The sequence below is a fragment of the Ammospiza caudacuta genome, chromosome 8, assembly GCF_027887145.1.
Source record: "Ammospiza caudacuta isolate bAmmCau1 chromosome 8, bAmmCau1.pri, whole genome shotgun sequence".
In the NCBI taxonomy this organism is placed as follows: Eukaryota; Metazoa; Chordata; class Aves; order Passeriformes; family Passerellidae; genus Ammospiza; species Ammospiza caudacuta.
Window position 1 is genome coordinate 42,372,693 of NC_080600.1, and position 72,089 is coordinate 42,444,781.

Here is a 72,089-nt window from a genome sequence, read left to right on the forward strand (position 1 = left end):
TGGAGCAGAACGGGCTCATCCCTCGGGATAAACCCCGGGATGAGCCTCGGGGGGATCCAGAGGGGTTTTCCATGAGCCCCCCGTGTTTGGAACCCTCATTTCCATTCCAAACCCCCCGTTCTTCCCCCCAGATTCCCGGTTTTTGGGGTCTCAGCCACAGGACGGGTTCTCCGGGTGATGGAGGCGCTCCCGGGCTGGTCCTGCCCCGCTTGGGTTTGGCAGGAGTGGTTGGGACTGTGGTTATCACTATTTTAAATTTTTAATTCTTTTTAATTTTTTTTCTGAGAGCCTCTTTATGGAAATGGGGCTCTTGACAGGTTGTTTTCCGAATGAAAGCAAAGGGAATAATTCTATTTGTTGGGAGTAAAAGAGAGTCACGGTGCTGCTGCTCAAGAGCTTCCTGCTCTTCTTCGCTGTTAATTAAAAATGCTGCTCTTGAAAAACTAATGGAATATTTTGGGTTGGATAGGATCTTAAAGCTCATCCTATTCCAAACCCTGATGTGGGCAGGGACATGTTCCACTGGTTGCTCCAAGCCCCACCCAGCCGAGGTTTGGATTAAATTAAATTAAAAATTAAATGAATTTCATAGATAAATAATTGTGTTTCCAGTTGTAGCCAGCGTATGTGCTCTTTCCTGCTTCAGTGGAGGGACTATTACCGATGTCTTAATAATTATTGCATTCCATTCCTAAATATTACCTGCCAATACAATGAGCTGGATAATTCTTTTCTATATCCACATAATTTCTCCTGAATGTTGGAAATTTTTACTTGGCAATGGACAGGGGCAGGTATGAAAACCTGCCCAAACTGTGGGAGTCCCTGCGGGAATATCCATCATTTTGGCTGATTTTCCCAGTGTCAGGAGCCCAGGCTGCGGTTCATTTTTTAAAATCACTTCAAGGTTCATTTTCAGGCCACACCAGCTGCTGGGCTGATGGATTGGGAACTTCTGGTGGGCAGAACTGGCACAATAAATGCATTTTCTATATAAAAAATAATTATTCTGTTGCTTCAGAGAGTTCATTCAGTGGGAATTGTTGTAAACCACAGAGATCCCAGTGGGAAGTGGGTGGAAATTCCCGGTGTGACTATTAGCACACCTTCAGAACAACCTGTGCAGGATTTTTCCCTGCTTTTATTGCTGTGGAAAAGCTGTTTTTCAGTGAGATGGGAGGACGTGGCTGGCTCAGAGCTGGCGCTGGTGGTGTCAGGAGGTCAGGCTGGCTCCAAGCTCATGGAATCCTGTGGATCCCAGAGCCATGCGTTATTTTCCTGCTGTGGAAACACAGGGGTGCCATTCCAGGTCTGGAAGCAGCACAGGAAAATACAAATTTTGATGTTTTTCCAGGCTGTGGTCAGTGCTGAGCTTGCAGGGTCCAGCTCTGAGAGGGTTCAGGGTTGGGGACGAGGTTTCTCCACCAGATCCGTGTTGTCTCGGCGGCGGAACGAACTGAAAACAAATCCTGGGTGAGGCAGACCATCCCAAAATGATTTAGCTCATTAGGAAGGCTGGGATAAAATGATTCCCAACATCCTCTCATTAGTTATGCAAACACCAAGGACGGGGTTTAACCAGCCTTGCCCTCGGGCCTAACCCCGCTGCCTCCCTCTGGCCCCAGGAGGTGCCAGCAGGGAGGGAATCCAACCCTTCCCATTCCCACTGGATTTATTTTTTAGGCCAGTGCTGACATAAAAACATCTGAAGAGCCCTCCTGGCCGCGTTACAGTGGGAGGCTTGTTCCCTGTAAATCTAAAACTTTATTTATGCGTCAGCGATCCGCTGCTTCCATTATTGGGCGCTCGCGTGTCTGATCTCCAGGCTGATTTCCTGCCACTCTCTGGTGTAAAACTGAAGGATAAGTTACAACAGAGCCTGGAAACTGAATAAATTATTTGCTTTCAGCTCTGCTCGTCAGCAGGGCTGAGGTTTTCCAATGGAAACCCAAGTTGCATCCCACGATTTGTCGATTAATCCAGTTTCTCACGGCCTGGATGAATAAAGGGGTTTAAGGAGCACTAAAAATAAATGCTGGATGTCCCTCAAGATGATTTTTAGGACCTGGGGGCAGGAAGTTCTGACCTTCCTCCTTTTCCTGCCCTGTTTTGCTCCTCCTGTCTGTCAGATTGATGTGATGGGATGGGCACAGCAAATCCTTGGGGTCAAGGGATCCAAGGGCCGAGCTGGGCCCTGGAGAGCCCTGGGGAGAGTGGAAGTGTCTGCTGGAGCTGCTGGTGCTCTGGCTCCACAAAACTCACTCAGGGAGACCTATTTAATGGAAATGAACTCATTTAGCTCAAAAACAAACTGTTATTTCAGCCCTGGGGCGGGCCCTGGGTGAGAGGTGCCGCGTCGGCCTTGCTGATTGGGATCTGCCTCTGGAATGAGATCCTGGCTTGCTGGGAGCACTAAAGGCAGGTGGCAAGGTAGGATTTCTGGTGGCTCTTTGCCACTCTGGAGAGATTTTTACCTCAGACAATCCCTCCTTGTGGTGTAATGGGAGAGCAAGAGCAAAAGCACAAATAAACCCCATGATTATACCATCACTTTTTAAAAGACTATTTTGAATTCCATAATTTTTTGTTTTGGTAGCTTGAATGACAAGACTTGCTGGAAATCCATTTTTTTTCCTACAAAGTGAATAATTCCTCATTATTTTTTTTCCTGTCCTAGACCCATTTTGCCCCTGGTGAGTTTTCTGTGTTTTTTGTGGCGTGGTGTGACCTACTCAGATAAGAGCAGAGCCCTCATCCCTCCGTGGCCATATGTTCCCAGAAATAATCATAACTTTCCATCAGGGCTGCTATTTGGGCTCTTCCCTGTCCACTCTGTTGGCCCTGGTTGAGTTTTTATAAATCTGCTGTGGAAACTTGATGGGCTTCACAGCAGAAATGTGTGTCTGGAGGCAGGACTCCTTCCCCACCAACAATAAAGTATTGTCAACCCCATAAAAATCTATTTTGGACATCTGTACGCCCAATAAACCCACGGTTTATCCCTTGGCACGTGTTAAAACGGGGACAAATCCAGTATAAATGGCTGTTTGTTCATTGCCCAGTGGTGCCTACGTGATCCCAGCTCAGGCCCTGCTCCAGAGATTCCCTGTGAATCCACAATATTCCCATTTATGGGGTGCCAGCAGTGCCAGGGCAGGGAGTTAAGAGTGGGGCTTTCTCCCAGGGGATGCTGCAGATGCTCTCAGCAGGAGCTGCGCCTCCTCCCCGGGCTTGGCTTCGCTGGAAAACTCGGGAAAGCCTCAAAGTTGGGATGGATTTGGGATGATGGCATAAAATATCCCTCCTGCTGCTCCATCGGTGGGTATTATTCCTGAGTAATTTTTCCAGCGGCTTCCTAATTTTACATAAATTGCTAAATATTCTCTATGAGTTGCTAAATATTCTATATAATCTGCTAAATATGCTATAGAAATAGCTAAATATTCTATATATATTGCTAAATATTCTATATAAAATGCTAAATAGTCTATATAAATTGCTAAATATTCTATCTATATGATCTGCTAAGTATGCCATATAAATTGCTAAATGTTCTATATAAATTGCTAAGTATTCTATATAAATTGCTAAATATTCTATATAATCTGCTAAATATTCTATAGAAATAGCTAAATATTCTATATAATTTGCTAGATATTCTATAAAACAGCTAAATATGCCATATAAATAGCTAAGTACTCTCTAGAAATAGCTACATATTCCATATAAGCTGCTAAATACTCTATATAAACTGTTAAGTATTCTCTCTAAACTGCTAAATATTCTACATGAACTGCTAAATATGATAGGAAAAGATGAGAGGAATTACCTCACTTATAATTAAAATTTTATCACGTTTTCCTTTTATGTCTTTTATTGGTTTAATGCCAATTACTCCTGTATTTTATCAAATTTAGGGTAGGTTTGTTTGTTTTTTTTTTTTGCATTCTCCTCCTCTACAAGTGCCTTGAATAGAATAACATAAATTCCTCTCATGGAATTCTGCCTGCAATTATTTCCTATCGGCCAGCCCTGAGCTTTTGTGTGGCTCTGCTTTCATCTCCTGAGCTGCTGTGCAGACAAATTCCGGCTCTCAGGCAGGTGCCTGGCTCGCTGTGGGATGATCCCTGTGGATACTGCAGGGATTTGCCTGGAAAAATGGAAACATTTTCAGCATCAGGCAGGTTGCAGAATCCCTGGGGTTTGTCCCGAGGAGGGAGTTAAGTGCTAAAAGAAAAAAAATTAAATTAACAGGGGAAATTATTGGGATTCAGGATTGGTTTGCAATGCAGGGAATAAAAGGACTCTGGAAAAGGGGAGGTCGTGGAAGGAGAGTGTTTTCCTGGTGGTTTATATCCAGAAATGCTGAAGGCTGCACACTCCTAATCTTGCCTCATTTGGAGCTTATTAATTGTGGGGTTTAAATGCCCTGGGGCTATTTTTTAAAAGTCCTCAAAAATTTATTCTCTCTGGAAATTTCGTGAACTGCTGCTGTTAGTCCTTATTAACTAATTAATTAATTAACTTACTGATTGCGTTCTCCTCTGAAACAGTTGGAAATTTTAAACTCAGCCCCTGTTCCCTTTCATTGTTATTATTCCTTGGTCCAGGCAGAGATTCCCAGCTGGAATCACCTCTCAGGGTGAGTGCAGTGTTTGCCAGCTCTGCTCCTGGAGTGCAGCTGGGGTGATTTCAGCTCACTGTCCTCCTGTGCCACAAAATTCACACTCCTGCTATGGAAATCAGGGATTTTTGGCTCTGGCTGGTGGAGGGAAGGGCTTGGCAAGCTCATTTTTGGTGATTAATCACCTGTAGGATGGATTTTTAATGTAAATATTGTGTGTCTGGAGGAGAAGGTGGAGTAATGCCATAAATGCATGCCACAAAGACACCTGAAAATGAGGTTGGTAGGAAGGAGAAGGACAAGCAAACCAAAATATTTTCCATTAAACCCCTGGATTTCTCTTTGCCAGGTCCTGCGGATTTTAATTTATTTGTTGTTTCACAACAACAAACACAATTTTTGAATAAACAAAGCAAATTCCGCCAGGTTGCTCTTCAGACGTTATTTTTGACGAATTGAATAAAACACTTTAAAAAAAACCTTGAAGAAATACTTATTAAAATTTATTAATGAAATAAATCTGGGCAGATGTGCTTCAGCAGTGTTCCCAAAGAACCCTGGTGGCACAGGGAACAATGGCTCTTGTCCCCAGAAGAATGGGAGCCCTTGATGAGATGTCAGCATCTCCACACCTCGCTCTGTGCATCTGCTGCTCAAGTCACGGGGTCTCGTGGGCTCTCCTGGCCAGAATCCCAAACGGCAGCGCTTTAATTCCACAGCCCAAATATTGATTTAATGGGGGCTCTGCACGTGCAGTTTATTTAGAGTTGATTTGTGTGTTTGTAGAAATGAAATTTGTTTGAGTGTCCCCACATAAGGCTGGTGGTAAATCTAAATATATGAATTAAAAAGACCATTTTAACTTCTAGGTTTTTAATTTTTTTTTGTATTACTCTGTTTTTATACAAATTTGGCCAATTTTGTTGTGTTATTATGTATATTTAAATATTTAACGGGGTTGAATTTATTTTTGCGCGTTTTATTTTCTCTATACCTACCAAGCTCTTTGATTTTGTGCACAACCAACCTTTCCCAACCTTCAATATTTCACCACGGGGCGTTTGTTTTCCTGGGATCCTTGTGCTCCTATAACAAGATTCTAAAGGCAAACCAGTGCAGGGCTGGATTTCACAGAAATCCCGCCTGCTTTTCGGGCTCTCCTTCTTCCCAGACGTACATTTGGGGCTAAACTGCCGGGGAAGCAGATGCCAGTCTGCAGATATTAGGAGTTCAAATCTCTTGAGATGTCTTCATGCTCTTAAGGAGCTTCCAGCCCTCTCCAGGGAGATCCAAGGGGCGGCGAGGGTGGCGCCGGCGCGGGAGGAGAGGGTGAGCGCGGGGTTGGGATCCAGCGTTGGGAACCATCTGTACATCCCAAATCTGGGCCCTTGGGATGCCCGCTGGGATTTTGTGGAGGTGTTTTCCAAGGAGGTTGTTTGGTGGGTAAGAGGTTTTTGGGGTGTCCATGGAGGTAGGGATGAAGGGAGGTTTGTGGGGAGTGAAAATGTTGCGGGTCTGTCACATCCCAAGGAAAGGTTAAGCGGCCTTGTCGTCCTCATTTTACCTCCTGTCTCTGCTGGGTGATGAATGTGTGTCCATCCATAGATAAATATACAAAAAGTACATCTCAAATATATGTTTTATCTACCTAAAATATCTATTTTATCCATCTAAAATATCTGTTTTCTATAGCTCTATAAAACCTGTACACAAATACAGACATCTCCTTACTGATCAGCTGGCCTTCAAGGATGGAGAAGTTTTTAAATTTGTTTTTCCAACTGCATTTTAAGGATGGAAAAAAACCAGTTTCACTGCTGTTAAGTTGTTTTCAGCTTGTATCTACCAAACCATGCTCTACTTAAACATTTAATAGGGTACAAAGCATCTTTGGGGCATTTCATGATGTTTTAAAAATTAATATCACCATCTTCTTACTTTTTCCAGATAACAGATATTTTAAACAGCTTTTACCTTGGGTTTAGATCTAATATTCAAGTGGGAAAAGGGAAAGAAGTGGTTTTTCAGTGTTTTTTATCCTTGGGAGTGTTTTTTTGTGGAATTGCTCTATGCAGCAAATTTTAATTGAGGCAACCAAGAGTGTTTTTAATGAATGAATATTTATCTGCTTTGAGTTTTATATCCACTAAAATATTTTATCTGGAAATGACATTTGGTGTTGTTTGGTTTGGTGTTCAGACAAGGCCTTGGATTTTTGGGACTGGCAAAACAAAAATCTTGAGCATGACCCAGTTTAACAGCAAATTCCCAGCAACATTCCTGGCTCCAAGGACACCACAAAGTCTGAGGAAGTTGATTTTTACGACTTTGGGTCTTATCCTGGTTTGTAATTCCATCTTTTTCCATGGTTGGGACACTTAAGAGTTTTCTCTCTTCCTTTCTCTGTTGGGTTTTGGGATTTGGGGTTTTTTTTGTGTCTGGTGAGGTACTGATGGGAGTGCAGGGTTTCCTTGGCTGAGGTAGCTGGAGGATGTTCCCATCATGGAATGTTCATTGACTTCCCAAGCTTCCCTTCCTTTCCAGCCTGGCCAAATGCCCTCATGGATCCAAGTGAGAAGTTGTAACTTGACAAAATCCTCTTTTCCCTAGGGAACCATCCTGAAAATGGGATCTGAAGGATGAAAAAGGGGAAAATAAGCAACACCACAGGCTGGACCCGGTTGGTTTTTTCCCTGTCTGCAGTGAAAGGGCACTGGGGGAACCATGGGGTGGGATTTGGTGGTGGGATTTGAGGTGGGAACTCCCCATGGATGGAGCTGGGCCCTGTTTCTCCCCTCACCTTGAAAGTCTGCAGGCAGTAAAACTTTTTAGCACTTCCAATAATTGAAAAGTCCTGATTTCCTTGCTGGAATTAAATGCCTTTTAGTGGATTAGTTTGAACCACATCCACTAAGAGCTTGATCATCTGCCAGCCCCGAGAGTTGGGCCAAAGCTTTGTAAATTAATGAGCTCAAGGTGATTAGGACAGGTTGGGTGCTTTGGACCCTGCACCAAATTGTCCCCATGCAAGGTGTGGAGCTCTGGGCGTCTGTCACTTCTTTTTCCCATTTTCATTTGGATTCCTTGGCTGGGAGGGGATTTTGGGAAGGGATTTTCCTGGTTTGGCTGCCAAAACCATGAAGGGAAGTGTGTGATGCCACATGAAAATAATATTGAGGTCCCAAAAGTAGAAGCAACATTATAACCACACTTGTTGCTGGGATAATTCCAATTCCAGTCTCAATCCAAGGATATTTATCTTTGTATTAGTCCACAGGATGTTTTATGGGAACATGAAACACCTGAAACCTCTGTGGGAAGGGGATTTTAAGTCTCGCAGCCACATTTTTGTGTGAATGGAAAAATGTCTTGGGACAAATATGTTGGTACATCTTTATTTAAAGTGTGGGATTTCCACAGAGTTTCATGGATAGTGGAGCATCTTCCCCACGGATTCTTGGCTCAGAGTCAAGGAGAGGAACTGAGCCTTTATTACCCAGCAGGGCAAGTTGTGGGGATGGCTTTAGCACACATTTCATCTGTAATTTCTTTCTAAAAATGTGGTAACTTGCAGTAAAATGTGGCTTTCCTTGGAGGCAGGGAAGACCCTGGTGTTTCCTAAACTCTCATGTGATGGAATCTGATTTCCTACTGGTGTTTGTGGTCCCGAGGACAGTTTGATGGATTTGAGGGTGAATGCCTCATTCCCAAGGCTGATCCCACAGCTGCCTGCTGCTTTGCATCCTGCATCTTCAGGAAATGAGAGCAATTCCAAACTGAGTTTAGTTTAAACTCAGTTTAGATTTTTTGTTTAAAATTCCTGATAATTGTGTTCATTGGTGCCAGTGTTTATCCTCAGTTTTTCCTTCTGATCAACATCCATGGAGGATGGCTGGAATTAGAGAATTCTCTCCAATCCAAACCATTCCATAACTCGTATTATCATTGCTTTTCCAAGGAAATTTTTCCTCACAGCCCTTCCCCTGTTTCCTGAGCACGGTTTGTGCTGTTGGGTATCAGAAGCTCTCTGGAGGGAGGATTATTTTCAAGGTGATCTGTCCTGAAAAGATTCCCTGTGCTTCCAGCAGCTGTCAGCAGGATCTGGCAGGGCTGGGCAGCGCCCTTGGGTCTGTCTGAGCTCTGTTTGTTGGATTTCTCATGTTATTTTGAAGTGTTTTGGGTAAGAATTTAATATCTGCTTATTCTTTTCAAATCCAAAATTCCTGCAGCTCACCTGGCTGGATAATACAGCACTTCCTGAGCTGGTTTTGGGTCTCTGATGTGTAAAATTGTGCACTGAGGTTGCTTAAAGAAAACATCACCAGGTCTTTGGCTGCTGGTGGTGAGAGAGAAATTTCCTGAGTCCACACCTTCATGGGTGGGACCTTCTGTGGCAAATCCTGGGGTGAGAATTTGGATTATCCCTCAGGTGAGACCCCAGCTGCAGAGCTGCCTCCAGCTCTGGATCCAACATCAGAAGGTTCTGGAGCAGATCCAGAGGAGGCCCTGGAGAAGCTCCAAGGCTGGACCCCTCTGCAGCCAGGCTGGGAGAGCTGGGAATGTTCCCTGGAGAAGGGAAGGCTCCAGGCAGAGCTCAGAGCCCCTGGCAGGGCCTGAAGGGGCTCCAGGAGAGCTGAGAGGGACTGGGGACAAGGGATGGAGGGACAGGAGCCAGGGAATGGCTCCCAGTGCCAGAGGGCAGGGATGGATGGGACACTGGGAACTGGGAATTCCTGGCTGGGCTGGGATTGCCAGAGCAGCTGGGGCTGCCCCTGGATCCCTGGCAGTGCCCAGAGCAGCAGCCTGGGGTGGTGGAAGGTGTCAAGGTTGGAACTGGATGATCCCCAGGTCCCTTCCCACCCAAACCATCCCACTGTGTCTCCACGCTGCATCTCCCACCCCATTCCATGTGCTCAGGTGTGGGAATCGAGCAGCTCCTTGGGCATGGCTGGGCTGGGAGCTCCTGCCAGAACCTCTCTGGGTCTGTGCCCTGATTGAAACACATCCCAAAAGAGCCCACTCTGGGTTTCTGCTCCGGAGCTGATGGGGTGATAAGGTGGGAGCTGATGGGGTGGTAAGATGGGAGCTGTGCCTGGAGCTGGACATCGAGGTTCCTATGAACCCTCAGGAAAAATGCTCTTTTGTTCCCAGTTTTGCACAGGAAGCTAATTTTGGCTTCTTTTAGTATCACAGCTCGATCTGGCAGGGAGTCAGAGCTCCAGCTCCATGACCTCATATCTCTGGCACAGAGCTCCACAAAGCAGCTCCTGATAATAAATGAAAAATGTGAAGTATCTGTAAGGCTGTCATAACAGGAGAAGGTTGTACAGCACATTTTTTATTTCTTCTCTTCCCCTTCGAGGTGAAAAATGAATTTTTCTGAGCTGTGATCAGGATTGCAGCGGATGAGAAAAAACAGGGGGGGAGTTCTGGGTTTTGCTCTGTTCCCTCTGTGGCTGTTTGGGCTGAAAATCCACCTGATCTCCCAGAGTGCTGCCTCCACCTCCACATTTATCAGGGAATTGGAGCCACGAAGGGTGAATTAATGGATATTTTCATATTTATTTTCATATTTCTGGCTGCCTTCCATAAATTTAGGAAGGGATCTTAAAGCTCATCCCATTCCACCCCCTGCCACAGGCACCTTCCACTATCCCAGGTTGCTCCAAGCCCTGTCCAACCTGGCTTAGGAATTTTACTTTATTTTTATTATTTTCCTTTAGGTACTTTATAATTATTATTTATTGAAAAATCAAAGCAAATAATTAAAACATTGATTATTTCCTATTCTCAGGCAAACAATTTACATGGCCAGGCTGGGTGAAATTTTAAGATTTAATATGTGGAAGAAACAAATTCCCTGTGGAGGGATGAGACTTTTCCTCCTTACCTGTTAATTCTGTTGCATAGAGGCGAAGGCCTGGATTATAAAAACAAAACCAAACTGTTCAAACTTCTCTTTGTTATTTTTATTTTTTAAAATTTATTTCTCTGACACTTTGACCTGGAGCAATGCTTTTGGCCAGGTGATTCTGGTAAACAAAGAGCACACACCTGAGCAGAGGTGGGAAATTGTTCCCTAATTAATCAATTAATCCCTAATTAATTCCTGGTGCTCCTCCCACTGCTGGGTGACTTTAAAGGAGCTCAGGGAGCTCCTGGTCCCTGGTTTGGTCCTGCTTACCTTATCCTGCTGCTCTGGAGTCCTTTGGTTCCCTGTCCTCGACACAAAGGTAATTTTTAAATCACTTTTTTGATTTCTGAGGGTTTTTATGGTGAAGATGAAGAACCTGGATGGCAAAGGAGGAGTTGGAACTGCTCTGCTTGGGCTCCAGTGCTTGGGAGGCCAAATTAATTAATTTAGGAATTGTGGTGCTCAGAGCTGTGGCCTCAGCTATGAGTTTATGTGTAGAGCTGCACCAAGGGGTAGGAGGGGTCAAGATCTTGGGTGGATTCCAAGATTTCTGCAGGGTCAGGGTCCTGTGGGAGCTGCTCCCACTCAGCCTTTGCAGGAGGATGCTCCCCTCCCTGAATCCTCAGGTTGTGGCTTTTATTTACTTTTGAGGCTCTGTGCTGCTTTAGTGAGCAGCTCTGAGCTTCACATCCAGCCTTGCTGAGCTCTGTGCACAGAGCAGGGAGACAAAACAATTCCTGCTCCAGCTGGGCACCAAGGACAAATGAGCCAAATCTCAGCCCAGGAGCACAAACCCCGTGGGCTGCAGAGAGAAAAACAAGCAGGGTGGGACTGCAGGGGCTAAAGCTGCAATGGGACAATGAACTGCAAGGTGCAAATGGAGCAGAGCTGATCCCAGGGACAGACCCCGGCAGCGCTCGTGCATTTTGGGGCCGTTTTGGTTCATCTTGGGTGCAGCCCTGGCTGGGCTCTGGTGCTGCCCAAGGGGGATCCATGGAGGAGATGCTGTGAGTGAATCCCTGCTTTATTCTGGGGCTCTGCCCAGCCCCTGCTCCAGGGCAGCCTGGACAAGGCGTCACCACCGCTCAAGGCCTCAGTGTCCCGCTGGGGTTTGAGGCCAGTGGGATTTCCTGCTAATTCCACGAAAAACAGAGCAGCTGAAGTGTCTACTCCTGAGAATTTCTGGTTTCCACCTGGTTTTGGAGTCATTTATTTTGGAATATATTAGCAAATCTTCCTGATTTCCTGACTTCTACTCCATTTGCATCTTGCAGTTTGTTGTCCTGGGCCTGGGCAGCCCAGGCCAGGGCCTCACCACCCTCACAGGGGAGGATTTTTCCCAATGTCTCATCCAATTCTCCTCTCTCTCAGTTTAAAGCCAAAAGTTGTGGTTGCCCCTGGATCCCTGGCAGTGCCCAAGACCAGGCTGGATGGGGTTTGGAGCCCCCTGGGACAGTGGAAGGTGTCCCTGCCATGGCAGGGGTGAATTGGGATGAATTTTAAGTCCCTTCCAACCCAAACATTCCATGATTCCTTGATTTTATATTATAGTATGAATCATGATATTAAAGTACAGGATAATCATAATAATATGCAATTAGATGTAACAATAAATTATAATATTTTCATATATAATCATTGCAACCAGCCCTGACACACTGGCACTGCCAACTGCAGGCCTTCATTTCCAACTGTGACCAGAGTTGGCTGGAAGTGCTCACAGAAAGAAGAATATTTCTTTTTCTAAATATCTTTTTTCCATTATTAGTTTGAGATATTTACATAATTAGACATCATGGAAATTAAAGCAGTGTTTCAGTGCCAAAAACTGTCTGCTGGTGAGCCTGGTCATTGTATTAGCAAGTAATCTATATTTTTATCTAGAATATCCTTGGAAAGGCCATCATTCCCTAAAGGAATCCTGATCTGATTGATTTTTTCCACGAGGCCTCAGTGACTTATAACAAAAACAAATTAAAAGAGTGGCACAAAAACTAATTTGGAATTCCTTTTATCACACCTGTTTCCATGTATCCTCTGAACCAGTGGATTTTTGAATTTTCAGCCCATTTTCTAGTCAGTCTGTTGGCTTTAGGGAGCAAATTTTTATCATGCTTTAATCTAGGCTGTTTTAATTTAAGCTTTTTTTTTCTTTTCTGTAGTGTCGTGGACTGGCCAGGTTGTGCTCTCTGCTCTGTCTTGCATAGTCTGTGTTGATCCAGGGGCAATCCTTTGGTATTCCCAAGATTTCTTCACCCTTCTGGAGGTGGTTTCTTAATGATTACAGGGCTAGAAAATAAATATAATAAAATATAATTATTTCAGCTTATTGTTTGAGTTGGGAAACAAAACCATACAAAGCTTTAGTTCAAATATTTTAAGTTTAAATGGGTTTATTTTGTCTTAAATATTCCTTTGTGTTTATTGAGGTAAAACATTGAAGTCTTGTGGAATGACTTTCTTGGAAGCCTCTTTTGTCTCAAGAAAAACAGGAAGAGGTGCCCTTGGAGGGTCATTATTTCCAGTGGAATTTGTTACTCTCAGAATGGAAATAATTGGCAGAAAAGGTTCAATTTGTGAGAAATCAGCAGCTGAAAAATGTGGGTATTTTCAACATTTCCCTGGTCAGACATGAATTCCTACAGAATTTGGGGCAGGATGAGAGCCGAGATCAGATCTGATGGAAACCAATAAATGACGGGAACACGTCAGTGGTGACACAGGGAAAGTGGCCTGTGGAATTCCAGGTGATTCATGAGGGAAAATGAAGCCATGTTGAAATCAGGGGGGCACATTTTGGGAAGCTTTTGTGCTTTTAGTGTGTTCTGGAGGTGAGTGTTTGAGGCAGATGAGTTGGAGCACGATTTTGAGGGATTCTTCATATAGGATAACATCTGTGAGCTGGCAGACTCCTGAATTCCTGGGGTTGTTCCAAAAAAACCTTGGGAAAGTGGACTTGGTCATGCCAAGGGGATGAGACATTCAGATCTAGCACGGGGCAGGGCAGATGAGGAGAGGTTTAAAGTTTAATTAACACCAAGGAGGGGTTAGGTTTTTAATTGATGCGCCACAAAAAGCTTCTGTTTTCCTCATTTGGTTATGGGGTGAGGTGGAAAGAGATGTGGGGGCCTAAAGGGGCAACAGGAGAAGGAATTTGGACAAGGGATGGCAGGACAGGACACTGGGAATGGCTCCCATTGCCAAGGGAAGGGATGGATGGGTGGTTGGGAATTGGGAATTCCTGGCTGGGCTGGAATTCCAGAGCAGCTGGGGCTGCCCCCGGATCCCTGGCAGTACCCAAGGCCAGGCTGGAGCAGCCTGGGATGGGGAAGGTGTCCCTGCTATGGCAGGGGGTGGAATTGATGCCTGGAGAAGGCTGCCCAAGAACAGAGCTAAAGAATAAAGCAGGGATTCACTCACAGCATCTCCTCCACGGATGCACCTTGGGCAGCACCAGAGCCCAGCCAGGGCTGCACCCAAGATGAACCAAAATGGCCCCAAAATGCACGAGCGCTGCCGGGGTCTGTCCCTGGGATCAGCTCTGCTCCATTTGCACCTTGCAGTTCATTGTCCCATTGCAGCTTTAGCCCCTGCAGTCCCACCCTGCTTGTTTTTCTCTCTGCAGCCCACGGGGTTTGTTGTAGTTGAGACAGAGACAGCACAAAGCGACACACTCCATTTTCAGAAGGCTCCAAATATGCGTTTTATACATTCTTACAAAACTCCCAAGTTTACACTTTACTCATTGGTCACGAGAAACAAACAAAGTGCTCATTGGAATAGGCAGCTGCAGGTTTCTCTTATTGATCCTTCTTTCTTTCTTGGTTTCTATGTCAAAGACCTTGGTAGAAAATTCTTTCAGGGCTAAAAATGGATCCTCTTGTCAAACTTCGCTGCTGTAAAACCTCTTCCACAGCTGTTTGTGCTCCTGGGCTGAGATTTGGCTCATTTGTCCTTGGTGCCCAGCTGGAGCAGGAATTGTTTTGTCTCCCTGCTCTGTGCACAGAGCTCAGCATGCCTTAAACATTATCCCTTTTACACTAAAGCAGCACAGAGCCTGAAACATAGAAAAGCCAAACCTGAGGTGTCAGAAAGGGGTCACCTTTAAGGTCCTTCCAACCCAAACCAGTCTGGGATTCCATCAAAATTGTTCCAAGCACTTGGGTTTGTCTCCATCCTGAACATCCCATCCCCTTCCCAGCTCAGCTCCTGCTCTCTTTCCCTGCTCACCTCAGGCCGCGTCCAGCCCTTTGTCCTGGCTCCTGGCCGTGTTTATTGTCCTTCACTCCCCTGATTTTTATGCTTATTTTCATTTTTTATTTTTATATTACCCAAACCAGGGTTTTCCATTCTCATGGGGACTGAGTGTTGTCCTCGTGACCATCAGAATTTATCTCATGAGCATTCCTGGAAGATCCTCAATTATTTTCCCATCCCTTTTTTTCTGAGCCCATTTTTAGGAAGCTTTATTCGTGCCAGCATGTTTTCTGCCACAAACCAGAAATATTCTGCTTATTGTGAATAAAATGCTGTTATTTTGGAAAAGTTTCTGCTATCCAGGCACTGTAGTTTCAGGGAAATTCACTTTTTTTGTACTTGGGCACTGTTGTTATTTGCAGTTAACCCTGAATAAACACAGCAATTAATCCATGAGCTCCAGGGATTTTTTTTTTTCTGGTGGGTTGAAGCAACAATTGGATGAAAAAAAATAAACAACCCCAAAGGCCCCTAAAACCCACCAAAATAATTGAATAAACAACAACAAAGAAATCCTTTTGTGACATTGCTTAAAAATTATAAGGTTTGTTTTGGGGTGAAATCTATTAGAATGAGAGCCTGGTTCTCTGCTGACAGAACTGTTGAGTACCTTGGTTTATTTTATGTATTAAATAAATATTAAATATGTAATTAAATTATTTATTTATTAAATAAATAATAATATTAAATAAAAATTAAATAAATTAATTAAATTAATCTGTTTACTCTTACTGAAAATAAATTTGTGCCTCAGCTTTCTGACCTGCTGGCAGACAATTATAGATCACAGGGATATGTTTCTGTTTAGCTGTGGAACATAAAATGATTTTTCATTATAATATTGTGATGTGCCCATGCTTTTCATTATGTGATAAATACACATTAAAATTTATTGACAGTGTTTATCTACAAGGGAAATGCAGGGAGGGTAATGAACTTGTGTGAAAATGGAATTAAAAATTAAATATACAAGGAAATGGATGCTGAGGGAGTGAAATGTCCCTGCTTTATTCCTGGAATTTTCTGCAGTTAATGCACTTTATAAATAGCTTCCTCCAAACTGAATTTGGAACAGCAAAATTGTTCATTTTAGCATCAGAAAAGTGAATTAATATTCAGTTATTCAGAGCATTTTGTCCATCTGTACATTGTAATGACATAAATGAAAAGGAGTGACTTTCTGCACACGGGTAAAGAATTTTCTGTGGGAAGGCGCCAGGACTCAGCTTTCCAGGACATTTATGTGATAAAAACCAGGGAGAAATCCAAAATTTCCACCTCAGGAATATCCACTGAGACCCCTCATTGTGGTGTTGGAAGTTTGAAACCATCCTGAAAGCTAAAATGGGGATGGAGTTTTACATCTTCCCATCGTGCTGGGGAGGAGTTTTCTCTTAATTAGTCCTTTGCTCATCATCAAGTTGGAAAAATAAAGGAATTAAATGTTTTTTTTTTCTGTGAGGAAAAGTGGAAATTAATTTGCCTAGGATTTCAAATAACACTGGAAATTCTTATGGAGCACAGGGTTTGGTTTGGGTTCTGCTAGGTTTTGTTTTTCTGGAAAAACTAATGAAAATCTTCATGAATTAAGGATTTGTTTACTCCATGGATTAACCAGACAGCTGAAAGTACGTGAATTAGTCAGTTCTCATTTGGGTTTATTGCATATTATTTAATGATATGTCGGTTTTCTAATTTATACCAAAATAAAGCGTACATTAAAACTGGAGTAGGATAACTTTGAGTAAAGCTTTTGGAGGAAAATATCTGAAATTTGGTGTCACAAGATAGAAAATACAAAATCAGATTAATTTTGCTCTTTAAATATAATTAATTGTGGCAATTTCTGCAAAGAGATTTACAGCAAAATTTGTTACAGTCCTTATGGAGTGAAGGGTGGCAGCAGAAATTATAAAATAGAACAAGAAACTCTCATTTATTCAGATTCAGAGAAACATGAGCTACTTTATCAAGAGAAAATGAGAATGAGGTACTTATCTAAAGGATCCTTGTAGGAGGCTCGGGTCCTTGGTCATTAGATTTTACGGAGATGTCGGAATTGTACAGCTGGGAATGGCCAAGCCATTCCCAATTGCCCGTTATTTCCCTGAGGGTTGCCGTGGCATCTTCTCCAGCCTGGTTTGAGATCTTTGGAAATGTGGAAAGCAGAGGTGTTGTCCTCCTAAGTGTCCCCTCCTTTTGTGGCTTCCCTGGATTTTGGGTGCCTTGTGCCAACGGGAATTCACGCGCGGGTCGGGAAATAAAAAATGGGATGAACTCTGGGTGAACTGCCAAGGGAAGGGAGCCCTTCCATGGCCTCATCCCCGTGTTTCCAGGACTGGAAAAATGACACATGGTGTTTGTTAACTGCTCCATGCGTATGTTAAATTATTTGGGGGGAAACCACGGCATCACAGCGGGAATTGGGAAAACCGGGATTCGCTAATATCACGTAACTAAGGAGAGGCAAGGAATAAAAACGGTGCAATCAGTGATGGGTCAAAACGCTCCTCAGAGGGGAAAAGGCTGAAATTTTGGCTGTGTTCACAACAATAAAGCCTCGTTTGTGCGAGGTGACGTTGGCGGGGCCGAGCCGTGGCGCCGCACAGAGCTCGCTCCGGGCGCGGCTGCGGCTCGGTGCCTAATCTAGCATGGCAAATGTGCGAGGTGATGTCCCAGAGGAACTGTCACAAATCCCGCCAGAGAGGCATCGGGAGAGCGGGGACACAATGGTGCAGATTGATGTCTGGCTTTATTAAAGCACAGTTTGGCGCAGGAGGGACAGACTCCCCCTTTCATGTCCCCGTCAGCCTCTAATCAAAGAGTTTCTTATCAATACTTCTGGCGCAAAGATACTGAATGCAGAATAGCAGGGAAATGGGGGGGGGGAAAGAAAATATCTTTTGGAAGTGCCCTTTTCACCAATTACATCTGGAGATGTCACTAGGCTGGGGTTTAATTTGGCCCGAGCACGCTTGGTTAATTGGGTAGAACTCATTTTTGTAATAATCAGGAGGGTTCGGAGCTTTGGTGCTCTGCTTTGGCCTCCCCCCAATTATTCCCTGTAACAGTCTCACAGCCAGAGCCAGAATCCTGCCTGCTGGAAAACGATGGGATTGTTTGGAGACCTATTTTCCCCATCATCCCAATGAACCTCCCTTGTAATTTTTTACTACTTGAAATATTTGTTGCTGTAGCACAAATAAAATGCTCCAGGAGTTTACCCAGGATGACCTTGGACTCAGGAGTTGTTCCTCTGATCCTTTAAAAATACTGAGGATCCTCCTGCTCTCAAGGTTGTCCCAGTTTTCTTGACATAGTAAAAATTTAACCTTAAAATCTCATCCCATTCTATTTAAAATGCTACAAGCTGAAGCAGGGACTAGAAAAATGTTTTCTTGATGGGTTTCATATCTTGGTTGCAGCTTAGATGATTTTCCAGCGCTTGTCATTAACATGGAATGCATTCTCCTGGGGTTTTTTAAATTTCCCTTGTTTCTTTGGCATTGTTTTGGCAGCATTTTATTTGCTGACACTGCAATGGTCTTTCCCTTTTCCCCGGTAACTGGGATGCTCTTGCTTGGTTTAAGTAGGAAAGATGGTCCAGGATGATCCCAATTGCTGTTTCCACATGGAGCAAAATTTAATTTTGTGCATTCCCCTTCCTCCTTTTGCCACGAGAGTTTCCTGAGGAGGAAGAAGACAACGTGTGATCCACAGAAATCCCATCCCTGCCTTGGGAAAAGGAGCCCTTTCAGCTGCCCCACTGAACTCAAATATTTATTTAGGGAATAATTTAGCTGCTCTCCTCCCCTTGGCCACTGGAACTCAGCAACTGGGGGTTTTTGCTTCTTATTAGCAGGAAAATCCCAGGATTTCTGTGCTCACGCATGGTTTCCTTATCCTGTCTGCGTGGAGCCGGGCTGTCTGGGGGCTCTCCATGCACTGAGGTCAGCCTGTGTGCTGAGGGGCTTCCAAAATTCCCAAACTGAACAAAAGCCTGATCCCCCACATCCCCCCAGACTTTCTGGCCATTTTGCTTTTCATGCAAAAACTGGGAATAGGTCTTGAAATGATTTGTTGGATCATCCATGTCCATTTTCCTGCTGGTTCAGAGGTGTTCATGGTCACGGGTTTGAATATTCCATGTAATTTAAAGGAAGGAAAAGTGGTGTCCCTGTGCCACATTCATGGAGTAAAATGGGAATGAATTTTCTCTAACTTGGAATATTTCACCTGCTCAGCTTGACAATTAATTTGCAGAAATTATATTTTCTTATATCCTGGCTGAATTTTAAGTTCACTTTCCCCCCCTGTCATTAATGCCAAATATTAAGTGTCTTAGATATTCCAGTAAAATATATTTATTCCATCCCTGTGTTTTTCTGAAGCCTAACTATCCTGAGGATAAATGGAAGTGACATTTTACCCTGAATCATTAAAAGATGGAAGGATTTAAGAAAAGTTTCACTGGTGGGACTGAAAATAGGAGTGATTCAGGTTGAAAACAGAAGCCAAGTGCTGGCTGTAAAATAACCTTGGAATCACATCCTGTGAAAGATTAAATTGCATCCGAGGGAAGGCGGCGTGAGAGGGAACATATTGTCCCCCCCTTCACTTCCCCAGGTCCGGGGCTTTTAGCTCAATGAACTCCAGGCTTTGTAATTAGCAGCCAAGGCGATTAGATGGGCCACGTTCCTGGGAGTAATTAGTGCACTAATTGTGTTTGATTGTTTAATTACTCTTGCTTGCTGTAATTGAGGAGAGGCAGCGAACCCCTCTGCGAGAGCTCTGAGAGGTTCCTTGGATACAAGAGCTTTACCATGTCCCATTTTATGGGGAGGGGGATGCACATTTAACCATTCCTGGGGTGAAACTGCCAAGAAAATCCCCTAAATAGCACGTGGAAAAAAGCTGGATTTGGAGGCAATTCATAAAAATTCCAGGGTTTTTTTCATAACCTTTTGACACGTGTGGTGGGAACCAAAAGAAATAAATAGAATAGACACAAAAAGGCTGAGCAGGATAAAGGGGAAGGGGGAAAAAGGCAATTAGAGCTGGAGAAGTTGCAAATAGTCCTTCGGATTGTTGTCTGGGATCCGGCACAGCTGCCAGATGGAAAACGTTCCATCGCCATTCCGATTTGTCTTTGGACAGTGATGACACAGGCAGAGAGCTGGGCTTGGATTTGGAGGCTGGAGGGAGATGAAAACTAACCCAAATATTGTAAATTCAGTCATGCAAAGTCCAACCTGTAGCTTTGTGTGACCTGGAAGAAAGGCAGGAGGAAAATCTGCAGAGTTATTTAGGAAAGTCATATTGGGATGTGCGGGAGGGAATTCCTGGTGGGAAGACTTTGCCTCCAGAACAGCTCTTCCAGCCTCGTCAGGCTGCTCAGAGTTCCCATGTCTTTGTTTCCCACTGAGAAATGATCACCCTAGGGCAGAGGAAGGATGGCCCAGCAGAACAGAAACAACCTCAGTGGCTTCTCACAGATGGCACTGCCTGGCCATGCTGTGATTGCTGCTTTAGGCCTCAGGAAGCCTCCTGCCCACTGACAGGGAATTTTTCCTGGCTTTTGCTGGCTTATTTCATGCAAGGAAGAGTTGATTTGGAGAGCTCTGAGATGGAGGCCCTTCCAAGGGGAAGGATAACAGGAAATGTCAGGGTGAAATTAGTTGGAACCTTGTAGGAACTTGGAGGTGTGGCCCAGACAGCAAGGAGGAGATGAGGAGGAAGGTTGGGATGAGCTGTCAGCAGAATCGTCAGCCTCCTCCTGTGAGGGACAACCATCAGCCTCCCACCAACCAGGCAACTTCCCACTGCCCTAGAAATCCAGGGAGAGCAGGGAAATGCTCCATCTCCCCCTGGAGCGAGGTGGAAGGCCCTGAATGCCACAACCTGTGCCACGCTTGTGTGAGGAGAACCACAGAAATACCCATGAGTCAAGAATTCCTTCCTGCCTGGCATTGGCTGAGTGTTTGTACGGGAAGATTTGGTGTCTGACTCCCTTTTTTTATCCTTCCTGGAACGGTGTTTTTACTGCAAAGCTGCAGCTGGCCCAGCTCAGGGGTTTGATCGTGGTCAGCCAGCTGACCTGAGGAGGACAGGAGGGACAAAGCCATCCTTTAAAATAACTGTCCCCTCCATCAACACTTCTCCCCTAAACCCAGAGCCCTGATATCCGTCCTCCTCTCCGGGGAGGGTTGGGACCTTCCATTGTCCCCAGAGCCGGTGCCAGCGAGGCCGAGATGTCCCCTCCCTAATGAGAGCTGACAAGTGGGCAACTGGGCTGCTGCTCAGGCCCTCCCATGGCTCATTTGCACCGTGGTGGGGCAAAGGCCAGGCCGGAGTAATCCGGAATGGGAGCTGTAGGAAAGGCATTTTGTGCTGTTCTTGTGAGCCAGCAAAGCCTCCTGATAAGGAAAGCCCCATATCTCTCCTGAGGAAGACACCAAGGTTGTCACCATTGTGAGAGGTGATGAAGGAGAGAAAGTTAAAATATACAGACTCCAGCTGGCTCACAGAGTGACCTGGATCCTTGTTCACCTACTGAGAACTTTGTCTCTAACCAATGGGCAGTGAATGTGTCTGTTAAGTAAATGTAAATATCTTGAAAAACTATAAAAGCAAATGTTGCTGTAACAAATCCCTCTCTCTTGCACCCTTCTGGTGGAGTCTTGGTACTTGGCGCTGTGTCACGCTCAGGGAACGGCCTTTCCACCTCCGAGATGCCACTGGAGCAGGGCAGAGGGAGTTAACAGGGATGGGATTTCTGTGTCAGCACCCAGGCCCTCTCACACACTGATTGCATGATCCAAATGATCCAAACCCAAATGTGGGACTTGTTCTTGGATTCTCTGCTCCTCACAGTGACCCCAGATGTGTCAGAAATTCTCTTTTCCCAGCCCTGCGCTCAAAGGAGTCAGAGCTCTTCAGTTCTTGCTCTCAAGGTTGTTCATTGTTCCTTATCTATAAAATTCTTTCTCCTGTCCAGCCCAGCTCTGCTCAGCAGCACAGACAGAGGCACTCTGCCTGCCCCAGGGTGGTGTTATCTTTTTATACTAAAAACTACGTGTGCAATATTTACAATTACTGCCCAATACCCATCACCTGTGTGAGACAGTGAGCTTCTACTCCAAACCAATCCCAAAGTGCCACCATCACAGCAGGAGATGGAGGCCAAGAAGAGGAAGGAGAAAGGCTGGACATGCCCAGATTCCTCCATCTTGCCCCCTGAACCCCCATGCTAAAAACCCCAAAATCCATGTGAGGAGCCGAGGGAATTCTGAGGGAAAAACTATCTGCCCGTGCCTCGTATCTGCTCTGCCAGCAGAGGTTTAGCCCTGGAGTAGGTGGTACACCACCAATAATTCTTGAAAATAAAAGTTTTGTACAAAGTTTGTCTGTTTTAGCTGATAGTCCTGGATTAAAAGGGGCTTGAATGAAAAACCCTTTATGCCTTTGGTGACGCATTTTAGGGCTTATAGCATTCCTAAAGAGAATCCACCATTGCAGAAAATTAGGATTTTGGGAATCAACCAAATTTTTTGTCAAATGTTTGGAGACAGTACATTATATCTGTATATCTATATTAATATTGCCTTCCTTACATTTTATTTTTACATGTAACACCAGAGAAAATGAGTGGGCTGAACATTAAATTAATATATAATTAATTGAATATTTAATATCTAGTTTTTGGATGTTGAGTTTTAAAGTATTTAATATTACTTTAATGCAATAACATTTTTTGCCACTCCACTCTCTGTAATCATCATTACCTTAAATGTCACCAAATATTTGCCCCCCATGAAACAGAACTATGTGTACCCCATCTGTTCATACTCAAAATATTCATGGAATATTAAATATTTAGGTTTTTGGCACTGGGTATTTCCATGTTTGTAGAAATTCCTGGTTTTACCATACCTGTGTGTATGGAATGAGCAGGTGGAATATGGTCATGGTGACAATAATGGTGGCAGGTTCTTGCCACATGAGGACTTCCCTAAATTACATGGTTTTAAATTTTGGCCCCGCTTGCCTTGCTCTGGACAATTTTCTGTCCCAGAGGGTTTTAAAATTGCAATTCTTTGCCTGTGATTAAACCTGTTTCAACCTGAAAATGGAGGTGGGGCAGTGAATTCTCTCCGTTCGTTCAGGGTTTCTTGCCACTCATTAGGAGCTGGCAGTTAAGGCCCTTGCAATTAGCAGAGGAAGGATGTGGATGTTTTTAGGGAGCAGCTGGAGGGTTTCTGACACCAGCCACTTTTCCAAACTGGTGGCTGAGTGCTGCCACAGAGCATTTGGAGAGGGGCTGGGTGAGCAGTTGCTCCCACAGAAGGGACACTGGGAAAACCAACGTCCCCAACTGCAAGGCTTTGATCAGTTCTGCAAAAACAAAAGAGTTTTGTGCTTCGGATGAGCAAACCCAACAAATTCCTGTCTCTCTGTGAGGAATTCCTGCCGTTATTTCAACCTTGCTGTGCTTTAGCTTAAAATATCTCTATAATGGTTGGATTTGATGATATTGGAAGTCTTTTCCAACCTTGATTCCATGATTGTTTGTCCTTTATGTTGATAATTTGTTAATTATTGATGAGAGTTGGAGTTGAGCTGTGATGAGCTCCTCTTTTTGGGATGTGAATCCTCATTTTTTGGTGCTGTAGCTCAGTATCAATCCTCATTTTTTGCTCCTGATGGTCTCACTGCAAACTGCTGATGTCTTAAAATGAAGAGTGGGGCTTGTGAAACCTTCCTGGTGTTATTTGGGGTAAAAAAAATAGTCCCAAATTCCAAATTCTGCCTCCAGATCCCACATGGACCCATTTCTTTCATCTTCCATGTGGTTGGGAGAGGTTTATTTCCTGTCTGCTTCTAATCAGGATTTCATTCTCCCCTGGCTGCGAGGGATCAATGGAGTAAATCCAAAATTCCCTCTTCATAAGGTTGAAGCAACAAAGTTTAAAGCACCAGGCTGTGTGTTATCTTTTTTCCTCATATTTTTTATGGATTTCACTGTGTTTTAATAAAAAAGCTGTTTGTAGATAACAGCAGGGACAATGACAACCTTTGTGCTGCTGGTCCTGGGTGGATTTCTGCTGTGGGACAAACATTTGGAGGTGACATTCCCAACCTCATCATATCTTTCCTGAAAAAAAAAATCAACAAAAAATAAAATTTATTAGATAATAACCACCACATATTCAGAGCTGCTTAGGAATTATCTGGGTGTTGCAGATCTTTTGGTTGATCAGGATGGAAAAACTCATCCCAGCCCTGTGTGTTCTGGGTGGATTCCAAAGGAAACCATCAGCTCCAGCCGGGCTCAGCAGCCACACCCTTTCAGGATTTTCCTGTCACATTTGATTTTTGAGGCACTTTGATAATTTTTAAGGTTTTCTAATAATCTGAGCTGTGTATTTAAGGATTTTTTTAGTCTTGTCTGCCCCTGAGCTGTGTATTTAATGATTTTTTAGTGTTGTCTGCCCCACAGCCTGGGGTTGGGATGGTCTCAGCAATGGTACCACAGTGGGTATTGAGTTCTGCTTTAATTAGTTCACATCAGTCAGGGACTTGGGAAAAATACACCAAATTATTTATTAATGGCATAATAAAGGGAATAAACCCCTTTGGAGCATGGATGAGGAAAATCCAATGGTGACTTTGTTTGTAGCTCTGAGATGGAGGCTTTTCCAGGAGAAAATGCCAAGATAAAATCAGTAGGAGCCTCACAGGATCATGGAGATGTGGCCCAGCCAGTGAGGAGGAGTCAGGAGGAAGGTGGAGATGAGGTGTACTGTGGGACCAGCCAGCTTCCCACAGCACTGGAAATCCAGGGAGATCCTTTCTCCACCTTTTCCAACGAACTAAATGTGCTGTGTGGGACGCGGTTTTACAAATCAGAACCAACCCACTGACACTGACAGGAAAATCTGGAGAAATTTGGATCTAAAGAGAAAAAATGTTGCTGTTTCCTCCTGAAAAGCAACATAGAACCAGATTAATGGGGTCCTTTTAACTCCATGTTATCCATTCCCTTTAACTCCATATTTTCCATTCCTTTTAACTCCATGTTATCCATTCCCTTTAACTCCATATTTTCCATTCCTTTTAACTCCATATTATCCATTCCCTTTAACTCCATGTTTTCCATTCCTTTCAGCCATGCTGTATCCTTGTCAATTTAAGTGTTTCACCTGTGAAAAGACCTCACATAATTATGATTTTGGTGTTTATTGATGCCAAATTAACCAGAGGAGTTGGAGGCTCTGGGGTTGGGTTATGGGGAGAAGGTGGTGGCCAAGTCTTTCTGGGTTTTCTCTGCTCATCCCTGCTCCAGCCAGAAAAGAGGGATTGGCCATGGGAATGGCTGCCCAGGGAGATGCTGGAGTCACCATCCCTGGAGGTTTGTAAGGACAGCCTGGATGTGGCCCTCAGTGCCATGGTTCACCATTTGGCTTCTGAGGAGGTGGCAGCACCTTGAGGAGGGATTGAAAGTGCCCCACAAGTGCTGCCAGGAGAGCAGTTAAGGAATTAGGCCTGGTTTGGTGAGATAAATTCGGACAGAGGCTGCTGTTGAGAGCTGGAGGTGCAGCACAGTGGTTTTGTTCCCTGTGGGGCTGTGGAACACGAGCAGCTCTTTGCCTCGGCGGGACAAGGCGGTGTCTGTCACGGGTTGGAGCCAATGATCTCGGAGGTGTTTTCCAGCCTGGATAACTCTGTCATTCTGTGACTCTGCCCAGGTGGGGATCTCGGCCGCCGCATGAGCAGGTGCTGGCCGGGCCATGGCCTGGCCACCAAGGCTGCTCCTGCTGCTCCTGCTGCTGCCCGGCCGCGCTCCGGCCGCGCGGAGCCGCGACTTCACCGCCAAGGACATCGTCTACCTCCACCCCTCCAGTAAGTCACCTCCCCCTGACACCCTAAATTGTTGTGAGGGTCCCCAGGACAAGGCCAGAGATGAGAATTGACCCCAAGTTCTCAGAAGTCTGGTTTATTATATTATGAAGTTATTCTATATTAAAAGAAATTGTATACGAGAACTATACTAAGGGAAGAGAAAGGAGACATCAGAAGGTGTCACGGACATATTTTATGAAAAATCCTTTTGCTAGGATTGTTCCTCCTGAGAAGCTGGGAGGCCTCAGGAACAAAATGTAACCAATGGTTATCTGCTGCTGTGGAATGCAACAGGTGCATCTGGGATTGGGCTCATGTGGTTGTTTCTAATTAATGGCCAATCACAGTTAGCTGGCTCGGACTCTCTGGTCAGTCACAAGATTTTATTACCATTCCATTCCTTTCTATTCCTTGATTGCTTTGATGAACTCCTTCCTTCTATTCTTTTAGTAAAGTCTTAATATATAATTTTCTTCTAATATAATATATATCATAAAATAATAAATCAGCCTTCTGAAACTTGGAGTCAACATTCTCGTCTCTTCCCTTGTTGGGGTTGCTTGCAAATTCCACATTTGGTGAGTCCCAAGTGAGGAACATTGCCACAAGAAGGCTTGACAAGAATGAATAATAAAAACCTGTGACACACTCAGAGAGTCTGACACAGCTGTCTGTGATTGGATGTTGAATTAAAACAATTCACCTGCTGGGTAAACAATTCTCCAAATCACATTCCAGAGGAGCACAACGTGGAGAAGCTGAGGCCTCTCATCTTGCCAGGGGAGGAGGTGATGAGGAGGAGGGTGAAGATGTGGCCCTTGGGGCCGTCGAGGTTCAAAGTGCTGATAAATGTGACCTGTTCACCATTTGGCTTCTGAGGAGGTGGCAGCACCTTGAGGAGGGATTGAAAGTGCCCCACAAGTGCTGCCAGGAGAGCAGTTAAGGAATTAGGCCTGGTTTGGTGAGATAAATTCGGACAGAGGCTGCTGTTGAGAGCTGGAGGTTCAGCACAGTGGTTTTGTTCCCTGTGGGGCTGTGGAACAGGAGCAGCTCTTTGCCTCGGTGGGACAATCCCCAGAGTGTTTCAATCCACCTGATATGTTGTTATCAGCACTGATAAAGCCGCAGTGTTGATATGAGCTCTGATTCCAGGGCAATGAGCACTCCCAGCTCCCATTAGCTCCCTTTGAAGTCAGCACTGGGCACTTTGGCTGGGTAAACACAGCTGGAACGAGTCCACAGCGACCTAAATGTGCTGTGGGGGTCGGGGTTTTACAAATCAGGACCAACCTGCTGACACTGACAGGAAAATCTGGAGAAATTTGGGTCTAAAGAGAAAAACTATTGCTGTTTCCTCCAAAAAAGCAGCATGGAACCAGATTGACGGGGTTATTTTAACTCCATTATCATTCCTATTAATTCCATATTTTGCATTCCTTTCAGCTGCACCGTATCCTCTTGGATTTAAGTGTTTCTCCCAAAAAGCAGTGTAGAACCAGATTAATGGGTTCATTTTAACTCCATTTTCCATTCCTTTTTAACTCCATATTTTGCATTCTTTTCAGCCACACCGTATCCTCACGGATTTAAGTGTTTCACCTGTGAAAAGGCCTCGGATAATTACGAGTGCAACCGCTGGGCTCCGGATGTTTACTGCCCCCGAGGTAACCAGCCCCATCCCAAACCAACGGAGCCCCCTTATTCCCAGAAATGTGGAATTCTGGAGTTCATCCCTTAAGCTTTTCTGTCTCCTTGCAGTGGATGAGGTTGAGGACCCGGAGCTTTTCCCTGTTTTCCTCTGGCTCAGCTGGAGGATTCAATCAGGCTGGTGTTGCTTTCCTGAAATTCCAGACTGGTTTGGCTGGGAAGGGACCTTAAAGCTCATCCCATTCCATGGGCATGGACACTTCCATGATCCCAGGGTGCTTCGAGCATCCAGCCTGACCTTGGACTCTTCCAATCCAGCATTTCCTTCCTATTTCTCCTGCTGGTTGAATCTCAGGAATCCAGGAGCCTCTCTGAGAATTCCATCCCAGCTCCTCCTCACCCTCACAGGGAAGGATTTTTTAAGAGTTTTATTTCTCTTAATGGTGAATACAGAGCCAATTTCTGGCTGTGTTCACCTCCCTCCCCTATGGCACAAATCCACATTCAGGGCAGCCACAGCTGGAATTTTGGTATTTTATTTGATCCCATAAATCCCCTTGGAGTCTGAAATTGGGAACAGCTCTTTAAAAACCCTTTAATAAAACACTCAAATATCAGATCTGAGCTGCCCAGATCTCCCCTTCCTTCACCAGTTCTCTTCTGAGACAGAGAAACAAAAACATCAAAAAATATTGAGATTATCCGCAGCCCCTGTGAATCCCATTTAGCTGGGTTGTTTTGGGATTTTGCCTTTGGGAAATGTTTATTTTGGAAGGAGATGACCCTGCTGTGTTTGCAGCCTGTGTCAGGCTCGTTATCAGCCCAGAATTTGCTTCCTTTGAGCTCAAATCAGCAGCAATAAAACCCTCAGGCTGGCTGGCATGGCACCAGACCAGTATTCCCAGATAAATCCTTGTTTGGACAGGAGAAAAGGGCAATAGGGACCTGAGCACATAAATATTTCTATGTTTTTTTAGGGACAAGGTGCTGCTTCAGACAGCACATTATATACAATAAATACATCAAAAATTGGTATTTCTTTAAAGATCCCATGATTGGAAAAAAAAAAAATCCAGCATTTCTTTCCTATTTCTCCTGCTGGAGGACTCTCAGAGAAAGGGAATTAGGCAGATAAATATTTCTCATTTTTTAGGGACAAGGTGCTGCTTCAGCCAGCACATGATATACAATAAATACATCAAAAATGGTATTTTTTGAAAAGTTCCATGATTTGATAAAAATTCAGGACTTCTTTTCTATTTCTCGTGCTGGTGGAATCTCAGAGAAAGGGAATTGAGCAGATAAAGACATTTCCATGTTTTTAGGGACAAGGTACTGCTTCAGCCAGCACATGATCTACAAGAAATACATCAAAAACTGGTATTTTTGAAAACATTCTACGATTTGATAAAAATATAAGATTTATTTCCTATTTCTCCTGCTGGAATTGGGCAGCTAAAGACTTTTCCATGTTTTTTTAGGGACAAGGTACTGCTTCAGCCAGCACATGATGAGGGCCAGCGGGGAGAGCGTGTCTGTCACCAAGCGCTGCGTGGCCCTGGAGGAGTGTCTGAGCACGGGCTGCACCTACATCAGGCACGAGGAGTACAAGGTGGGAGAAACAGAGAAAAATTATAGAATTAGGGGTTGTTTTGTAAATATAGTATGTGCAGATATTGGTAAAAATGAAAATATAATATAATGTAATATAATATAATGTAATATAATGTAATGTAATGTAATATAATATAATATAATATAATATAATATAATATAATATAATATAATATTTATTACACTATTATATACTACATATTATATATAGTAGATGTTGTAAATATTATCATTATATAACATTCAGTAAAATATTTTAATTTTCTATGTATATAATATAATACAATATATATTATTATATATAATAGTATATGTATAATATATAATAGTATCATATATTATATATGTATAATATATACTGTATATAATATATGTACAATGTATATATAATGTATAAATTATATATACATATTCGATCTCTAATATATACTGTATATTGTAATATTTTAGATATAATATACCATATAATATACCATATATATTTGATATATTAGCATGTAATATATAATGTGTGCTGTATATATTATGTAATATATATGATATATTCCTAATAGAGACAATATATTAGATATAATATAACAGCAAATATAGAAATATAGGACAATATAGAAGACAATATATAATAAAATATATATTATATATGAAATATATAATAATGTTATCTAAAATATGTAATAGATAGAAATATTATATAAAAGATATAGTATATAAAATACAATAGATATAGTATAGTATGTAATTTGTATTGTACATTATATATAATATACAATATATTTACATATATACAAAATATTGTGAATACAATATATAACAATATATAATAGTATACAATACATGATATATAATATATAATGTACATGGTACAATATATACAATATATTCTCTCTATGTTAAATATATTTTATTAATATAATAAATTTATATGTAATATATAAAAGGAATTATCTATATATTGAAATACATATACAATATACTATATAATACCCTTATATATCCTTAATATATCTATATATCAAGAAATACGGCCTATTAGATGTAATATAAAAAACAATATACAACTATATTTAATAACATAATATATTTCATATGTTATATTATATATCATATCATGTTACATTTTAATATTATATATAATATCTACTATATACAATATGTACAGTGTATATATAATGCTTAAATTATGTGTATATAGTATATAATAAATTTTGTATCTTATATAAAGTATGTATTATATAATACGTATATTAGGTATATATACGTATATATAATATTTATCCATCATACATATAATATTATTGATAGAAATTACAATTTATGGAGTAATTGGAGTGCCAGAAGTCTGGCTGGGTTAATGGGTAAATTCAGCATCGGCTGAAATCGAAATTCCCTTGGGAATGATTAAAAAGGGAGGGGAAAAAAGGGAAAGAAAAAGAAGGGAGAAAATCATATTCTCTCAATAGATGGATTTTTAAAGAGTGGAAGGAGAGGGAAAAAAAGGAGAGAGAAATCACAGGGAGCTCCTTGGCTAATGTACCGTTATTTTCCCTTCATTTTCCCGCCTGGAACCCCTCGTTCCCTGTCCGTCTGTCCGTGCAGGTGTGCACGTCGTGCTGCGAGGGCAGCATCTGTAACCTGCCGCTGCCGCGGAACGCCTCGGACGCCGTGTTCGCCACGCTGGCCCCGCTCAGCGCCGCCGCGGGCCCGGCCCCGCTCGGCCCCGCCGCGCTCGGGCTGGCGCTGCTGGCACAGCGCTGGCTCACGGCCGCGGGACGCTGACCGCCACGGGGACCGCCACAGGGACAGGGACCGCCACAGGGACAGCGACAGCCACAGGGACCGCCACAGGGACAGCGACAGGGACCGCCACAGGGACAGCGACAGCCACAGGGACAGCGACAGCCACAGGGACCGCCACAGGGACAGCGACAGGGACCGCCACAGGGACAGCGACAGCCACAGGGACAGGGACCGCCACAGGGACAGGGACCGCCACAGGGACAGGGACCGCCACAGGGACAGCGACAGCCACAGGGACAGCGACAGCCACAGGGACCGCCACAGGGACAGCGACAGCCACAGGGACCGGACAGAGACCCGGCAGGGACTGCGACAGGGACTGCGACAGAGACAACGACAGCTTCAGCGACAGAGACCGGACAGTGACCGCGACAGGGACAGCGACAGCGACCGCGACAGAGACAGCGAGAGTGACAGAGACAGTGACAGAGACCGGACAGCGAGAGAGACGGCAGCAGCAACGGGACAGCGACTGGGATCGGGACAGGGACCGCGACAGGACAGCGACAGGAACAGAGACAGAGACCAGAGTGACAGGGACAGTGACAGCGAGAGCGACGGGACAGTGACGATGATAGGGACGGTAACAACGACAGCGACAGGACAGTGACGATGACAACCGCAGTGACAACGACAGTGATACAGACGGTGAAGAACAAAGACAGTGACAATGACAGTGACAGAGACTGCGACAGGATAGGGACGGTAACAACGACAACGACAGAGACCGGACAGTGACCGCGACAGTGACAGAGACAGCGAGAGCGACGGGACAGCGATGCTGTTAGGGACGGTAACAATGACAACGACAGCGACAAGACGGTGATGGTGACAACGACAGGGACAGGGACAGCGACAGGGATGGTGACAGTGCCAAGGAGAGGACAGGGACAGGACGGTGACAAGACAGGGATAGGGATGGCGACAGCGCAGTGACAGCGCCACGCTGGCCCAGCGGAGCCAGCCCTGCACCCCCGCCCGGCTCTGGCTGATCCCGGGTTTGGGACCGCGCTTGGGAGCGGAATTCCCGCTCTGTCCCCGCTCGCTGCAGGAACTCTGGGGACAATCCCGGGACCATTCTGGAAACACCTCTGAGGCTGGAAAGGCACCAAGCCCGGCCTAACCTGGGTAAAGCCCGGCCTAACCCGGGTAAAGCCCGGCCTAACCCGGGTAAAGCCCGGCCTAACCTGGGTAAAGCCCGGCCTAACTCGGGTAAAGCCCGGCCTAACCTGGGTAAAGCCCGGCCTAACTCGGGTAAAGCCCGGCCTAACCCGGGTAAAGCCCGGCCTAACTCGGGTAAAACCCGGCCTAACTCGGGTAAAGCCCGGCCTAACCCGGGTAAAGCCCGGCCTAACCCGGGTAAAGCCCGGCCTAACTCGGGTAAAACCCGGCCTAACTCGGGTAAAACCCGGCTTATCCCGGCCAAGAACTGGCACTGAAGCGTTCCCGTGTCGTGTTCCCTCGGGAACAGCCCGCTGCCATTCCCAGCTCATTAACCCCCGGCTCATTAACACGCGGTAATTAACACAGCATGGGGCTGCAGCGTTCCCGCAGCTCCGGCTCCTCTGGGATGGGCAGCGAGGAAGCAAAGGAGGAGATCCCATCACCCGGAAAACAGCTGGAATTCCTAAATTCTGCCAGAGAAATCCCTAAAAATCCACATTTCCAGGGGAAAACTGCTGGAATTCCCAAACTCCACCAGATAAATCCCTACAAATCTGTGTTTCCAGGGGAAAACTGCTGGAATTCCTAAATTCCACCAGATAAATCCCTAAAAATCTGTGTTTCCAGGGGAAAACTGGTGGAATTCCTAAATTCCACCAGATAAATCCCTAAAAGTCCTCATTTCCAGTGGAACACCGCTGGAATTCCTAAATTCAACCAGAGAAATCCATAAAAATCCTCATTTCCAGCAGGAAACCACTGGAATTTCCAAACCCCAACAGAAAAGTCCATTAAAATCCTCATTTCCAGTGGCACATCGCTGGAATTCCTAAATTCAACCAGAGAAATCCATAATAACCCACATTTCCAGCAGAAAACAGCTGGAATTCCCAAATTCAACCAGAGAAATCCCTAAAATCTGCATTTCCAGTGGAAAACTGATGGAACTCCCAAACTCCAGCAGAAAAATCCCTAAAAAATTCTAATTTCCAGCAGAAAACCACTGGAATTTCCAACCCCCATTAGAAAAATCCCTAAAAATCCGCATTTCCAGGGGAAAACTACTGGAATTCCTAAATTCAACCAGAGAAATCCCCAAAAATCCACATTTCCAGCAGAAAACAGCTGGAATTCCCAAATTCAACAAGAGAAATCCCTAAAATCCCCATTTCCATTGGAAAATAGCTGGAATTCCCAAACTCCAGCAGAGAAATCCCTAAAAGTCCTCATTTCCAGCAGAAAACTATGGAATTCCTAAATTCAACCAGAGAAATCCCTAAAAATCTTTTTTTCCAGCAGGAAATCGCAGGATTTTCACCACAGAAATCCCTAAAAATCTTCTTTTCCATTGGAACACCACTGGAATTCCCAAATTCAACCAGAAAAATCCCTAAAAATTTCTAATTTCCAGTGGAAAACTGCTGGAACTTCCAACCCCCACCAGAGAAATCCCTAAAATATCTTCATTTCCAGCAGAAAACCCCTGGAATTCCACCAGAAAAATCCCTGTAAATTCTCATGTCCAGCCAAAACCTGCTGGAATTTCCAAAATCCACCAGAGAAATCCCCCAAAAAATCCTCATTTCCAGCAGAAAATAGCTGGAATTCCACCAGAGAAATCCCCAAAATTCCTCATTTCCATTCACGCCCCTCAGCAGGAGGATGAGGAGCTGCTGCTCCCCCACTGGTTCAGGGGGAATATTTCCAATATTTTCCCATTTTAACCCCAAAGCCCAGAACCTGACAGAGAGGAAACTGATCCCAGACATCTCCTGGGATTTTTATTCCATGGGATTTTTATTCCATGGGATTTTTATTCCATGGGATTTTTATTCCATGGGTTCTGGGCTGTTTGGGTGACCCGTGGTGCTCGTTTTGCTGGGAAATCACAGATGCAATATTTATTTTTGGAGGTCAAGGAGGGTTTGGAAATGCTGGAAAAAATTCCAAAATCTGCTGATCTTGCCAGGAAACAGGGATGGTTTGCAAGTCAGTGAGCCTGTAATATAGAAATGATCAAAAATAAATGATCGAAAATAGATATAAATATAAATATATATATTAAAAATTGTTTACATCACTTTTATAAAAGAACCAACTTTGTATTGCAAAGTCAGTAATAAAAGCAGGGTGTCATGGACTTGCTTTAAACTGTTTTTTAATTAATTTTTTTTAAAGAATCATTAATTATTCTTTCAGGAGCGAATTTTTTCCTATTCCTGCTCCAAGGTAACTTGAGCTCTATCAAATTCTGGTGTTTTTAAGGCTCAAAATGCTTTTTCTGGGGGGATTACAGGGAAATTCCTGGAGAATCCATGTGGGATATTCTGGAAAATCAGGAATGTGCTGATGGAAGGGGCTCTCCTGAATTTTGTGGCCTTGGGATAGAATTTCCAGGGAGATTTCTTGGAGGTTCAGGAGCAGCTCTTGCTCTTAATTAAATTAATTTAATTTAATTTAATTAATTTCATTTAATTCCAGGGGATTTCTCCAGGCAAGGAAAAGCTCAGTGTGTTTTACAGGGGATGTTATTAAAAAAAATAGATATATATTTTATATATGAATTATAGATGTACATCTTTATAAAAATCGACCTTCACTGCTGTTTGTTTTGAATGGTTTTTAATATAAAATCAACTTTTTTTTGGTCTCACCCCCAGCCAAACTTGGAATTTTGCTGTCCTTTCACCCATCTCTGCTTTTAAGAGTTTTAATCTCTTTTTCTATGCAAATTCCACCTGGAGATTCCCAAAAAATTCCAAAACCAGGCATCTCCCTGGGTTTTCCTTTTAAGAAAAATGAAATTAAAGCGTCTGAACCCCCCCTGCAGCAATTTGGGGTTCCCTGAGCTCCTGGGGGTTCCAGACCCCACCAACGCTGAGCTGCACCATATTTATTTTATAGGGACCTTGCTTTGAAATGTTTAATTGTTTTTAACAGGTGTAAATTGTTGTACATTTGTATCAATAAAAGGGTTCCGTTTAAATAATTCACCGTGAGGCGTCTGATAAAATTCCAGCCGTGGAATTCAAGGGAACACAAGGAAAAAAAACCAGGGCAGGATAAATGGGACAAAATGATGGAAAATGTGGAATTTTACCAGAGCAGAGAGGGAAAACAGAATCCAGGAATTCCAAAATATACAGGAATTGTGTCCATTATAAAAAATTTATACCAAATTGTCCAAAGCAGAGAGGAAAAACAGAGTCCAGGGATCCCAAAATTAACAGGAATTCCTCAGATTTGTGTCCAATATAAAAAAAATATATACCAAAATTTACCAATACCAGTTTATACAATGTAATAAATAATAATTGTTATTTTAATAATAAAATAATTTATACAATTTATACCTGGAGCTCCACAGGAGGAAAACATGGGAATATTCATTATTTACAGGGGGAATTTAAATAAAATTTAAATTTTGGAGACTTTTGGCTACTGGGACATAAAGGGGACAGGGAGCAGTCAGGGGTTGCTGTGGATGAGCTCCATAAATCATAAATATCATAAGAGGAATTAATAATCACTCTAATAACAGGAGTTAATAAATAACAGGATGGAGTTTAATCCCTGCATTTCTTGGATTCTGCTCGTATTCCTGCCGGTAAGGATTGTTCATGTTCTGTCCCTAAATTCTGAATTTTCTTGATTTTCTCTCTCCCCTCGGTCCCTGATTTCCTTTTCCACACATCCCTCCCTCCCTCCCGCACCCCTCTCACCTCAGGATTTCTCAAAATTCCTGGGATTTTTTGTATTTATGGATTTTAAACACGGGGAGCAAAGATCAGAGGGCAAAACAAAATGAGGAAGAAATGGAATTTCTGCAGGTCACCAAAGCAATCCTAAATAAATGCACTGCAGCGTTTCATTCTGCTGTAATTAATAAATTAATTAATTCATTTATTGCTTCAAGGTGCTTCAACTCCAAGTTTTTTGGGGAGAAGACACAAAACCTGTGGGAAATCCCTTTTTCCTATTCCTGCTCTATCAAATTTTGGTATTTTTAAGACTCAAAATGCATATATATATATATATATATATATATATATATACACACATATATATATACACATATATATATACACATATATATATACATACATATATACATATATACACATATAAAATATATAAATAAATATTAATTTTAATATATCTATTTTTATACATAATATACATATTTTATATCTATATATAAGGTTTATATATAATTGTATATTATATATATTTTTAATAATAATTTTTTTATATAAGACATATAAGGGTTGTTTTATATTTACATATATAAGATATCTTTTCTATTTTTATATATTATATATAAATCCTCAACAGCTCAGCTCAGGAACAAGGGAAGGAATTAATTTCATATTGCTCAGACAGGCTTGATTTCCCCCCACTTCATTTCTAAAATACAGGATTTCAGAAATATTCTTATCTATATTTGTATATTTTATACATACATATTTTATGTATTTGTGTATATATATATATATATATATATATATATATATATATATATATATATATAAAACAGAAAATTTTATATATATGAGATTTTTCTACAGATATGAGATTTACAGAGATATACTTTTAGATATAGATACATATTTTAATATATGTTTTTATATCTAAAGGGGATTTTATACATCTGAGATTTATAGAGATATACTTTTATATATAGATATACATTTTATATATTTATATGTACTTCTATATATAAAGGAGTTTTTAATATATGTGAGATTTATAGATACTTTTATATATAGAGATGTATTTTTATTTATTTACTTTTGATAATATAAATATGTATTTTTACATATTTATACTTTTTATATATACAAAGGAGATTTTTTAAATATATGAGATTTATAGATATCGATACTTTCATAAATATATTAATATATTTCTATATAAGAAATATTGGCTATTTTTTAGATTTATATTTATCCAGTCCCAGGCATATTGAGATCAGTTTTCCCATTTTCCTCAGTGCAGCAGGAAAATCCAAGATTTCTTTGTCTTGGATCCCAAAAATCCTTCCAGGAATAAAAATTGTGTTTGAGCATCAACCACTGCACACTGATTTTTCCAAATGTTCTTTCACATTTATTCTGCAGGACTTTTACTCCTTCCACCTGGCAGAATGTAGAGTATTAATTTGATTTAAATCTCAGTTTATTTGCTCTCTCCCAAGTTAAGCACACTTTAATAAAAATATATAAATATGTAAATATTTATGTGGAAATAAATATGTATATTTAATATGTATTATATATAAATATAGTATTTATATATAAAAATGCAAATTGGAGATCCTGCACTTGTTGCAGGAGCACATCAGGAATAAAGCAGTGAACAAGGGGCTGAGGAGAAAATCCTCCAGATCCATCCCAGAATATTTCCCCTGGTGTTAATTAGCTAAGTAAATTAAAGATAATTAGCTGTCAGTGTAGTAACTCAACATCAACAATCCTCTTTCCACTGGCTGAAAACTTTTTTGGGATTTGCTACTTTAATTTGTATTACTATTACTATTATTGCTATTATTACTATTATTATTGGTTTTATTTTATTATTATTATTTTATTGTAGTTTATTTTATTTTGTGTTCCTGAAATTTGATTTTATAGGAGAAATTTCACTCTGGCTCTTGTGATGGGAGGAAAACCCAACTGGAACAGCTCCAGCTATTTTTGGGGATTAATGAGAAAATTCTAATTAGGAAAATAGCAGGAATTGGAGCTCCCCTCAACCCTGACATAAAACATTGATATTCATTAATATGAATATTAGGAACATTATTGTTCATTAATATGAATATTAGGAACATCACTGTTCATAATATGACTATTATGAATATTAATGTTCATGAGGTCAAGGCAAAATTCCCAATATTCCAGTGAGATTTCTGCCTCAGGAAAAGCCACTGGAAAATGGCTTTTATTTGTCCTTTACAGGACAAAACTTAAAGAACCCGAAGTCAAAAATGAACATCCCAATCTTAACCGGAATTACAGGAAGCCAGCTGAAGATACAACATCAAATCTTCAAGATATTCACAATTTATGTCAAGAATTCGATAATTTTTCCAATATTTATCCAAGAAAATTCCCCCAAGTGTCCAGTGAGAGCCCTGTGATGTGGATTTTGCCAACAGACACAACACACTGCAGTTCTCAACTTCTTTAATCTTCTTAAGAAGGAAAAAAAAAATAGGAATAAAATCCTGGGAGTGACCGATGTTACGGAGAGCAGGGGCGAGGGATGGGCTCCGGAATCCCAGCACCGGTGAGGGATGGGCTCTGGAATCCCAGCACCGGTGAGGGATGGGCTCTGGAATCCCAGCACAGGTGAGGGATGGGCTCTGGAATCCCAGCACCGGCGAGGGATGGGCTCTGGAATCCCAGCACAGGTGAGGGATGGGCTCTGGAATCCCAGCACCGGCGAGGGATGGGCTCTGGAATCCCAGCTCTGTGGTGAGGGATGGGCTCTGGAATCCCAGCACCGGTGAGGGATGGGCTCTGCAATCCCAGCACAGGTGAGGGATGGGCTCCGGAATCCCAGCACAGGTGAGGGATGGGCTCTGGAATCCCAGCTCTGTGGTGAGGGATGGGCTCTGGAATCCCAGCACCGGTGAGGGATGGGCTCTGGAATCCCAGCACCAGAGAGGGATGGGCTCTGGAATCCCAGCTCTGTGGTGAGGGATGGGCTCTGGAATCCCAGCACCGGTGAGGGATGGGCTCTGGAATCCCAGCTCTGTGGTGAGGGATGGGCTCTGGAATCCCAGCTCTGTGGTGAGGGATGGGCTCTGCAATCCCAGCACCAGTGAGGGACGGGCTCTGGAATCCCAGCTCTGTGGTGAGGGATGGGCTCTGCAATCCCAGCTCTGTGGTGAGGGATGGGCTCTGCAATCCCAGCTCTGTGGTGAGGGATGGGCTCTGCAATCCCAGCACCAGTGAGGGACGGGCTCTGGAATCCCAGCTCTGTGGTGAGGGATGGGCTCTGCAATCCCAGCTCTGTGGTGAGGGATGGGCTCTGGAACCCCAGCACCGGTGAGGGATGGGCTCTGGAATCCCAGCTCTGTGGTGAGGGATGGGCTCTGCAATCCCAGCTCTGTGGTGAGGGATGGGCTCTGGAACCCCAGCACCGGTGAGGGATGGGCTCTGCAATCCCAGCACAGGTGAGGGATGGGCTCTGGAATCCCAGCTCTGTGGTGAGGGATGGGCTCTGCAATCCCAGCACCAGTGAGGGATGGGCTCTGCAATCCCAGCACCAGTGAGGGATGGGCTCTGGAATCCCAGCTCTGTGGTGAGGGATGGGCTCTGGAATCCCAGCTCTGTCATGAGGGATGGGCTCTGCAATCCCAGCACCAGAGAGGGATGGGCTCTGGAATCCCAGCTCTGTGGTGAGGGATGGGCTCTGGAATCCCAGCACCGGTGAGGGATGGGCTCTGCAATCCCAGCTCTGTGGTGAGGGATGGGCTCTGCAATCCCAGCTCTGTGGTGAGGGATGGGCTCTGCAATCCCAGCTCTGTGGTGAGGGATGGGCTCTGGAACCCCAGCACCGGTGAGGGATGGGCTCTGCAATCCCAGCACAGGTGAGGGATGGGCTCTGGAATCCCAGCTCTGTGGTGAGGGATGGGCTCTGCAATCCCAGCACCAGTGAGGGATGGGCTCTGGAATCCCAGCTCTGTGGTGAGGGATGGGCTCTGCAACCCCAGCACCGGCAAGGGATGGGCTCTGGAATCCCAGCACCAGTGAGGGATGGGCTCTGCAATCCCAGCTCTGTGGTGAGGGATGGGCTCTGGAATCCCAGCACCGGTGAGGGATGGGCTCTGGAATCCCAGCTCTGTGGTGAGGGATGGGCTCTGCAATCCCAGCTCTGTGGTGAGGGATGGGCTCTGCAATCCCAGCACAGGTGAGGGATGGGCTCTGGAATCCCAGCACCAGTCCCAGCAAAGGGATCAGTCCTGCCCCAAATGCAGAGGCAGCACTGCAGGGCAGCAGCACAATCTGGGAATGGGAATTTGGGGAACAGCTCCCAGCTCTGTGGTGTGCGGGTGACAGGGACACAGAGAGGCACTGGGGCCAGGAGCTGCTCCCAAAGGCAGCAAAGCTTGGGTGGGCCCGAGGAGGGACAGCAGAGCCTGGGACAGCTCTGGGAGCCGTGGGGGTGGAGGTGGAAACAGCAAAGGTCAAGGCAAAATCCCTGCGTGCCCACCCACACTGAGCTGCAACAGAGCCTGCAGGATTCCCACTGCAAAAGGGCTCCAAACTGCCTGGGATAACCCAAAAGTCAGGTTCAAATCCCTGGATCCTCAGCCAGACCAGGCTGCTGCACATAACCATGGAATAAATCCTGAAGGATTCCCATTGCTCCATGAAAAATGGCTCCAAAACTGTTATCCCAGGATAACAGCAAAAATCAGGTTAAAACCCCTGGATCCTCAGCCAGACTGAGCTGCAACAGATTCCCATGGAATAAATCCTGCAGGATTCCCACTGCTACATAAAAATGGCTCCAAAACTGTTATCCCAGCATAACACCAAAGGTCAAGGTAAAATCCCTGGATCCTCACCCACACTGAGCTGCAATAGAGCCTGAAGGATTCCCACTGCAAAAGGGCTCCAAACTGCCTGGGATAACCCCAAAAGTCAGGTTAAAATCCCTGGATCCTCAGCCAGACCAGGCTGCTGCACATAACCATGGAATAAATCCTGAAGGATTCCCATTGCTACATAAAAAAGGCCCCAAACTTCCTGGGATAACAGCAAAGGTCAAGGTAAAATCCCTGAATCCTCACCACACTGAGCTGGAATAGAGCCTGAAGGATTCTCACTGCAAAATGGCTCCAAACTGCCTGGGATAACAGCAAAGGCCAAGTCAAAATCCCTGGATCCTCACTCAGACTGAGCTGCAACAGATTCCCATGGAATAAATCCTGCAGGATTCCCACTGCTCCATGAAAAAGGCTCCAGACTGCCTGGGATAACAGCAAAGGTCAAGTCAAAATCCCTGGATCCTCAGCCAGACCAGGCTGCTGCACATAACCATGGAATAAATCCTGCAGGATTCCCATTTTTCCAGGAAAACAGCCCCAAACTGCCTGAGATAACAGCAAAGAGCAAGTTAAAACCCCTGGATCCTCACCCAGAGCAGGCTGCAGCACATTCCTGTGGAATAAATCCTGCAGGATTCCCACTATTCCATGAAAATGGCCCCACGCTGCCTGGGCTGAGACCCAAATCTGCTTCACTGCTTCAGCCCCAGAGCCAAACTGCAAGGCACTGAAATTCCAGGTGTTCCAGGAGCTTTGGAATTCCTGCCCTGCTGCTCCCCATTGACTGAGTGGTTTTGGAGCCTGGAACCTTCCTGTTGAAACATCTCTCTAATTGCAAGAATTGATCCTAATTGCTCTCTGCATTTCCAAATTCCAGAGGCAAGTCTAGATTGCATCCAAGTCCAGGAAAACAATGATGAGATCCAAGCATTGCCCCATTATCTCTCTTTTTTGGTATTTAATGACCTAAGAAAGTTACAAAAGTAACTTTAAATTACATTTAGGTATATAAACTAATTAAATATATTTAGCTAATACTGAGAAAATAAATCCCAAGCACCATGAAGACAAAGAACAATAAGAGATGAGTAATTCCAGGGTAATTAAGGACTTTTTATGGAGTCTCTGGATGAGTTGGAGACCACTGGAAGTTGACCTCATTCTCATTTTCCAACAGCAAACGAGTGATTAGCCCAGATTTTATTAAGTTCTGCATTCTGGGAGAACAATTTTATGACTCACTGCATATTTTTTTGCCAGTTCCTAATTTCAGGAATGGCAGATTTGTTGGGAATTTCAGTGGCATTTTCAGAGGATTCTGAGCACTAAATTGAGCAGCGACAGAATTGCCGAGGTGAGAGAAAATGGAGAATTCAAAAAGGAAATTTGAATTCCGGTTCTCAACGCCGCCAATCCACATTCCAAGCCACATGTGGTGAACACACATTCCCAACAGACCAGAAACAAATCCCAGCTACTTTTATTCTCTAAGAACACTCAGAGTGAGGAAGGCCTGGCGATGCCGAGGGAGGATCGCCCACGAACCGAAGGATCCCTGGAGGGGACAGCAGCAGCAGGGAGGGCTCAGTGGCCGCTGAGTTTCCTCATGATGGGGCTGTCGGGCTCAGCGTTGGTGCAGATGGTGCCCACCAGCACGTGGGTGCCCCACAGGTTGTGCCTGATGACTTTGCAGCAGCCCAGGTCGTCCACGGCAAAGCCCAAGTGCCGGTAGCGCTCGTCCGTCTCCAGCAGGGGGTTGTTGCTGTAAGGCCCGAAAAACTACAGGGGAATAATCAAATAATCATCAATAAAAGGTTTCCTGTCGCAGACATTTTTTCCACAGAAATCTTTCTTTCAGATTTGTTTATCTTCTGGGAAGCTGAGGCCCCAGAAAGAGGATGTAAACAATAATTATCAGCTGCTGTGGAATGCAATAGGATGCACCTGGGAGTGGTTCGTGTTCCGTGTGTACCGTTAAGAGCCAAGCACGGAGCAAGCTCTCTGGGACACAGAGAATTCTCTTGTTTTTAGATTCTCTTCTGATTCGTAGCTTAGCTTAAAAGCTTCTGCAACTTCTCTCTTTATTCTATTCAGTACAGTTATAATGTATTATATATCACATATCAATAAATCCAGCCTTCTGATCAGAAACAAGATTCTTGTCCTCCTCTCACCCCCAGCGACCTCCTCAGGTCGCTGTAAGAGTTTTCCATGTGGATTTCCAGTTCTGATGGATGGGGGAAAGATAAGCTTGAGTTTGGCTGTGGGAGAGGTTTTATGTGGGGTTTGAAAGGTTTTTCTCTCAAATCCCAACCCCGCCTTTGTGAGGAATTAAGGGCAGAGCCCTGCCAGGAACAGCACAAACAGGACAGGGACTAAGGAGAGAAACTTCCTAGGAAATTGTAAAATTAACAACTCACATTTGCAATAAGTCCCTAAAGAAAGTTGGTTAGAGGAGCAAAATTGTGATTCAATTGTGAACAGGTATTTAAATTAAACTGGTATTTAAGTATTTAAATTAAACTGGTAATTAAGTTGCAAACAGGTATTTAAATTAAACTGATATTTCAATTAAACTAATATTACAATTAAACTGACAAATATTTAAGTTGCAAACAGGTATTTCAATGAAACTGGTATTTAAGTATTTTAACTGATATTTAAGTTGCAAACAGGTATTTAAATTAACTGGAATTTCAATTAAACTGATATTTAAGTTGTGAACAGGTATTTATATTAAACTGGTATTGAAATATTTAAACTGATATTGAAGTTGCAGACAGGTATTTAAATTAAACTGATACTTCAATTAAACTGATATTTAGGTTGAAAACAGGTACTTAAATTAAACTGATATTTAAGTCTTTAAACGGATGTTTAAGTTGCAGACAGGTACTTAAACTGATATTTAAATTAAACTGATATTTAAGTTGCAAACAGGTATTTCAATTTAACTGATATTTAAATTAAATTGATATTTAAGTTGCAAAGAGGTATTTATATTAAACTGGTATTGAAACATTTAAACTGATATTTAAGTTGCAGACAGGTATTTCAATTAAACAGATATTTCAATTAAACTGATATTTCAATTAAACTGATATTTAGGTTGAAAACAGGTACTTAAATTAAACTGATATTAAAGTATTTAAACTGATATTTAAGTTGCAAACAGGTATTTCAATGAAACTGATATTTAAGTATTTAAACTGATATTTAAGTTGCAAACAGATATTTAAATTAAACTGGTATTGAAGTATTTAAACTGATTTAAGTTGCAGACAGGTATTTAAATTAAAATGATATTTCAATGAAACTGATATTACAATTAAACTGATATTTAAGTTGCGAACAGGTACTTAAATTAAACTGATATTTAAGTATTTAAACTGATATTTAAGTTGCGAACAGGTATTTAAATTAAACTGATATTTAAGTTGCAAGCAGGTATTTAAATGAAACTGATATGTAAATTAAACTGATATTTAAGTTGCAAGGTACTTAAATTAAACTGGTATTTAAGTTTTTAAATAAACTGGTATTTAAGTTTTTAAGTTAAACTGGTATTTAAGTTTTTAAATAAACTGGTATTTAAGTTTTTAAGTTAAACTGGTATTTAAGTTTTTAAATAAACTGGTATTTAAGTTTTTAAGTTAAACTGGTATTTAAGTTTTTAAGTTAAACTGGTATTTAAGTTTTTAAGTTAAACTGGTATTTAAGTTTTTAAGTTAAACTGGTATTTAAGTTTTTAAGTTAAACTGGTATTTAAGTTTTTAAATTAAACTGGTATTTAAGTTTTTAAATTAAACTGGTATTTAAGTTTTTAAGTTAAACTGGTATTTAAGTTTTTAAATAAACTGGTATTTAAGTTTTAGACTGAGCTGCTATTTGAGTTTTAGATTGAGCTGCTATTTGAGTTTTAGATTGAGCTGCTATTTGAGTTTTAGATTGAGCTGCTATTTGATTTTTATTTTGAGCTGCTATTTGAGTTGCTCACAGATATTTCAGTTCTAGCCCAGGAGAAAGCTGCTGACTCCAAGCCCACTCTGATCCTGGCCTGGGATGTTGCTGCTGGAGTCTGAAGACCAAACCCCAAATTCCATCAACCCCAAATTCCTCCAGTGCAGGAATTCTGGGAAGCTTTTCCACCCCTGAGCTGCCTGTTCTGCCTCTGTTGGCACAATAAATACATAAATCCCTGCTTTTGGGAGTGTTTTTAAATAAAACCCCTCCAAGCTGAGCTTTGCCACCATCCCCTGAACTATGATGGGGTTTTAGCAGAGCTCACACCAAACCTCATCTCCCACTGAAAGCTCCCGGTGTTCACAGAACAAAAAGTTCATTTTCTGGGGACGAAGGGATCATGAACAGGTGCAAAGAGGTTTTTTAAAGCCTTCACCTGCACAGGTGTCAGGGTTCCCAAGTTACCTGGGCAGGGCACAAAGTGCCCAAGGGATTTGGGACATAAAACTTCTCCATTTCCTAAAATCCAATTTCATTTCCTGACAGCGCTGGCCCTGCACTTAGAGCTGACACAGCTGAGCTCATAAATTTACATTTCTTCAAGGAATTATCCTGAAAAAGTTGGATTTAATCCAAATTTTACTGCAAGAAAGAACTTACAGCCAGTCCTGAGGAGGGATCAATGAAATCAGCCCAGTAGCCCTCAGAAGAAATTGCATAGCAGATTTCCTTGGCACCATTGATGAACTGGAAAGGAAAAAATTGGGAAAAGAAAGGCATCAAATGAAGTTATCACATAAAAAGAATTATTTCTAACTTTATTTGTTATCAATAAAATAATTTATTTACTTACAATTGTAAAAATTGGATTTTCTCTGCAATTAGTGCTCTAAAAAGCTCAAGGTTCTAAATTTAGAAAAATATTATTTATTCAGCTTCAGTCCCTTACAGGTCCAAAATAAGGGGAATTTATCCTTTACAGCAAATTCTGTGTTAGTTTAAAATGAGGGAATTAAACCCTTTACAGTAAATTCTCTATTAGTTCAAAATGAGAGATTTTTACCATTTACAGTAAATTCTCTATTAGTTCAAAATAAGGAAAATTTATCCTTTACAATAAATTCTGTATTAATTTAAAATAAGGGAATCCTACCCTTTACAGTAAATTCTGTGTTAGCTCAAAATAAAGAAAATTTATCCTTTACAATACAAAATGAGGGAATTTTATCCTTTACAGTAAACTCTGTGTTAGTTAAAATAAGGGAATTTTACCCTTATTTCAAATTAATATTAATAAGTGAAGTTTACAGTACATTCTGTGTCAGTTCAAAATAAGGAAAATTTATCCTTTACAATACAAAATGAGAGAATTTTACCCTTTACAGTACATTCTGTATTAGTCCAAAATGAGGGAATTTTATCCTTTACAGCAAATTCTGTATTAGTTCAAAAAGAAGGAATTTTACCCATTACAGTAAATTCTGTGTTAGTTCAAAATAAGGAAAATTTATCCTTTACAATAAATACTGTATTAGTTCAAAATATGGAATATTTACCCTTATTTTGAATTAATATTAATAAGGAAAATTTACAGTACATTCTGTGTTAGTTCAAAATAAGGAAAATTTATCCTTTACAGCAAATTCTGTGTAAGTTCAAAATGAGGGAATTTTACCCTTGACAGGAAATTCTGTATTAGTTTAAGATGAAAGAAATTTACCCTTTACAATAAATTCTGTATAAATTCAAAATAAGGGAATTTTACCCTTATTTCAAATTAATATTAATAAGGGAAGTTTACAGTACATTCTGTGTTAGTTCAAAATGAGGAAAATTTATCCTTTACAGCAAATTCTGTATTAGAATTGTAGATTGTTAAAAATGAGAGAATTTATCCTTTACAGCAAATTCTGAATCAGTTCAAAATTAAGGAATTTTCCCCTTTACAGCAAATTCTGTATTAGTTCAAAATAAGGAAAATTTATCCTTTACAATAAATTCTGTATTAATTCAAAACTAGGGAATTTTACCCTTATTTTGGATTAATATTAATAAGGGGAAATTACATTCTGTGTTAGTTCAAAATAAGGAAAATGTATCTTTTAAAATAAATTCTGTATTAGTTCAAAATAAGGAAAATTTATCCTTTACAGCAAATCCTGTATTAGTTCAAAATGAGAGATTTTTACCCCTTGTAGTAAATTTCTATTAGTTCAAAATAAGGAAAATTTATCCTTTACAATAAATTCTGTATTAATTCAAAACTAGGGAATTTTACCCTTATTTTGGATTAATATTAATAAGGGGAAATTACATTCTGTGTTAGTTCAAAATAAGGAAAATTTATCCTTTACAGCAAATCCTGTATTAGTTCAAAATGAGGGATTTTTACCCCTTGTAGTAAATTTCTATTAGTTCAAAATAAGGAAAATTTCCCCCAGTAAATTCTGTAGTTTGAAGTTTGATTGCTCTGATGATTAATCATGTCCAAACTGTGAATTAAATCCCAAATATCCCAATTTTAGGCACAACATTTCTGATCCAGGATCTCTTCTGGTCCCTCAGGGTGAGGTTAATGAGCACTTGAGCTGGATTAATGCAAATATTTGGATTTGGCTGTACAGTCTCATTTTTTAGCTCCTGAAATGAGGATTTTTCAGGTGAATTCTGCAAACAAACCAACATTTCCCTGTGAATTTTTGGTTTTAACCTCACACCCCTCAGTGACTGGATTAGACCTGACAGGGAGGTGCCTGAGGAGGAAAGATGCCAATTAACACATAATTAGAGCAGATTAAAACACTAAAGAGCAACAGGGCAGAAATAATTCAAAGAGAAGAACACACTGAAATGAAGGGAAATTTAATTTCTGAGTCATTTTGTGCTGATTCCTTTTTTTGTGGCTGATTAAGACAGCCCATATTTGTGCTTTAGGGCATTCCCAGATTATTTCAGGCACAAACATGATTTATTTCCAGGTGAAATGCTGGGTTTGGGGATATTTTATAAAGAATAGGCAGAAATGTTCTTTTATTGAGGTGCTAAGGGCAGTGAACAGCGACACTTGGTGGGGAAATGGTTAAATTGTGGAAAATGGGAAATAAAGGAATTTTCAAGCCCTCTAGAGGTGAAAGAACAAGACAAAGTTAAGATGAAAAAACACAACTGAAATTCAGGGTTAAAAGAATTAAAAACATGCATTAAAGTGGAAAAAGCCCAGAGAAAATGGTGATTTTTACAGTTTTGAAATTCAGGGTTAAAAGAATTAAAACCATTCATTAAAGTGGATAAAACTCCAGAGAAATCGAGGATTTTTACACTTTTGACCAGTAGAAAGTGCAGTGAAATCTTAATTAAATGAATTAAACAGTAAATGATAATTAATAATGAAGAACTATAATAGAAGTATTATAAATAAAATTAAAGATTAAAATGTAATATATTACATTTAATAATGTAACAGAGATCTATATTACATATAGATCTATATTATATAGATCTCTATATATAGAATATACATCTATATTATATGTATCTCTCTATATACAGAATAAAGGTCTATACTATATCTATATATAAAATATGGATCTATATTAAATATATTAAATATAGAACTATACTATATATATAAAACATGGATCTATATTATATATATATAATATTGATTTGTATTATATATCTATATATATAATAAAGATCTATATTATATATATCTATATATATATAAAACATAGATCTATATTATATATACCTCTAGAAATATAAAATATGGATCTATATTATAAATATATATAAAATATGGATCTGTATTATATATCTATATATAGAACATGGATTTAGAATATATATATCACTATACATATAATGAGGATCTATATTATATATCTCTATATATATAATATGGATCTGAATTATATATATCTCTTTATATATAAAATATGGATATATATTATATATATAAAATATGGATCTGTACTATATATCTATATATAGAATATAGATTTAGATTATATATATCACTATATACATTATAAGGATCATATTATATATATCTCTATGTATAGAATATAGATCTAAATTATATATATAAAAAATATGGATCTGTATTATATATCTATGTACATAATATGGATCTGTATTATATATCTATATTTAGAATATGGATCTGTATTATATATCTATATTTAGAATATGGATCTGTATTATATATCTACGTACATAATATGGATCTATATTATATACAAACCTATATATAGAATATGGATCTATATTATATATATCTATATATAAAAATATAGATCTGTATTATATATCTATATATAGAATATAGATTTAGATTATATATATCACCATACATATAACAAGGATCTATATTATATATCTCTCTCTATATAATATGGATCTAAATGATATATATCTATATATATAAAATATGGATCTATATTATATATATATAAAATACAGATCTATATTATATATCTATATATAGAATATAAATTAATATTATTTATATCACTATCTATAATTAGGATGTATATTATATATCTCTATATATAAAATATTGATCAGTATTATCTATACATAGAATATGGATCAATATTATATATATGAATTTGTATTATATATCTATATATAGAATATAGATCTATATTTTACATATACAGATATATTTTATATATCACTATATATAGAATATGGATCTATATTATATCTATCTCTCTATATATATAGAATATGGATCTATATTATATCTATCTCTCTATATATATAGAATATGGATCTATATTATATCTATCTCTCTCTATATATAGAATATGGATCTATATTATATCTATCTCTATATATATATAGAATATGGATCTATATTATATCTATCTCTCTATATATACAGAATATGGATCTATATTATATCTATCTCTCTCTATATATAGAATATGGATCTATATTATATCTATCTCTCTATATATATAGAATATGGATCTATATCACATCTATGGGATGTACCAGGATGGCAATCTGGGTTTGGGGTGTGGGATGCACCAGGATGGCAATCTGGGTTTGGGGTGTGGGATGCACCAGGATGTGGGTTTGGGTTTGGGGTGTGGGATGCACCAGGATGGCAATCTGGGTTTGGGGTGTGGGATGTGCCAGGATGTGGGTTTGGGTTTCGTGTGTGGGATGCACCAGGATGGCAATCTGGGTTTGGGCTGTGGGATGCACCAGGATGTGGGTTTGGGTTTGGTGTGTGGGATGTACCAGGATGGCAATCTGGGTTTGGGGTGTGGGATGTGCCAGGATGGCAATCTGGGTTTGGGGTGTGGGATGTGCCAGGATGGGAATCTGGGTTTGGTGAGTGGGATGTACCAGGATGGGAATCTGGGTTTGGTGAGTGGGATGTACCAGGATGGGAATCTGGGTTTGGGGTGTGGGATGTACCAGGATGGGAATCTGGGTTTGGTGAGTGGGATGTACCAGGATGGGAATCTGGGTTTGGGGTGTGGGATGTACCAGGATGTGGGTTTGGTGTGTGGGATGTACCAGGATGGCAATCTGGGTTTGGTGAGTGGGATGTACCAGGATGGCAATCTGGGTTTGGTGTGTGGGTTGTGCCAGGATGGCAATCTGGGTTTGGTGTGTGGGATGTACCAGGATGGCAATCTGGGTTTGGTGTGTGGGTTGTGCCAGGATGGCAATCTGGGTTTGGGGTGTGGGATGTACCAGGATGTGGGTTTGGGTTTGGGGTGTGGGATGCACCAGGATGGCAATCTGGGTTTGGGCTGTGGGATGCACCAGGATGTGGGTTTGGGTTTCGTGTGTGGGATGTGCCAGGATGGCAATCTGGGTTTGGGGTGTGGGATGTGCCAGGATGGCAATCTGGGTTTGGGGTGTGGGATGTGCCAGGATGGCAATCTGGGTTTGGTGAGTGGGATGTACCAGGATGGGAATCTGGGTTTGGTGAGTGGGATGTACCAGGATGTGGGTTTGGGTTTGGGGTGTGGGATGTACCAGGATGTGGGTTTGGGTTTGGGGTGTGGGATGTACCAGGATGTGAACCTGGGTTTGGGGTGTGGGATGTGCCAGGATGGCAATCTGGGTTTGGGGTGTGGGATGTGCCAGGATGGCAATCTGGGTTTGGTGAGTGGGATGTACCAGGATGGGAATCTGGGTTTGGGGTGTGGGATGTACCAGGATGTGGGTTTGGGTTTCGTGTGTGGGATGTACCAGGATGTGAACCTGGGTTTGGTGTGTGGGATGTACCAGGATGTGGGTTTGGGTTTGGGGTGTGGGATGTACCAGGATGTGAACCTGGGTTTGGGGTGTGGGATGTGCCAGGATGGCAATCTGGGTTTGGGGTGTGGGATGTGCCAGGATGGCAATCTGGGTTTGGGGTGCACGCACTGACGTTTTCCAGCAGCAGCTCCCTCTCCTGCTCCACCTCGTGGCTCCACACGCTCATGTCGTGCCGGCTCCTCTGCGTCACCGTCAGCACCGTCAGGCGCTTGGGGTTCACCTCGGGGAACAGCGACTGGAAATCTGAAATTGGGGAAATCCAGAGTTTGTCCTGCTCTGCCAGGGCAGCCTTCCCTCCCACACACCAATATTTCAGTCATATTTCCCTTTTTAAATTGCTTTATTTAATTGGTTTTATTTTAATTTTTATTATTATTACAATTAATATATAATAAATATAAATGTGGGGAAAATACAGAGTTTGTTCTGCTCTGCCAGGGCAGCCTTCCCTCCCACACACACCAACATTCCCTTTTTAAATTGCTTTATTTAATTGGCTTTCTTGGAATTTTTATTAGTATTACAATTAATATATAATAAATATAAATATAGTTATATTTAATTTAATATATAAATATTTATATACTGACATATATATTTTTATTATTTATATAGACATATACTAACATAATTTATATATTAAATTGTAACAATTTCTAGATTTAATTATATACTAATTATATAAATAATTTATATATGAACTTTTATATATTTCATATAATATATATATATTAAACTATATAAATATATTTTATTATTATAAATTAAATATTATTATTTATTTATTTTGATTATCATTACTTTTTATTTATTTAAAGGGTTCCTATTTAATCTCCTATTTGGTTACTATTTTTACTTTTTATCTAATTTAATTATTCCCATTTAATCTCCTATTTGGTTATTATTTTTACTATTTATTTAACTAAATTGTTCCCATTTAATCTCCTATTGGGTTATTCTTTTTACTTTCTGTTTAATTCAATGGTTCCCATTTAGCTAAATATAATTGAATTTAAGAATTAATTGAATAGAATTAAATACACTTGAGCAGTTTCAGATGATTTGCACTGGCACTTCACACTTTTCATCTTAAATATTATGAACAATATTGAAAGTTACTAAAAGTTATTTAAAATCTGAAAAGATATAAAAAGATATTAAATGGCTCTCAATTAATTTTAGTAATTTTCTTCCTGAATAAATTAAAACCACAAAGCCAGAAGTTTCCTGTTTCCTATTTGTTGTTTTGTTCAGAAATTCCAAAGGATTTGGTAAATGGATTTTGGATAAGGAATTAACTCCAGAATTTCTCTGGCACTAAAACAATTTAAAATTATATTTAAATGAAATATTAAATATTATCAATGGCAAATATTTTTTAAAAAAATAATTTAAAATTTAAAATATTAAATATTGCCAACAGCACTTGGTTTCCATTCTGTCCAAAGGGATTTTTGTACTGATTAACTCTGAATTAACCTTTCCCACAGCACATTGACATTCATGGTTTTGTATTTAAAATCTGGAATTTCATGGAGCATTGACATTCACTGGTTTTGTATTTAAAATTTGGAATTTCTTGGCTGGAAATAAAACTGAACCTTTTCTCAGCAGCTCAGGACAGGCTTGCACTGCACATTCCACCTTGGCATTTTCAAAGTAGGTTTCAGCATTATTGATCTGCTGCTTCTGGGGAGCATCAGAACCCTAAAAAGCACAAAAATTCAAATTTTCACAGTTAATATCAAACAGGAATAAATCTGTACATCAAAATAGGGTTTAGGGATCAGATACACTCGAGCAGTTTCAGGTGATTTGCAGTGGCACTTCACACTTTTCATATTAATATTGAAATAATAAAATTATTAACAATATTGAAAGTTACTAAAAGTTATTTAAAATCTGAAAAGATATAAAAATATAGGTAATTTTTAGAACTAAGCATTGCCTAAACTCTGCAAATACAAAATACTCAAGGAAACTTCAATTTTACTGGGTGTATTGAAAATGGTGAATCTCTCATTGGGAGCTTGGGGGATTTCTGGTAAATTCCACAGTTTTTATAACTAAACGTTGTCCAAACTTTTCAAACACAGATCCATTCAAAAAATACTGAAGGAAATTTCAATTTTGAATTGAAATTATGAAAGACAACGATGAATCTCTCATTATGAGCTTGGGGGATTCCTGGGTGAATTTCATGGTTTTCAGAAGTAAATATTGCCCAAACTTTGCAAACTCAGATCTATTCAATAAAGTACTGAAGGAAAATTCAATTTTACAGTGATGAATCTCTCATTGTAGTGTTGGGGCATTCCTGGATGAATTCCAGGGTTTTTAGAACTAAACATTGCCCAACCTTTGCAAGTCCATGAAATAAAATTCTGAAGGAAAATTCCAATTTTACTGGGTGGATTCATAATGATGAATCTGCAGCACTGCCAGAATCCTCTCATAATGAGAGGGGAGATTATAAATTGGGGGATTTCTGGGTGAATTCCATGGTTTTTAGAACTAATAATTGCTCAACCTTTGCAAATCCAGATCCATTCAAAGAAACACTGAAGGAAAATTCCAATTTTATTGGGTATACTCATAATGATGAATCTTTCATTGTGAGGCTGGGGGATTCCTGGGTAAATTCCATGGTTATCAGAATTAAACATTGTCCAAACTTTGCAAATCCAGATCCATTCAATAAAATACTGAAGGAAATTCCAATTTTACAGGGTGAAAGGTGGTGAGACTTGGCCAACAGCAGCTTTGAGGACTGAAATCCTCCCAGCAATCACTCCTAAAATGCTGTTTCAAAACAGCCTGAAATATTTTTGTCCCAAAAAAGAACCACCTTGAGGCAGTTTCTGTGCAGAAAAGTGTGCAGAAAATGCTTTTTGAGGAAGAGTTGTGTTTGTCCCCCATGCAGGGGGCTGCTAGGAAAGGGGAAAGGGGGAAAAGGAAAGGAAAGGGGAAAAGGAAGGGGAAGGAAAGGGGGAAAGGAAAAGGAAGGAGGAAGTGGTGGAGGGAAAGGAAGGGAAAAGGAAGGGAAAAGGAAGGGAAAAGGGAAAAGGGAAAAGGGAAAAGGGAAAAGGGAAAGGGAAGGGAAGGGAAGGGAAGGGAAGGGAAGGGAAGGGAAGGGAAGGGAAGGGAAGGGAAGGGAAGGGAAGGAAAGGAAAGGAAAGGAAAGGAAAGGAAAGGAAAGGAAAGGAAAGGAAAGGAAAGGAAAGGAAAGGAAAGGAAAGGAAAGGAAAGGAAAGGAAAGGAAAGGAAAGGAAAGGAAAGGAAAGGAAAGGAAAGGAAAGGAAAGGAAAGGAAAGGAAAGGAAAGGAAAGGAAAGGAGGAAAAGGAAAGGGGGAAAAGGAAAAGGGAAAAAGGAAAAGGGGGAAAGGAAAAGGGAAAAAGGAAAAGGGAGAAAGGAAAAGGGGAAAGGAAAAGGGAAAAAGGAAAAGGGAAAAAGGAAAAGGGAAAAAGGAGGGAGTGGCTGAAGGAAAGGAAGGAAAGGAAGGATGAACCTGACTCCATGTTCTCAAAGGCTAATTCATTACTTTAAGATACTCTATTCCATTAAAGAACACTAAAGAATGCAGAAAGGATACTTACAGAAGGCTAAAGCTAATAACGAAACTCAGGACTCTTTCCAGAGCCTCAACACACCTTGGCACTGATTGGCCAAAGAGTGAAAACAATTCACATGAAACCCACGACACAACCGCCTGCGGGTAAACAATCTCCAACCACACACCAAAGCAGCAAAACAGCCGAGAAACAAATAAGAATTATAAATCATTTATAAGAATTTTTCCTTTTTCTCTGAGGCCTCTCAGCTCCCCAGGAGCAAACCCTGGGCGAGGGAATCTTCCAGGGCTTTCTCTCACCTGGAACTCGTTGATGTACTGGGCCACCACGAACTCGTGCCTGTCGCTGGCTGAGGGCTCTGCCAGGAGGTCGGGCAGGCTGGGGGCGGGCTGGGCTCTCTGGCTGGCAGTGCCATGCAGGTGGCACCCGAAGCCGATGTTCCCTGGCAGCTGGAAGCGCTGGTCCTGCGGCCCAAAGGGACCCATCAGCTCGTCCGGCCACACCGTCCTGGGAGCTGCGGCTGGGGAGGCACACAGCAGTCAGGGAAGCACAGAACCGGCAGGGAAACCCAAAAACGGCCAGGAAACCCAAAACCGGGCAGGGGAACTCAAAAACCAGCAGGGAAATCCCAAAGAAAACAGGGAATCCCAAAGGTGGTCAGGGAAATCCCAAAAGCAGTCAGGAAATCCCAAAGACAGCAGGGAAACCCAAAAGCAGCCATGGAAACCCAAAAATGGTCAGGAAATCCCAAAGACATCAGGGAATCCCAAAGATGGGCAGGGAAATCTCAAAACCAGCCAGGAAACCCAAAACCGGTCAGGGGAACTCAAAAACCAGCAGGGAAATCCCAAAGAAAACAGGGAAATCCCAAAGGTGGTCAGGGAAATCCCAAAGGTGGTCAGGGAAGCCCCAAAAGCAGTCAGGAAATCCCAAAACCAGCAGAGAAACCCAAAAATGGTCAGGAAATCCCAAAGACAGCAGGGAAACCCAAAACCGGTCAGGAGAACCCAAAAACCAGCAGGGAAATCCCAAAAAGGGTCAGGGAATCCCAAAAGCAGCCATGGAAACACAAAAATGGTCAGGAAATCCCAAAGACAGCAGGGAAACCCCAAAAAACGGTCAGGAAACCCAAAAATGGTCAGGAAATCCCAAAAATGGCTGGGAAATTGCAAAGACAGAAGGAAATCCCAAAACTGGTCAGGGAATCCCAAGAACCGGCAGGGAAAGCCCAAAACCAGCAGGGAAAGCCCAAAAACGCTCAGGAAACCCCAAAGACAGCAGGGAAACCCAAAGAAGGGCAGGGAAATCTCAAAAACAGCCAAGAAACCCAAAACCGGTCAGGGGAACTCAAAAACCAGCAGGGAAATCCCAAAGAAAACAGGGAATCCCAAAGGTGGTCAGGGAAATCCCAAAAGCGGCCAGGAAATCCCAAAGACACCAGGGAAACCCAAAAATGGTCAGGAAATCCCAAAGACAGCAGGAAAACCCAAAGACGGGCAGGGAAATCTCAAAAACAGCCAGGAAACCCAAAACTGGTCAGGGGAACCCAAAAACCAGCAGGGAAATCCCAAAGAGGGTCAGGGAATCCCAAAAGCAGCCATGGAAACCCAAAAATGGTCAGGAAATCCCAAAGACAGCAGGGAAACCCCAAAAAACGGTCAGGAAACCCAAAAATGGTCAGGAAACCCCAAAGACAGCAGGGAAACCCAAAGATGGTCAGGGAAACCCCAAAGATGGTCAGGGAAACCCCAAAGGTGGTCAGGGAAGCCCCCAAAGCAGTCAGGAAATCCCAAAGACAGCAGGGAAACCCAAAAGCAGCCATGGAAACCCAAAAACAGCCGGGAAATTGCAAAGACAGAAGGAAATCCCAAAACTGATCAGGGAATCCCAAGAACCGGCAGGGAAAGCCCAAAACCAGCAGGGAAATCCCAAAAACGGTCAGGAAACCCCAAAGACAGCAGGGAAACCCAAAGATGGGCAGGGAAACTCAAAAACCAGCAGGGAAATCCCAAAGGTGGTCAGGGAATTCCCAAAGGTGGTCAGGGAAATCCCAAAAGCAGCCATGGAAACCCAAAAATGGTCAGGAAATCCCAAAAATGGCTGGGAATTTGCAAAGACAGAAGGAAATCCCAAAACTGATCAGGGAATCCCAAGAACCGGCAGGGAAAGCCCAAAACCAGCAGGGAAATCCCAAAAACGCTCAGGAAACCCCAAAGACAGCAGGGAATCCCAAAGATGGGCAGGGAAATCTCAAAACCAGCCAAGAAACCCAAAACCGGTCAGGGAAACTCAAAAACCAGCAGGGAAATCCCAAAGAAAACAGGGAATCCCAAAGGTGGTCAGGGAAATCCCAAAGACAGCAGGGAAATCCCAAAAGCAGCCAGGAAACCCCAAAGACAGCAGGGAAACCCAAAAGCAGCCATGGAAACCCAAAAATGGTCAGGAAATCCCAAAAATGGCTGGGAAATTGCAAAGACAGAAGGAAATCCCAAAACTGGTCAGGGAATCCCAAGAACCGGCAGGGAAAGCCCAAAAATGGCCAGGAAATCCCAAAGACAGCAGGGAATCCCAAAAGCGGCCAGGAAATCCCAAAAGGGAATCCCAAAAATGGCCAGGAAACCCAAAACCGGTCAGGAGAACCCAAAAACCAGCAGGGAAATCCCAAAGAGGGTCAGGGAATCCCAAAGGTGGTCAGGGAATCCCAAAAGTAGCCAGGAAACCCCAAAGCAGTCAGGAAATCCCAAAGACAGCAGGGAAACTCAAAAGCAGCCATGGAAACCCAAAAATGGTCAGGAAATCCCAAAGACAGCAGGGAAACCCCAAAAAACGGTCAGGAAACCCAAAAATGGTCAGGAAACCCCAAAGACAGCAGGGAAACCCAAAGATGGTCAGGGAAACCCCAAAGATGGTCAGGGAAACCCCAAAGGTGGTCAGGGAAGCCCCCAAAGCAGTCAGGAAATCCCAAAGACAGCAGGGAAACCCAAAAGCAGCCATGGAAACCCAAAAACAGCCGGGAAATTGCAAAGACAGAAGGAAATCCCAAAACTGATCAGGGAATCCCAAGAACCGGCAGGGAAAGCCCAAAACCAGCAGGGAAATCCCAAAAACGGTCAGGAAACCCCAAAGACAGCAGGGAAACCCAAAGATGGGCAGGGAAACTCAAAAACCAGCAGGGAAATCCCAAAGGTGGTCAGGGAATTCCCAAAGGTGGTCAGGGAAATCCCAAAAGCAGCCATGGAAACCCAAAAATGGTCAGGAAATCCCAAAAATGGCTGGGAATTTGCAAAGACAGAAGGAAATCCCAAAACTGATCAGGGAATCCCAAGAACCGGCAGGGAAAGCCCAAAACCAGCAGGGAAATCCCAAAAACGCTCAGGAAACCCCAAAGACAGCAGGGAAACCCAAAGACGGGCAGGGAAATCTCAAAACCAGCCAAGAAACCCAAAACCGGGCAGGGGAACTCAAAAACCAGCAGGGAAATCCCAAAGAAAACAGGGAATCCCAAAGGTGGTCAGGGAAATCCCAAAGGTGGTCAGGGAAACCCCAAAGACAGCAGGGAAACCCCAAAAAACGGTCAGGAAACCCAAAAATGGTCAGGAAATCCCAAAAATGGCTGGGAAATTGCAAAGACAGAAGGAAATCCCAAAACTGGTCAGGGAATCCCAAGAACCGGCAGGGAAAGCCCAAAACCAGCAGGGAAAGCCCAAAAACGCTCAGGAAACCCCAAAGACAGCAGGGAAACCCAAAGACGGGCAGGGAAATCTCAAAACCAGCCAAGAAACCCAAAACCGGGCAGGGGAACTCAAAAACCAGCAGGGAAATCCCAAAGAAAACAGGGAATCCCAAAGGTGGTCAGGGAAATCCCAAAAGCGGCCAGGAAATCCCAAAGACACCAGGGAAACCCAAAAATGGTCAGGAAATCCCAAAGACAGCAGGAAAACCCAAAGACGGGCAGGGAAATCTCAAAAACAGCCAGGAAACCCAAAACTGGTCAGGGGAACCCAAAAACCAGCAGGGAAATCCCAAAGAGGGTCAGGGAATCCCAAAAGCAGCCATGGAAACCCAAAAATGGTCAGGAAATCCCAAAAATGGCTGGGAAATTGCAAAGACAGAAGGAAATCCCAAAACTGGTCAGGGAATCCCAAGAACCGGCAGGGAAAGCCCAAAAATGGCCAGGAAATCCCAAAGACAGCAGGGAATCCCAAAGACAGCCAGGAAATCCCAAAGCAGTCAGGAAATCCCAAAGACAGCAGGGAAACCCAAAAGCAGCCATGGAAACCCAAAAACGGCTGGGAAATTGCAAAGACAGAAGGAAATCCCAAAGATGGTCAGGGAATCCCAAGAACCGGCAGGGAAAGCCCAAAACGAGCAGGGAAATCCCAAAAACGCTCAGGAAACCCCAAAGAAAACAGGGAATCCCAAAGGTGGTCAGGGAAATCCCAAAGGTGGTCAGGGAAGCCCCAAAAGCAGCCATGGAAACCCAAAAATGGTCAGGAAATCCCAAAGACAGCAGGGAAACCCAAAGACGGGCAGGGAAATCTCAAAAACAGCCAGGAAACCCAAAACCGGTCAGGGGAACCCAAAAACCAGCAGGGAAATCCCAAAGAGGGTCAGGGAATCCCAAAAGCAGCCATGGAAACCCAAAAATGGTCAGGAAATCCCAAAAATGGCTGGGAAATTGCAAAGACAGAAGGAAATCCCAAAACTGGTCAGGGAATCCCAAGAACCAGCAGGGAAAGCCCAAAACCAGCAGGGAAATCCCAAAAACGCTCAGGGGAACTCAAAAACCAGCAGGGAAATCCCAAAGAAAACAGGGAATCCCAAAGGTGGTCAGGGAAATCCCAAAAGCAGCCAGGAAACCCCAAAGACAGCAGGGAAACCCAAAAGCAGCCATGGAAACCCAAAAGTGGTCAGGGAAGGCCAAAAATGGGTCAGGAAATCCCAAAACCAGTCAGGAAATCCCAAAGACAGCAGCTTTTTAAAATAAATTTGCTTTTCTACTAAGTCAAAAATCTCACTTCCAAACTGGGATTGCAAAGAAATAAAAGTTTGCTTTATTTCTAAATGTGCTTTTTCTTTTTAAATTTGCTTTTTGTTCTAAAATTGGCTTCTCCCCTTCTACCAAGTCAAAAATCTCAAAATAAATTGGGATTTCAAGGGAATAAATTTGCTTTTTTCCCCTAAACTTGCTTTTTCTTTATAAATTTGATTTTTCTCTTCCACCAAGTCAAGAACCCCAGTTCCAAATTCAGATTTTCAGGGGAATAAATTTACTATTTTTTTCCAAAATCTGCTGTTTTTAATAAATTTGCTTTTCTACAAGTCAAAAATCCCAATTCTAAATTCTGATTTCAAGGGAATAAATTTGCTTTTTCCTTTTTCCTTTTTCCAGATGTGTTTTTTTTTTTTTAATTTGCTTTTCTGCTAAGTCAAAAATTCCACTTCTAAATTCAGATTTCAAGGGAATAAAATTGCTTTTTTCCCCTAAATGTGCTTTTTCTCGATAAATTTGATTTTTCTCTTGTACCAAGTCAAGCACCCCAGTTCCAAATTGGGATTTCTGGGGAATAAATGAGTTTTTCCTTACACAAATCAGGGGGTGCAGCAGCCACGTGAGGCTCATCGGAGCCCGAGGATCCTGCAGTGGAAAAAGCTTTGGCACTGCCAACCCTGCTGAGCAAGGAGCAAAAGCCTGGCAGGTACGAGACCAACCTCGCTCTGCTGCACAGCACCTGGGGAGAAAACAATTCAAAAAATGAGTTATTCATAAAATAAAATGAGAATTTCGCAATAAAAATCCAAAGATTCATTTAAAAGCGGCTCCGTGAAAAATCCTCCCTCAATAATTATGTTAAAATTTGAATTATGGCCAGGTGTAACATCAGGTTGTAGGAATATTTTATTGTTATTTTAATTTTTATATTTTGTATATTTTGTATATTTTGTATATTTTTTATATTTTGATATTTTTCTTTCCAAGCAAAGAAAAAGCCTTAAAGTGGTTTTAAAGCTTTCTTTCATAAGAAAAATCCTCCCCCAATAATTATGTTAAAATTTGAATTATGGCCAGCTGTAACATCAAACTTTAGAAATATTTTATTGTTATTTTAATTTTTATATTTTGTATATTTTGTATATTTTGTATATTTTGTATATTTTGTATATTTTGTATATTTTGTATATTTTTTATATTTTGATATTTTTCTTTCCAAGCAAAGAAAAAGCCTTAAAGGGTTTTAAAGCTTTCTTTCATAAGAAAAATCCTCCCCCAATAATTATGTTAAAATTTGAATTATGGCCAGCTGTAACATCAAATTGTAGAAGTATTTTATGGTTAATTTTTATATTTTGTATATTTTGTATATTTTGTATATTTTGTATATTTTGTATATTTTTTATATTTTGATATTTTTCTTTCCAAGCAAAGAAAAAGCCTTAAAGTGGTTTTAAAGCTTTCTTTCATAAGAAAAATCCTCCCCCAATAATTATGTTAAAATTTGAATTATGGCCAGCTGTAACATCAAACTTTAGAAATATTTTATTGTTATTTTAATTTTTATATTTTGTATATTTTGTATATTTTGTATATTTTGTATATTTTGTATATTTTGTATATTTTGTATATTTTTTATATTTTGATATTTTTCTTTCCAAGCAAAGAAAAAGCCTTAAAGTGGTTTTAAAGCTTTCTTTCATAAGAAAAATCCTCCCCCAATAATTATGTTAAAATTTGAATTATGGCCAGCTGTAACATCAAATTGTAGAAGTATTTTATGGTTGTTTTAATTTGTATATTTTGTATATTTTGTATATTTTTATATTTTTCTTTCCAAGCAAAGAAAAAGCCTTAAAGTGGTTTTAAAGCTTTCTTTCATAAGAAAAATCCTCCCTCAATAATTATATTAAAATCTGAATTATGGCCAGCTGTAACATCAAACTTTAGAAATATTTTATTGTTATTTTACTTTTTATATTTTGTATATTTTGTATATTTTGTATATTTTGTATATTTTTTATATTTTTTATATTTTGATATTTTTCTTTCCAAGCAAAGAAAAAGCCTTAAAGTGGTTTTAAAGCTTTCTTTCATAAGAAAAATCCTCCATCAATAATTATATTAAAATCTGAATTATGGCCAGCTGTAACATCAAATTGTAGAAGTATTTTATGGTTAATTTTTATATTTTGTATATTTTGTATATTTTGTATATTTTGTATATTTTGTATATTTTGTATATTTTTTATATTTTTTATATTTTTCTTTCCAAGCAAAGAAAAATCCTTAAAGTGGTTTTAAAGCTTTCTTTCATAAGAAAAATCCTCCATCAATAATTATATTAAAATCTGAATTATGGCCAGCTGTAACATCAAAATGTAGAAGTATTTTATGGTTGTTTTAATTTGTATATTTTGTATATTTTTTATATTTTTATATTTTTCTTTCCAAGCAAAGAAAAATCCTTAAAGTGGTTTTAAAGCTTTCTTTCATAAGAAAAATCCTCCATCAATAATTATATTAAAATCTGAATTATGGCCAGCTGTAACATCAAGTTGTGGAAATATTTTATTTTAATTTTTATATTTTGTTGTTCCTAGCAAAGAAAAAATCCTTAAAGTGGTTTTAAAGCTTTCTTTCATAAGAAAAATCCTCCCTCAATAATTATTTTAAAATTTGAATTATGGCCAGCTGTAACATCAAGTTGTGGAAATATTTTATTTTAATTTTTATATTTTGTTGTTCCTAGCAAAGAAAAATCCTTAAAGTGGTTTTAAAGCTTTCTTTCACAAGAAAAATCCTCCCCCAATAATTATGTTAAAATTTGAATTATGGCCAGCTGTAACACCAAACTGTAAAAATATTTTATTGTTGTTTTTGTATTTTGTTGTTCCTAGCAAAGAAAAAGCCTTAAAGTGGTTTTAGTGTTGATTAAAGCCCTGAAAATTTAAAATTTAAATTAAATTATGGACAGGGATTGTCTCCATTATTATCTCCTGGAAAACACAAATCCCAAATGCCACAGGGTGGGTGTTTTTTGGAAAATTCAACTTTTCAGGTGAGGAATAACAATTCTTTTGATAAAATCACATAAAAGGATTTTCCCCAAGTGCTGCAGCTTTTATTTTATAAAAATTTATGCAATTTTACATCAAAAGAGGCACTTTCAGAAATAATTTACTTTGAAAAAAAGAGAATAAATGGTGCTATTTGGATGTTGAATATAAAATTGCATTTAAAGCATCAGCACCTAAGGCAGTAGAAGGTTTTTTTATCCAGTGCTTCTGTGTAAATATAAAATAATTTCTACCAATTTATAAAAACTCAAATGCTTCAAAACACATTGAATTTATAACTGAAATCAATTATTTACAGCTCAAGCCTGGAGCCGTCTCCTTTTCAGCAGCTTTAAAAGGTTCCTGTGTCTGATTCCTCTCAAATCTTTTTTCTTTATCATGTCAAATCTCTATTAAAATCAATTTTTGCACGATGAGGATGCTACAAACAGATGTAAACAATTACAGCCAACATGTAATTAGCAGAAAAGAGAATTTTTCCTAATTATCAGCCTCACTTAGCACGGAGATGTCGCTAATTGCAGCTCACTCATGCAAATATTTACACACCTGGCATTGCACAAGGAGCGAGGGAATAAATGAATTTTTCATGTTATTATGGCGGCAATAAAAACAATCAATAACAGGAAAAACAATCAATAAAAGGCGTTTTATTGCTTCAGATCAGCTGAGTGCTCCAAAACACGCGCCTGAGCCCAGGATGACAGAAAAAAAATTGATTTAATCCTTAATTTTGTCATTATTCCTGGGATATTTAAACTAGAGGAGAGCTGGGTTGGGATTTTAGGGAGAAACTCTTCCCTCTGAGGGTGTTGAGGTTCAACAAGTGTCCAAGCCTTGGAGCACCCTGGAATTTGTCCCTTCTCGCGGCACGGAGTTGGAATTAAAGGATTTTTAAGTTTTTTTCCCCCACCCAAAGCTGTTTGTAATTGATTTAATCCTCAATTCCGCCGCTCCGGGCCATCCGCAAGGCCGGGCCTCGCTCACTCACATTGGCCATGGCAGACGCTGCTCCCCCGGCAATGACAGCCCCGGACAGCCCTGCAAAAGAGAAGGGAAAGGGCAGAGAACGGAAAGGGGACGAGGAAAAGGAAGGGAAAAGGGAAAAGGGAAAAGGGAAGAGGAAAAAGGAAAAAAAAGGCGCTGAACTCCCCAGCCCCGGAGCCCCCTCACACCCCGCCCGGCCTCCCCGCGTCCCAGCAGCGGCGCTGGCGCGGACAGGCAGCAACAGCTGACGGGAAGGAAGCAAAAAACGGGAAAATGGGAGAAGGAAACGGGAAAAGAGAGAAGGAAAAGAGAGAAGGAAACGGGAAAAGAGGAAAAGCAAAGCAGCCCCCGGTCCTCTCACCTCTTCCTGCAAAATGGCGGCTCCCACCCGCCCCCCGCCGCGCCCTCGCCGCGCGTCCCCAGGCTGAGCCAGCCGATCCGCCGACACCTCGATGGGCGCGGCGCGGCACCGCGCGGAATCCGCCGCTCGGCGTTCTGTTTCTCAGGACTGCGGGGGGGGCGGTGGAGGGCGTGAGGGGGAGGCGGTGATGGCGGCGGGGCCGGCGGGGCTGGGGAGGTTCCCGTGGGAGCGGCGGGGTCGGGATCGGTGGTGGCGGGGTCGGGAGCGGTGGTGGCGGGGCCGGGAGCGGTCGCAGCGGGGCTGGGGTGTCCCCTCGGTGCTCCCAAGGCGGTGTTGCCCCGTGTGAGGGGCGCAGAAGGGCGGCCGTGGGTGCTGTTCCCATGCGGGGCACCAGGGGGCAGTCACGGACCGTCAGACGCCCTCATCGCCTTCATGATTCCTGGGGATCCAAAAAAAGGGAAAATGGGGAGGAAAAGGGAAAAATGGGGAGAAAAAGAGGGGAAATGGAGATAAAATGGGGGAAAGGATTTTGTTGAAGGGATTTGAAAGGAGGAGAGGGTGTTTCCTGTAAGGAAAAGCGTAAAGCCAGGTGTTCGCTGGGAATGGGGAGCATCAGTGGCGCTTCTGCCTCAAAACTGTGACTTCAAGGGTGATACCTCAAATAACTTTACAAAATAATAATAAAAGTATTTAAAACCTGCTTCAATGGCTTCCCTCCGTGTTGATTTTGTGTGTTTGTTGGTTTTTTGGGGTTTTTTTTTTGTTTTCTTTTTTTTATGGAAGAGCTCTGGACAGGCTCCCCAGAGAATGATCACAACCCCAAGGATTAAAGTTTTCTTTCTCATTTTTTGCCATTTCTCCACTGTCTGTTCCAAGCAGCGTTGCCAGTGAAGAAAAAGGAATTTTAATCTCTCCCCAGTAAAAGTTTGGGCGTTCCCATCCCTCAGTGACTTCGCACAAGGCCTTGAATTTATTTTCCTTCTAAACCAGAGGTTTCTGCACATTTATTTTGCTTTGTCACTGGTTTATTAGCAGAAATTTATTAACAGAAACCAGTGCCAGAGGTTTCCATAGTTCAAAATCAGAGCAGGACTTTGGGTTTGTGGCCAGGGTGATAATATTCAGCCTTACAACGTTCTTACTGCATTTAATAAAGTCTTGGCTTTATTTTATCAGGATTAAGAGGAAATTGTGATATCAGTTCCTAAACAATGTGATGTATTAAGTAGCTCTAACGTTGCAATTTTGATTTTTGGACTTTTTCATGAGCACATTTGCTCACTATTGGATGCCACTCAACTCTTTTATTAATTCAATGTTAGCACACTTAATTCTCGTTTGCTTTTGAATTAAATATTCATGTGGAATCTCTGAACTTCAGCAAAAAAAAAAAAATAGAAATGAGAAATCAGAGTAATTTAACTCTTTACAGAATGTAATTTCTGCCCTCTAATAGGAGGCACTGTGGATTAAATGCAGCCTGTATTGACTTGTCCTTAGGCAATCCCAATTTATCTCCTCTCCAGGGCTGCCACTTCCAGATACTCCAATCAATCCTTGAGCCCCTCAACTTTGTGCTTTTGAATTAATAAAGATTCATTTCAATAAAGTTCCTATTCAAAGGAGACTGCGGAATCAAACGATCCAATTACAGATTTATCAAATATTAATAAGGAGAAATCTTCCAGATCTTTTGGATGCCAACATCCTTCTCCCCTGGTGTCAGGAAAGTAATTAGCAGCTGGCTTTGATTAAATTCTTCCCTTGGAGATTGCTGCTCTCAGTTTGAGGGAGAGGAAGAAATGCACACGACAGGATTTCCTAATTCCTGCTTGGAAAGCCTTTTTGGAAAGATCCTCGTGCCTTCAGTTCAGGGAAACTCCTCGGTGTCCAAAACGTGGAGCTGAAAGCTGAAGTTCATGCCCAGCTCTTGTTGTTTTTTCTGTTGCTACTGAGATGATTTTTTTCCTCGGGGATCCCCTTTTTCCTCAGGGATCTCCAGCATGGAAAGGACCTGGAGCTGCTGGAGAGTCCAGAGGACACCATGGAGACGATCAGAGAGAAAGGCTGGGAGAGCTGGGGATGTTCCCTGGAGAAGGGAAGGCTCCAGGAGACCTTTCCAGGGCCTGAAGGGGCTCCAGGAGAGCTGAGAGGGGCTGGGGACAAGGGATGGAGGGACAGGAGCCAGGGAATGGCTCCCAGTGCCAGAGGGCAGGGATGGATGGGACACTGGGAACTGGGAATTCCTGGCTGGGCTGGGATTGCCAGAGCAGCTGGGGCTGCCCCTGGATCCCTGGCAGTGCCCAAGGGCAGGATGGAGCAGCCTGGGATGAGGAAGGTGTCCCTGGGACAGTGGGAGGTGTCCCTGCCATGGCAGGGGTGGCACTGGATGGGATTTAAGGTCCTTCCCAACCCAAACCTGGCTGGGATTCCGTGATTCTCTTCAGACAAAGAAAGAGCAGAAACTGGTGAGGAACAGAGCAATCAAACAGGTCAGGAACTCAGATTTGGAAAAGCAATCCACGTGGAAAGAGAAAATCCAGAGGAGAGGCTGTGCCTCAGGAGAAGGGAATTCGGGAAGAACCAGGCCTGGAGCACTGCGAGGAGTAAGGAATTCTGGGGCTGCCCCTGGATCCCTGGCAGTGCCCAAGGCCAGGCTGGAGCACCCTGGGATAGGGAAGATGTCCCTGCCATGGCAGGGATGGGATGAGCTTTAAGCTCCTTTCCAACCCAAACCCTTCCATGATTCCAGAATTCTTCTCTCTCTCTTTGGAACAGGAATTTTGGACCTTTCCCATTCACCAGCACCCCCTGCCTGAAAACTCCAGACCTCACCTGGAATTCTCCTTACAGATTCCCGGCTGGATTCCCTGCTCTGGCAGCAGAGGAGCCAGAGGTGCCCCTGAGGAGCTGCTTTGGTGCCCAAGGCAAGCAGAAAGTGAATTTTCAGCTGTTTCCTCTCTGCTCTTCCAGGAGCCCAGAAAAGCTGTGCAAACTCCATCTTTGGAGTCTTCAAAACTCTGGGATGAGGTCCTGGAGTTAGACTGGAAACCCCGAATCAGGGTTTCATCCTTAGTGTGGGTATTTGCTGGTTTTATTCCCATTTCCACCCTGGGAACTGTGGGAAATAGTAAAAGTAAGAAGATTTTGAGAAAGCTGGGGAAGCAGAAACAGAAAGAGCAGAAAACTCAGAGCTGGCTGCAGCTGCCAAGTGTGAAAGCAGAAAAAGTTACAATAGTACAGCAAGCAGGGACACGAAACAATAGCCTAAATTTCAGGAATTTTCCCTGGTGGTTTCCCTAGTGCTAAACCCCCCCCAGATATTCTTTATTCCCATTTTCCATGCATCTGTGCAATGATGAATTGTGCTGGTGCTCCCAATTTTCCTAATGGCGCCCATTAAACTTCATTAGGACCGTGTTAAACCCGACTTCCAATCGTTGCCATTGATTTTGCATCTCTAAAAGCTGCAGGAGCATTCCCAGCCTCCCTGGCATTCCAGCCACATTCCCAAGGGCAGCAGAGGGATGGGATCCCAGCCTGTGCTCCGGGGGATGTTTGGTGTGGGATCTCAGCACCTCAGGATGGAGGTGCAGAGAGGCCGAGACCACCCTTGGGGGGCTCGGGAATCCTGGAATGTTGCCAGAAGTGTCTGGTGGCTGGACTTTGATCCTACACAGGAGATGAGACCTGTATGAGGACTGGGAGGAATTCACTGGGTGAATGGTGAAGGGATAAGTTAGTTAAAGTGTAAAACACAGGGTTTAGGATTTCTGTACAGGGGGGTCTAAAGAAGTAAGATGGAGGAATTGGGGCGTGTCCTGTCCTTCTTCTTCTTCTTCCTGGCCTCCATCTTCTGTGGTGGTGGTGGCACTTTGGGATTGGTTATTACTAAAAGTGCACCGGTTAATAAGGGTAGAAGGTATTGGGGAGAAATTATAAATATTGTATACGTAACTTCGGGTATAAAGATAAGTGACCGCCCCAGGGGCTCGCAGTGTGCCCATGGCTGACTTGCTGTGCAGACCTCTGTTGGGCTGAAAGAAAATCTTTTAGATAAACAATTAATAAACACCGAGACCGAGACAAGATCAGAAGTCTCTCCTCGTCCTTTGAAGCGTCGGCTCTCCAAGGCCTCCCTGAGAATTCCAGAACGCCTAAAACAGCAGACACAGAAAACCTTACAAGCCTAAACAGCCGAGAAACAGAGCAAAAATAGCATTCCCTGAACTATCTCCGGCCGAACGTAAATCAGCGCCGCAGCGAAAAGAAGAACCCCGGAAATTTACAGTTTGGGATCACCCCACAGAGCTGGCAGCTCCCAGCCATGCTCTGGCACTGCCCCAGCCAGGGAATTTTCAGCCTCCGTGCTCCAGCTCAGCTATTTTGTTTATCCATTCCATTCCCTGGATTTATTTTTCCTCACGTTTTCCTGGCCTGCTAAAGCTGGGGAATGAGGAATGAGGAATCCCTGAGTGCCAGGGCTGGAGGAGAAGGGAGGAAAGGTTTTAACGTGCTCTTTGCCACAAAATAAACATCCTCTGGCTGTAGGAAGAGCAAACTTCCCCTGGAAATGCATGTGTTTATATGAACAATCCCTTTCTTCTGGCATTTCCAGAGATTCGCTGGCCACCACTGGGAAAAGAGGCTTTTAGGGGAGCAGATAAGCCTTTGCACGATTTGTTTTCTTTTTGGCAAGACATTCCCCCCTGGATGGATTGCTGTGAACCTGAGAGGGATTTCCTCCTTTATCTCCTGCGTGTCCCTGCCCTCTGGAATGTCCACCAAAAGGACAGGGAGGAAAAGGGCATTTCCCACAAAGCTGCTTGGCTTGGACTCTGCTTTACTGGGGCTTTACTGGGAATCCTTCACCAGCACACCCTGGCTCTGTAATCTCCCACTTTTTCACCAAACAGAGAATTTTATCAATTTTTCTAAACTGGGATGTGACATTTCCAGGGACATCCTTCCAACAGGAGCCCTGGTGTAGGATTATCTGAGGTTGAGGCAGACACTAATTCACCTCAGTTTTGTTTAAAAGAGAGAAATCAGGTTTTAAAAGCTTTATAATTTGCTTAAACAGGAATATTTTTAATATAATTTAATATAATAATTTAATATACAATAATATAATATACAATAATATACAATAATATACAATAATATACAATAATATACAATAATATACAATAATATAATATAGTATAATATAATATAATATCATATAATATAATATAATTATAATATATAATCATAGTATATATTTATATTATATATTTATATTTATATTGTATAAATATATAATGTTATATAAATTATATATTATATATTATAATATGTATTTTATATTTTTATTTATATTATATTTATATTATATTTATATTCTATATTTTATATATTAATATTTTAATATTTAAAATATTAAATTATATTAAGGTATATAATATATAAAATAAATAAATATATTTTATATATTATGCATTTTAAATATAATTTGATTAAACAGGAATATTTTTAATATAATTTGATACAGTAATGTAAAATAGAATAGAATAGATAATTACATTATATAATTATATGATAATTTTAATATATTTTACTATTATTTAATATTTTAAAATATAATTTGATTAAACAGGAATATTTTTCCTGGGAAGCATGCGCTGCTCCTTGTTGCTCTCATGGGGTGAGTGAGGAGATTCCCAACTCCTTTTTCCCCAGGTCCCTTCCAGCAGCACCTCAGGGATGCTGCCACATCCAACACAGCCACACCCAACAGGGAATGATTGCAGCTTGGGTGGTTTGGGAGATATTTCTATTTACCACTGGTCCCACTCCAAATTTACCTAATTCAGGTGTCAATAATTAAGTGTTGAGGCTGCCACCAAAGCTGGAGGATAGAAATAGTCGGGATTGGGTTTAATGGGACCTGAATTTGGTGGCAAATCTGGGGATTGATGGAGTTTAGGTATCAATAATTTAGTGCTGAGGCTGTCACCGAAGCTGGAGGACAGAAATAGTCTGGATTGGGTTTAATGGGACCTGAATTTCGTGGCAAATCTGAGGATTGATGGAATTTAGGTATCAATAATTTAGTGCTGAGGCTGCCACCAAAGCTGGAGGACAGAAATAGTCTGGATTGGGTTTCATGGGACCTGAATTTGGTGGCAAATCTAGGGATTGATGGAATTTAGGTATTAATAATTTAGTGCTGAGGCTGTCACCAAAGCTGGAGGCCAGAAATAATCTGGATTGGGTTTAATGGGACCTGAATTTGGTGGCAAATCTGGGGATTGATGGAATTTAGGTATCAATAATTTAGTGCTGAGGCTGTCACCGAAGCTGGAGGCCAGAAATAGTCTGGATTGGGTTTAATGGGACCTGAATTTGGTGGCAAATCTGGGGATTGATGGAGTTTAGGTATCAATAATTTAGTGCTGAGGCTGTCACCAAAGCTGGAGGCCAGAAATAATCTGGATTTGGTTTAATGGGACCTGAATTTGGTGGCAAATCTGGGGATTGATGGAGTTTAGGTATCAATAATTTAGTGCTGAGGCTGTCACCGAAGCTGGAGGCCAGAAATAATCTGGATTGGGTTTAATGGGACCTGAATTTAGTGGCAAATCTGGGGATTGATGGAATTTAGGTATCAATAATTTAGTGCTGAGGCTGTCACCGAAGCTGGAGGCCAGAAATAGTCTGGATTGGGTTTAATGGGACCTGGATTTGGTCCTCACTGCAGCTGAACTGGGAAAAGGACTGGTTTGTGTCAGGTTTGCATTTTCCTGAGCTCACAACTCTTGGACGCAGAGATCCAGGAGCAGCAGGAGGACGTGGGCTCTCTCTTGGGACCTGCTGGTGGCACAGACTGCAGGCCTGGCAGCCAGGAATGCTCCAGGTGATCCCGAGCCCTCTGCAATCTGCTCTGGAATGTGCCACTGCGGGCTCTGCGTGCCAGATGTGCTGGGTGCCAGGTGAGGAGAAAGGTTCCCCTCAGAATTGCATCAAAGTCACCTTTTCATAGGCTGCTTCTATTTTTGGTCAATCTTTATCCATCTGGGAAGTGTCAGAAAACCCGGGGAGGCAGAATTCCAGTTCAAACCCAGTGCCATGCCTAACGGGCTGCTTATCCCACCAGATTCCTCATTTATTGGTGGTTTTTTTTTAACTAGATGGGGTCGTATTTTGTATTTTGTGACGCCCACGGGTGGGAAGCGTGTCTCACAGAGAGGTTTGTGGCATGGGGGCTGCCTGTGGGTGACGAGGCCGTTCCTGTCTGGCAGGCCATGAAAGAGCCCAGCACCTGGCACAATGTGAGAGCAGAACTCACGCAGCTCCCCATCGCAGGAGCTGATGGATGTTGGGATAAAATGGCTCTCCTGACGTGTGAGGCCCTTTCTGGCCAGATTTATGGGGTTTAACCAAACCTCCTGGCTGGAAATTTCAGGGAATTTATCCCACAGATTAACTCCTCTGATTTTCCTTTTTTCAGCTTTGGTGACAGCCTCAGCATTAAATTATTGACACCTGAATTCCACAAATTCTCAGATTTGCCACCAAATTCAGGTCCCATGAAACTTAATCCAGACTATTTCTGGCCTCCAGCTTTGGTGGCAGCCTCAGCACTAAATTATTGACACCTGAATTCCATCAATTCCCAGAATTGGAACAAAATTCAGACCATATTAAACTTAATCCAAACTATTTCTGGCCTCTGTCTTTGGTGACAGCCTCAGTATTAAATTGTGGACACCTAAATTCCATCAATTCCCAGATTTGGAACCAAGTTCAGGCCACATTAACCTCAATCCAGGCTATTTCTGGCCTCCAGCTTTGCTGACAGCCTCAGCATTAAATTATGGACACCTGAATTCCATCAATTCCCAGATTTGGAACCAAATTGTGCAGCATGCTACCTTTGCAGGGATGCTGAAAATTCCTGAATATTCCTCTTCTGCCCCATGTTTTAGGAGCAAATCTTAGCTCTGTGAAAAGGGAGGTCAGAAGCTGCAGAATTTCAGGACACAGTCCAGGAAATCTTCTTGCAAAGCCTCTTCAGGATTCTCCTTACCCACATCCTGAGCTCAGTATAGTTTATGGAACACTTTCCAACGCCTTTAGTGAAAACTGGGATAAAAATTCCCATTGGGAGGTGTTACATATCAGGAATTCCCAGATGTTTCCCCCACTGAGACACTGAAGGAGGCAAAATCCAGGTGTGAACTCCCTGTCTGGGCTTTCCAGCATTGATTTGGTACTTGGGGGTAAAATTATTGCTGTAGAGATGCCTTGGGTGGAGTCATGAGGTAAATAATTATTCCAATTGCTGCATTTTGCTCTGTCAGATATTTAAAATTAA

At 41.8% G+C, this 72,089-nt stretch overlaps 2 protein-coding genes across 2 annotated transcripts; one reads left to right on the forward strand and one right to left on the reverse strand.

Moving 5' to 3' along the window:
• Nucleotides 1-3,244: 3,244 nt before the first annotated feature.
• On the forward strand, nt 3,245-30,782 carry LYPD6 (LY6/PLAUR domain containing 6). Its single transcript, XM_058809879.1, has 5 exons — nt 3,245-3,318; nt 25,544-25,697; nt 27,263-27,361; nt 28,826-28,956; nt 30,555-30,782. Exons 2-5 carry the CDS (start codon nt 25,586-25,588, stop codon nt 30,732-30,734), a joined length of 522 nt encoding a protein of 173 aa, XP_058665862.1. The 5' UTR covers nt 3,245-3,318; nt 25,544-25,585; the 3' UTR covers nt 30,735-30,782.
• Nucleotides 30,783-41,400: 10,618 nt separating this feature from the next.
• MMADHC (metabolism of cobalamin associated D) lies at nt 41,401-63,751 on the reverse strand. The gene is made up of 8 exons (XM_058809397.1): nt 63,731-63,751; nt 63,374-63,423; nt 59,897-60,041; nt 54,609-54,829; nt 52,338-52,443; nt 50,849-50,979; nt 45,106-45,192; nt 41,401-42,261 (listed from the first exon to the last, which is right to left on the reverse strand). Exons 2-8 carry the CDS (start codon nt 63,380-63,382, stop codon nt 42,067-42,069), a joined length of 894 nt encoding a protein of 297 aa, XP_058665380.1. The 5' UTR covers nt 63,383-63,423; nt 63,731-63,751; the 3' UTR covers nt 41,401-42,066.
• Nucleotides 63,752-72,089: the final 8,338 nt, after the last annotated feature.

Excerpts from the sequence above, each read along its gene's own strand:
- LYPD6 (XM_058809879.1), top strand. The coding sequence starts at position 25,586 with ATGGCCTGGCCACCAAGGCTGCTCCTGCTGCTCCTGCTGCTGCCCGGC. Across the intron at positions 27,362-28,825 it reads GGATGTTTACTGCCCCCGAG|GGACAAGGTACTGCTTCAGC; the intron begins GTAACCAGCCCC and ends ATGTTTTTTTAG. Across the intron at positions 28,957-30,554 it reads TCAGGCACGAGGAGTACAAG|GTGTGCACGTCGTGCTGCGA; the intron begins GTGGGAGAAACA and ends CTGTCCGTGCAG.
- MMADHC (XM_058809397.1), bottom strand. Across the intron at positions 54,830-59,896 it reads TGCTGCACCCCCTGATTTGT|CCGCAGCTCCCAGGACGGTG; the intron begins GTAAGGAAAAAC and ends GTGCCTCCCCAG. Across the intron at positions 50,980-52,337 it reads TCCTGAGCTGCTGAGAAAAG|ATTTCCAGTCGCTGTTCCCC; the intron begins GTTCAGTTTTAT and ends CCCCAATTTCAG.